Below are 70,894 nucleotides of genomic sequence, written 5' to 3' on the forward strand. Positions count from 1 at the left end.
GAGCATTTAAACCTTCAGCACAGAAGAGAAATAAGTAAGGTGATAGGGGATCCCTTTGTCTCAAACCCCTAGAAGATCTAAACAATCCTTTGGGCTCACCATTAACTAGTATGGAATAGGACACAGTTGTAATACATTCCATCAACAGAGCCACCCAATCTTCATGAAAACCCAATTTCAAAAGGATTTGTTCAAGAAAAGACCACTCCACTCTATTATAGGCTTTGCTCATATCTAGTTTAAGAGCCATAAAACCCTGCTTGCCTGTACAATTATTCTTCATATGATGCAGAGACTCAACAGCAATTAAAATATTATCTGTGACAATGAAGGCACTTTGAGATTTAGATATAATAGAGTTAAGTAAAGGTTTCAGACGATTGGCAATAACCTTACTAACAATCAGAGTTAAATACAGGTTTTGCTTTGTGCTTGTAAACCTTATTAACTTAATAAGGTTTAGGGGTTTTTTTTTTTTTTTTAACGGGTCAGGTTTGGATAATATTCATACCCTACTCGAACAATTCGGGTAATATTCATACCCTATCTGGTTAAGCTCTACTCATGAAGAACCAGGTATTACCCAAAATATTTAGATCGGATAGGGTTGGATATCCATTACCCAAAAGGTATGGCCATCTTACAAGAGGAGATCCGTACTTTTGAATGACTATTTTTTTTTTTTTTTTTTTGGCAATTGAATGACTTGTTCACACTAGGAATTCAAAAAAAGCAATGTTGAGGCTAGGCTAGGCTAAATTGTCAATTGGCATTGGTCCCACTCTCCAATAAAAAGTCTAAAATCAAGATCCCTAACTATGAATGAGATAAGAAAAGACATCTTCCCCATCTTTTCATCACCTTCGTTCTATTTCTTATCGCCACCAATGAAAATGATTACTCTTTTACTCTTTTACTCTCAAAAAAAAAAACTCCGACGGTCAAGCTGCACATCCTTTATCTGACCATCAAACGATATTTGATCCCACGGTAAAAATTGAGTTCATACAAATTCAGTGAGTGTTTTATACATTTATTTTTCTTACTATCATTTAAGTTTGTGGGAGTATATGTATGCTTTATAAATTACGAAAAAAATATTACTATTCTTTAAATTTTCCCCTAGAATTTTAGGCATGTGGCTTATTAAACACCTTAGCAAACAACCATTAAAATACCTTAGCAACCTTAGTATGATGGACACTCTACAAGCAGGTTAGAGAATTTCTTAGCTGCTTTATACACATGTATACTTAGATTAAGATAAAATATAATTTTTATCTTGTATAAAAAAAAAAAACAATTTTTTCAATCTCTCCAACTTCAAATTATGATCTTTTCCTTCTAGGCAGGTTAGAGAATTGCTATATTTAAGAAGCTCTTAAGCTTTAACCAATTAATAGTAGCAATATTTCAAGGATTTAATTTTTTATATTTTTTATAAGAGTCTTGTAGTTTAACAACCATTTTTCCTTTCCCTTGTGTGTGTTTGTTTTTCAAAAAAAAAAAAAAAAAAAAAAAAAACCAAGCACCTTTTGATATTTTTTAGGGTTCAACCCTTTCACATTATTGTAATTAATTATAAGGAAAAAAAAAACTATGGTTTTCATTTTTGGTCAAATGTAGACAGTCACTGTTGTCAATAGAATAACAAAATTATGTACAGAGGTCATTATGTTGGGTCCATGAACTACACGCAACTGTTTGCCATTTTCTTTTCTATTTTTTTGATAAGCTGTTTGCCTTTTTTTTTTTTTTTTTTTTTGAGAAAGAGCTGTTTGCCATTTTCTAGGTACTCGTATTTGTTGTTTTTATTTTTTAGAATCTGATGCTACCTTATGCTAAAATTTTAGAATATGATATAGAGTGTAGTTGAACGTTATCTACTACTTTGCAAAAGGGATTATCAAAAAAAAAAAAAAAACTTTACAAAAGGGCTTTGTTTTTTTCCTCTCCAATTATTATAAGGTTCCTTTTAGCTAAGGCAACTTTTTTTTTTAAATAAAAAAGTTTACGTTTTTTTCAAAGGACCTGTAATAATACATATACAACCAATGCTTTGTCTGATTCTTTTCTTTTCTTGTCCCACCCATCCACCGAACCACCCACCTTTTTTCTTGAGCATTCAGTAAACTAGAGAGATAGATCTGCAGATTCTGCACCACTCACAAGGAATCAAAAATGGAAGCTCTCATATATCAATTCACCCTCCTATCAAACCAAGCCTTGGAAGACAAGAGCTTCGACCCATCCACCATTGAGGACCTAATGAAGCTGTTCGAGATCGAAGCCTACAATTCATGGGCAGCCGTGGAGCTAGAACAGCAAAAAGAAACTCAAGAAGCTGAGGTTGCCATGCAACAAGCTGAGGACTACCTTGATTCGGTCATGGATAGCGCCATGGATGAGTTCAGACGGTTTGAGGAGGAACTAGAAAGCATGGCAAAGGCTGAGCTGAACAAGTTGGAGGAAACTGCTGAGAGGGCTAGGAAGATGGGGAGCTTGACTGAAAAGGCAGCAACTATTGCTTCCAAGAAGTATATAGAGGCTGCACTGAATTCTGCTACTGCTTCCATGAAATCAGCTTGGAAGGGACTTTCAGCTAACAAGGTTCATCCTTCTTAAGGGATCAAATTGCATGCCCAATATTATATATGTTGGACTATCATATAACATGGGATTATTTCTCTTTTATTACTACATATTTGCATTTGAATTTCTTTTTTAATCAATATTTAATTCCAAAGGAAAAAGCCTAGATTTGAATGCAAGCTTGTTCTACCAAACACTCCAAATAATTTTCTATATTATGAATCTCTCTCTCTCTCTCTCTCTAAAGCTTATATTTGCTGATTACATTGGTGGTTGCTGTGATTTTTAATTCTATGAGTGGGAACCCTGTAATGGTGGACCGGTATTCTAGAGGCTATAGTAGCCAATTCAAACAAAGGGTTCAAAACAAAATTGGATTTGGGGACATATATAGAACCACCATTAGCAAAGGGAGTGGCCCCTGTCATGTAGAGCAAGAAAGCCCTAGCCATCCGGGCTTGGTCCCCGTGCCCAGCCCTTAGAGCTAATCACTTTCCCGATGTTATGGATCCATTTTGCCAACTTTCCTTGTTTGCATTGTTACATTGACCAGAGGCTGTTTACCTTATAAATTTGAAAATTCATCCCTTGCTTCTTTAGGAAATTAAAGTAAGCTACCATCGATTTCTCCTGCCATTGGGATTTCTTCCTCTCATTGCACACCATTCCTAAACTCCTACTATTGGTTAGCACAATGATGTTTCGAAATCCCAGCCCTCTAGCCTAGGATGCACCGATGCACCGACACTGACACAGATACGGGCATGAGTGCGGGTATGGTGACATGAGTAATTTTTGAAAAATTATAATATTATATGGCAGATAGGATACTGTTACAATGCAGTACAGCAGCCCAAATGAAGTGTCCGTTCATCCTAGCCTCTAGCTTTCAAAACGGCCTCCATTAAAGCCTCTTGTATTGGTCTGTAAGTAGTTTTACTGCTACTGCTATTACATCCAACAAAAACCCTGTAGCCTATTCTGTTCTTTGCTGCATAGACGCATCGTTTGATTTTTCTGTTTCTACTGCTGTCTAGCTTTAGGAGGAGTTGCCAGGCACTATTATCATCATCAAAACCACTATGCAGGATTTTAGAGTTTTTTAGGAGGGATTGTTCCTTGCCAAAATCTGCACGATACCCTGCAAGCAAGACATTTAGATGTGAGAATTACTTCCATTGGGTCCGGCCTTTTCCCATCATAGACTACTTGATTCCTATGGAACCATATTAGCCATAGAGTGGTGAAAAGGAACCGTAGGAAAAACATGTCAAGATTGAGTGAGCTTTTTGTTTCTCTGTATGCACTCAGTCAGCCAACATTGAACTGAAATTTGATTTAGCTCAATGGTTTTGATGGCAAAAGGAGAACCTAACCACACTGCTCTTGCTAAGTGACAATAGAGGAAAAGATGATATATGGATTTTCATTGCACGAAGGCAAATACTAGCAATTGGAATGCCCTTGTACATTAGAGTTATGCAATTAAGGGTGTGTTTGTTTTGGGTGAAAATGGTTTCAGGAAATCATTTTTCGTAAAATAGGTTGTTTGGTTGGTTTTGAAAATAGAATTTTCCGGAAACCATTTTCATTTGACTGTAAAAAAGAAGCTTTGACCACGGAAATTCATTTCCGTTCCTATTTTCACTTCAAATGGTTTTCGGAACTGAGATGCGCAAAGAGAGTTCACAGATGCGCAAAGGCAGAAAGAGAGAGAGAAAGAACGATCTCGCGAATGCGCAAAGGGAGAAAGATCGCGCCGTCGATCGCGATCTTGCCTTCGCACCGATTGCGATCTCGTGAAGCACCGCGCCGATCTCGCCTTCGCCTCCGCCATGCGATCTCGCCCCTCGTCGAACCCAGTCACCTCTCTCTCTTCCTTCTTCTCTCAATTTGACCGGATTTGATGATTTTTTTTTTTCCTGGGTTTTGTTTGTGTTTCTGTATTGAGGAATGAATGATATTACATATTTGTTTGGCAACAGAGAAACTGTGAGAAAATGTGACCGGATTTGATGATTTTTTTTTCTGGGTTTTGTTTGTGTTTCTGTATTGAGGAATGAATGATATAATATATTCGTTTGGCAACCAAGAAAATGTGAGAAAATGTGAGCAATAAGTAGAAAATGTGTTTTCTATGGTATTTTCAAGAACACAACCAAACACCAGAAAATTTTTTTCGAAACATTTTTTGAAATGCAACCAAACACATGAAAACATTTTCCTTTCTAGAAATAGCATTTCCAGAAATGCTTTTACACGAACCAAACACAGCCTAATATGCCCACGTAGTCCAAATATGCTCATGAAGTCCAAGATGGATAAACATGAATCACACCAGATGGAACCTATTTAAGATGATTGCAACAAAATATTTATGCATTTAATATGCCCATTAAGTCCAAAACTTGTTAAATTTGAAAAAAAGAAAAAAAGAAATTTAATTCCATGACAAATCTCAAATTAGGATCGAGCAGGGTCGGGCAGGTGTGCATTTACCCTCAACCCCTCACTCAACCCGTCCGCATGCAAAGGGAACAGCCCCTTATTGAACGGGTTATTGATCAGAGTGGGGGAATGGGTTTAACGTTCAAATATGTCAGATTCGCAGGTGGCGATAATGGAAGGTGATGGACAGGGGCGGAGCTACGTTGGTGACTGGGGGGGCCATGGCCCCCCCAAAAGTTAAAAAAAAAAAAAAAAAAATTAGAGCAGGTAAAATTGCACTTGAACCATATCTCTAAGAATTGCCCCCCCACACCCCCCCCCCCATTTGTCCACGTTTAGTGTTCCTTCCAAACTTGCTTTTCATCTTTTAATATTTTCCCTCATTTATTATTAGTCTTTACTATTGAAACTCCTTCACATGTTAGACCATTGGCTTGATTAGAAATTTTACTTTTTCAATTCCCAAGCTTCAATATATTTTTCTTGATCTAGTTTGAGCTGATATTGCTCTTTATTGTACATTGTATTGCTCTATGTTGAAAGTTGATATTGTTTTCCGCATTTGTTGCTACTTGCTAGTAAATGTTGCTCTCTATTATTGAGTATACCTATTGCTATTTTTCCTTCTCTATTTTTTCTGCTCTATTTTGCTGTGGCCATTCTTTTGGCTTTGTATTCTTTCTTTTCTTTGCATAAAATTTATAATTTTGTCTCAAAAAAGAGTGTTGAGCTTATTTGTAACTAGCAAAAATGACTTTAAGATCTTGAGAAGTACTAGAGTATTCTTCTCCTTTTTTTTTAATTTTTTTTTAATTTTTTTTTTATTTTATTTTTTTATTTAATAAACCAATCAATAAGCTTTATTCAAAATTTCATTTTTGGCTTCTATTCTACTCAAACAGCCAAATGTGAAAGTCATCTTGTATTTTTATATATAATTTCATATTGGTTTATAAGGATTTTGTTGTTTTTATTTTCTAAAAATATTATATCTTCTTATATATGTAGTTGTTATATTTATATTTAATTTCTTGAATGGTTTGAACTTATGGTTTGTTAAAAGGACTAGAGAAACTTAGAAGGGAAAGTGAACTTAAGATACTTAATTGGTCATTTAGTTTTGTTAAGTGCTAATAAGAATTGCATTGATTAAACTAATGCACAAAAACATATATGTAGTATTTTGAGTTTTTCTTGAATTGTGACTCACTATGAGATAGTTTAATCTCGGCCCCCTCAAATCAAAATTCCTAATTCCGCCCCTGGTGATGGAAATCTCTCCATGTCGGCATTGATCATGGATCAATAAAGGGATGAGGTAAAGCAATAAGTTGCATTAATAATGGGGTAGCGGGAATGGAAATTTCATGATAATTGGGAATAACCACCTAAATTTTGCAAAATCATTTTCATTGATAACGTAATAAGAATGATTGGAATAATGTAGTATAAAGCTTTCTCAAAACATCTCACCATGAAACTACATTGTATATACTATAAGTAATAATAAGTTAGTGATCACCGCGCACCCTTGGTGCGGTGGTTACTTCATAAGTATAAATGTTTGTAGGGTGTAGGGGGTAAGGGCCGGGGTTTAAGTCTCTAAGAGGGAGCTTCAAACACATATACACTTAGAGATTAGACTAGAGTAGAAATTCTATCTTGTATAAAAAAAAATAATAATAATAAGTTAGTGAGTTCCAGTTAACTCAACTGACTTAGATTAGACTAGAGTAGTAGTTAACTCAATTGGTAAAATCTCTGTAGGTAATCACTAACATCACGGCACAAGAGTAAAACATAAAGAGCCCATATGTTTATATAATCAATTCACATAACAAATTTCCAAATGGTTTTTAAATAACCAAGATTTCCACAAAATTCACAAGGTTTTCAAATATTTTCATTGTCAATAAGATTTTTTATCAATTTTCCAATAACACAACTCAAGATAAAACATCTTTAGAAATTGCAAATAATGCAATAAATTCAAGAAATCCATTGTCAATGATTAAATCAAAGATTCTTTTCCATGTTAACAAATCATGCATTCCCCATATGCAATATCAAATGTAATGCACTTTCCCAAGGTTAAAACATAATGCACTTTCCCAAGGTTAAAACATGACACCTTTTTAGGAAAATAAAATTTCACAAATAATTTTTCAAAATACGTTTAACCCAAAAACAATATTACATGTAATAATGATTATTTTTCTAATACTCCATTAAGAAGACACTTACCTCATAGAGTCAACCGAATGTACCTTGAGTGAACATCACATAAGCAATCCAATTAAGTTACTAGCTCTATTGTCAAACCCCAATTTGGGATGGACTGGCATGCTAATATCAAGCTTGTGTCTGATATTAACACAAACCAACTACAAGGAGTATAATAAATTTAGATAAATTAAACAAGTTAACATGTTGATTGTTAAATTTAACACAATCATTCATTATTGATATGCTTAAAATGAAGTTTCCTAAAAACAAAAAACCTTCAATCCCACGTGATAGGGAATATTTTCACCATCTCAAAATTTGTCTAACACCCTAGAGTTGTCAAGGGTTCATAGGTTTGTCACGTCTAAGAGCATCGTTAGGGACTAAGGGATCATCCGTCCTCCTATGTGTCTAGTGACTCCTAGAGCAATAGTTAGACACTTACCTGTCTGACACATCATGTGACTGACGACTCCAACCTAACAGATGATCCTTTATACTTCGCTTCACACCGTTTGCGTGTCTTCCACTCAAGTGTCTCCATATGGAAAGAACTTGCATGCCACACCCAAAGATCCCACTACATATTCGTATCCTCCAAACATGAGAATTTAAGCTTGAGAATATAGGAACATTAACACCGTACTCTCCCATAAGAAAAGAACCTACATTCACGGGATCTTGGTAAATTCTATATCACTATATAAGCACCAAGTCCTCTCTTCTCTAATACGTATAAAATTTCCTAACTTTCATACTTTGAGTTATTGGAGATTATTCAGTCACTGACTCTGATGGTGTCACAAATAATCCCCAAGTCCATAACTCGTCCATATGTCTCGTCCAAGGAAAGAAGCTACATATGGCGAACCTCGTCCATATATGGACGAGCAGTGTCTACGGAATCTACTTATCATTTACAAAGGATAAGCCTTCCAAGATGGTTTCGTCCATCTTCCACTAAGGATGGACGAGCTCATCATAGAGGTCTCGTCCATCCTTACTAAGGACGGACGAGTCCATCGGCCCGTCCAACCCCTGGGTAACTTCCACAGCGGTTATGGAAGTTACCCCCAACTCTCCGGACTCCTCGACATTGGGAACGGTTACCAAACAGATAACCGTTCCACACACACACACACACTATATAAGGCTTCTTTGATGAAAGGTGAGGAGAGACAATTTTCACTTTTGAGAAAATATTTCTTTGATACAGAGAGTTCAAAGTAACTAACTTGATCATCGGAGGATTTTTGGCCGGTCCCCACCGGTCCCTCTGATTCTGTGTTCTTTGTATTACAGGAGATCATCCAAATATCAACGTTCGAGTCTTGTCAACCCACTGATATCCAAGGAATCATCAGTTGGCGCCGTCTGTGGGAACAGATTGTTTCACAGTTTGCTTCTCCGTGACAAAGGGTTGATGGTTCGGACTAGATCAAGGGCTACTAGCCCAGGCCATCAGGGGAGCAGTAACCCGCATCGCGATCGCCAATCCGCGCCGGTCATGCAGTCATCTGCCCAACATGCACAATCTATGGCAGACGCTATGGCGGAGTTGACTCGCCAAAACCAATAATTACGAATGGAGATTAATATGAGGAGGCAAACACAAGAAGAACGTGAAGGAAGACAAACAGAGAGTCATGGTGGAAGAGAGAACACCGAAGTTGGAAGTCAGTTTAGAGGCACCACTTCACGAGCAGTACCATACTTGAAGGAAGAAATGGACCAAATGAAGAGAGTTATGGAGGAAATGAAGGAGAGTATGAAAAGGGCGAATCCGATAGAAGATTTGGTTCACAGGACTGATTCTCCCTTTACGGCTTCTATCAACGGTCACCCCCTACCATCAAAGTTCAAGTTGCCTTCTCTGGATTCATATGATGGAACACGTGACCCGTTTGATCACATAGCCACTTTCAAGACCACCATGCATCTTCAAGGGGTGCCTGATGAGATAATGTGTAGAGCCTTTCCTACCACCCTTAAGGGTTCAGCGCGAGTTTGGTTTAGCAAAATACCTCCAAATTCGGTGAGTTCTTTTGAAGAGTTGAGTAAGTTATTTGTTAACAATTTCATTGGAGGACAAAGGCACAAGCGTTCCTCGTTCAGTTTGTTGACAATAGAGCAGGGAGAAAACGAGAGCCTTCGGTCATTTATCACCCGTTTTAACAGAGAAGCTCTCAGTGTAGATGAAGCAGATGATAAGCTCCTACTGGCAGCCTTCCACAACGGGGTGAATTCAGATTTGTTTATACACAAGCTCTATGAAAAAGAGGCCCAGTCCATGGCCGAACTCGTCCATTCGGCTCAGGATTTTATGAATGCAGAAGATGCAATCATTGCTAAGAAGAGGAAGAGGTCCGAGAGAATGGACGCAAATCCCAGTCGTCAGCACGAGCAAGGTACTCGTCCAAAGAAGGGACGGACGGAGGAAAGGAGAGACCGAGAAAGTAAGAAGCCAGGCCCTCCAGTACGGAACCAGCAGTATACCCCTTTAAACGCCCCGCTTGAGCAAGTCCTTATGCAAATCAAGGATGATCCTTCCCTGAAATGGCCGGAGAAAATGAAGGGTGATCCCAACAAGCGCAACAGGAACAAGTATTGTCGCTTCCACAGGGATCATGGTCATGACACAGACGAGTGTTTTGACTTAAAGCAACAAATTGAAAATCTCATAAGGCAAGGGAAGTTGAGGGGTTTCCTTGGACGAGACTAGAGGGACGAGAAACAGAAGGGAAAGATGGAAGAATCATCGCGACCATCACTCGGGGAGATAAGAGTCATCATTGGGGGAAGTTCAACTGGCCAGTTGTCCAAGTCCAAGAAAGCATACCTGAAGGTAGTACAGAGCGTCCAGCTTTCTGGACGATCACCAAGAGCAAGGTCTACGGACGAGCGGGCAATCACTTTCACGGACGAGGATGCTGACAGAATTCATCACCCTCATGATGATGCCCTCGTCATCTCCTTACTAATTGCAAACTACACAACCAGAAGAGTGCTTGTGGACAACGGAAGCTCAGCAGACATTTTATATTATCCAGCTTTTCAGCAGATGAGATTAGGACGAGACCAGCTCCGTCCAGTGAACTCCCCCCTAGTAGGTTTTGGTGGGATGAAGGTGCAACCAGTGGGTACCATTTCCTTATCCGTGGTAGTGGGGGCATATCCACGACAAATCACCAGGGATGTAAACTTCCTTGTGGTAGATTGTCCATCCTCCTACAATGCCATCATTGGTAGACCAACTTTGAATAGTTGGAAAGCTGTTACCTCTACTTACCACTTATCAGTCAAGTTTCCAACAGAGCACGGGGTAGAACAGGTACAAGGTGACCAGCTAGCAGCAAGAGAATGTTACTTGGCCATGCTGGCCATGGATGAACAAGTTCAAGCAATGAATATTGAAGAAAAGAAGGTTGTAGCAGAGCCTACCAAAGCATTGGAAGATATTTCCTTGGATGAAAATAACCCTGAGAGATGTACCAGGGTTGGAGCAGATTTAGAAGAGAAGATTAAAAAAGATCTCGTCCAATTTTTGAAGAAAAACATCGATGTGTTTGCGTGGAGTCACGAGGATATGCCGGGTATAGACCCGAGTGTCATTACCCACCGTTTGAATGTATGTCCTTCCTCCAAGCCAGTGCGGCAAAAGAAGAGGGTGTTTGCCCCTGAGAGAGATAGCGCAATCAAGGACGAGGTCCAAAAGCTGATGGTAGCAAAGTTCATTCGGGAAGTGTACTACCCGGATTGGTTGGCCAATGTAGTAATGGTCAAAAAAGCAAATGGCAAGTGGAGAATGTGCGTGGACTTCACTGATCTGAACAAGGCTTGCCCCAAAGATAGTTATCCACTACCGCGCATTGACCAGTTAGTAGACTCAACTGCAGGCCACAAATTGCTTAGCTTCATGGATGCCTTTTCAGGATATAATCAGATAAGAATGGACGAGGCTGATCAAGAGAAGACATCTTTTGTCACCAGTCAGGGTTTATTCTGCTATAAGGTGATGCCATTTGGTTTAAAGAACGCAGGGGCGACATACCAGAGGTTGGTCAACCACATGTTCCATCCGCAGATTGGGCGGAATGTTGAAGTCTATGTAGATGACATGCTGGTGAAAAGTCAGGACGAGGGAAAGCATCTTGACGACCTGCAGGAGATATTTGAAACATTGAGGCAGTATCACATGAAGCTGAATCCAAGCAAGTGTGCCTTTGGAGTATCATCAGGAAAGTTCCTTGGCTTTGGAGTATCGAAGCGAATCCAGATAAAATTCAAGCAATATTGGACATGAAGCCACCGCAAAATACCAAGGAAATCCAATCCCTCACTGGACGAGTTGCTGCGCTTAACAGGTTTGTCTCTAAAGCTACTGATAAATGTTTGCCATTTTTTAAGGTTCTCAAAAAAGCATTCGAATGGACCGACGAGTGTTAGAGAGCTTTCGAAGATTTGAAGCTATACCTTACCATGGCACCGCTGCTGAGTCCATCAGTAGAAGGAGAGGAATTATATCTATACTTAGCGGTAACCCCGCATGCTGTGAGCTCAGCATTGATAAGAGAGGAAGATAAAGTGCAAAGACCTGTGTACTATACAAGCAAGGCATTGAAAGGAGCGGAAGGACGGTATCCGCAAATGGAGAAATTGGCCTTCGCAGTAATCACCGCTTCAAGGAAACTAAGGCATTATTTCCAAGCACATGTCATTAATGTCATGACGGATCATCCGCTCAAGAAGGCAATGAATAGACTGAAAGCTGCAGGACGATTAATCCAGTGGGCTGTGGAGCTAAGTGAGTTCGATATCAAGTATCAACCAAGGCATGCCATAAAAGCTCAAGCCCTAGCAGATTTTATTGCGGAGTTTACCCCAAGTCATAGAGAGACAAAAGATAGTGAGAGATGGATCGTCCACGTGGATGGTTCGTCTACACGGCATGCAGGAGGAATTGGTGTGGTCTTGCAATCCCCAGAGGGAGATAAAATGAAACATAAAGTCCGTCTACAGTATCAAGCGACTAACAATGAAGTCGAATATGAAGCCCTCCTCAAAGGGCTAGAATTGGCAAAGTCCGTAGAAGCCAAGTCCATATGTGTCATGGGGGATTCCCAACTGATCATGGGGCAAGTGAATGAGACGTATGAAGTGAAGGAAGAAAGAATGAAGAAATACCTTGGTAGAGTGATGTGCCTTGTGAAAAGGTTTGAAAAAGCTGACTTCGTTCAAATCCCAAGGGAGGAGAACGTGGAAGCTGATACTATAGCAAAAGAGGCCTCAGCAGATGAATCATTAGAGAAGTCAGATGAAGTTCAATATATGCCAAGTATCGATGTCCAGGAAGTACAGCAGGTGGATAACAGAGAAAATTGGATGACTCCCATTGTATCATACTTGAAGGATGGACGATTACCAGAAGAGAAAGACGAGGCCAGAAAGGTGAGGGTGAGATCAGCTAGATACGTCCTTATGAATGAAGTGCTATATAAGAGAGGTTTCTCTCAACCTTACCTTAGATGCTTAACTCCGGATGAAGCAAACTACGTGCTGAGAGAAGTTCATGAAGGGGCATGTGGCAATCACTCAGGAGCCAGATCACTTGTCCACAAGGTCGTCCGTGCAGGGTATTACTGGCCGCACATGCAAGCTGATGCTAAAGCATACGTTAAGGTCTGCGACCAATGCCAGCGATTTAGCAACGTCCCCAGACAACCATCGGAATACCTCACCCCAATGGTGGCACCGTGGCCCTTTGCACAATGGGGACTAGACATTTTGGGTCCCTTCCCTTTGGGAATAAGGCAGATGAAGTTTCTAGTGGTGGGCATTGATTACTTCACCAAATGGGTGGAGGCAGAACCGTTGGCAAATATCACACAGCAGAATGTGAAAAACTTCGTCTGGAAGAACATTGTATGCAGATTTGGAGTGCCAAAGGTATTGGTGTCTGACAACGGACTACAATTTGACAATGCACTCTTCAAGGACTTTTGCTTACACTTTGGAATTCAGAACCATTACTCCTCCCCTGCACACCCCCAAGCCAACGGCCAGGCTGAAGTTGCAAACCGATCCTTGTTGAAAATCATCAAGACTCGGCTTGAGGGGGCAAAGGGAATATGGCCAGATGAATTACCAGGAGTTTTATGGGCATACAGGACCACAGTGAGGACCCCTACAGGGGAGACCCCTTTCAAGTTAGCCTATGGAAGCGATGCAGTCATACCTGCAGAAGTACATATGGCTAATCACAGGGTGATGATGTATCAAGACAAGGATAATGAGGACCAGCTTCGTCTGAACCTCGATCTAATAGACGAGGTAAGGGCAAACGCAGAACACAGGGCAGCAAAGTATAAGAACCTCATGGCTAGGCAGTATGATGCGATGGTGAAGCCTAGGCGTTTCAATATAGGAGATCTCGTCCTGAGAAAGGTCTCTTTGTCAACCAAGAACCCAGCACATGGGAAGTTGGGCCCAAACTGGGAAGGACCCTATAGAGTAATCAACTGTAAAAGGCAAGGATCCTACTACCTGGAGGCCCTGGACGGGAGAAAGTTGAAACATCCTTGGAATGTGGAGCACCTGAGGAGGTACTACCAGTAAGAGTGAACCTATGGACGAGACTGGGTCTTATCTGTCTACTAGCGTACTACTATGAGTGATGCTATTTGATACTACTATGTTTGGTATTGTTTGTGTGTGAAGTTTGAAACTATGATTTACTTTTTATAGTTGTGTTGTGGTTATGGACGAAGTCATGAAGTATGTATTTATTAAATAAAAAGGCATCAGTGTGCATGTGCCTTGTCTGTAAACAATATTTATGTTATGTACAAAATGTTGTGTGAATTCTCCATGATATTGTCGTCCAATTCAATCCTCAAGAGGGTTGAAAGATCCAAGACGAACAAAATCTCTGGACGCAGAGATGTAACGTCTAAATTTTCTTGAATAAAAGGAAGAAACCACATCCATACTCGTCCAACTCATGGACGAGGTAGAGCCAACTGAAACAATCCAAATTCTGGACGAGAGAAAAAATTGGCAAAATAAGTAGATGGTATGTAAAATTAGTTTGCAAGTCTTAAGACGAATCAAGCTAATTAAAAATACTACCTGCTAAGACGAGTTAGACTATATGAAAAATATGTATTCTCGACATGGACGAGCTAGGAGTTAAAATAGCTTAGCAGCATCCGTCCATGCAAAGAAAATGAAATCACTCGTCCATGCAAAGAAAATGAAATCATTTGTCCATGCAAAGAAAATAAAACTTCATTCAAAGGGTGGACATCCTACGTCCAAAAACCCTTGATTAGTTTGAAAAGCAGAAATAGTATACTTAAAAAACCCGTCCTAAAACCATGGACGAGTATAATGTATTCTTGTTACATAAAGAAGGTCCAAAAACAAAGGACCAAATACAAAGGTTACAAAAAGAAAGAAAAAGCAAAGTTACAAAGGTTAAAGTCTCGTCCTAAGAAGGGGGAGCATTCTCAGCAGGCTCGTCCTGAGGAGGCTGAGTACTGGCGTTGTCTTCCACGTTGACGTCATCAGAGCCGGTCTGGAGGAGAGAGCTTGTGGCAGCAGCAAGGTTAAGCTTGATTGCGCTGAAGTCAACTTCAGGGAAGTTTTCAACAGCGTCCATTCTGAAATCTTCAAAACCAGCTGCATAATTGCGATCCAAAGTGTCTGTATACTCTTTGGACGACTTGAACTCAGCCACAGCGTCCTCTCTTGCCTTGGAAAGACGAGCATTCAACTCATTGTTCATCTTTTGTAAGTGATCAATGCGCGTTTCCTTCTCCAATGCATCCGTCCTTAGCTCCTCAATCAACTTGTTACGCTCTTTGACCTCGTCCTTAGCTTTTTCAGCAAACCCAGCCCATTTCTTACAGTCAGCGTTCACCTCCTGAATCCTTGTCTCCAACAAGACTCTCGTCTTGTCCAGCTCCGTTGCCTGTCTAGACGCTGCTATAAACTTTGACATGGCCTGTGAATAGACAGAACAACATAGAATGATTAAATGAGGAAAAGTTAATAACTGAACAAGGACGAGTGATACTGGCATACCTTGAAGAGGTCATGGACGCCTGAATGCTCAAATTCCTTCAAGCCCATGTTATAGCACATGTTTATATCCTCGTCCTTGACGGCTATCAGGAAACGTTCCTAAGCTAGGTCTTCATTTGCAATGATATTCATAGAAGGCTGGGACGAGCCAGGCATAGTAGATTTGGCCAAAGGAGTTCTAGGAGGAGTCTTGGACGGGGTGGACTCAACTGGAGTGGACGAGTCCACATCAACTATCTGGACGGCAGGCTGAGACTGGGGTGGTTTGGACTTGACCACCTTGGACGAGCCTTGTTTAACCCTTTTATCTCTTCGACTGGGGAGCCCTTCCAGGTCAATGTTCTTAGGCAAGAATTTTCTTTTGTCCCCAGCCGTTGGACGATCCTGGGCTTGACCCTCAGGACGTTTCCCCTCTCCTGCGATCTCCTTTCCTCGGTTCTCTTTCATTGTTGACATTCCTAGGACGAGATGAACAAATGAGGAATGTATACATAAAAAAGAAAAAGAAAGGGAGGTTTAGCTAAAAACTTACTTTTTCGCACAGTAACTTCGTGGGCTATAGCTTCGTCTGAAGGTTCAGGACCTAAACCCCACTTGGCTAGACGTCTAAGCGTGACAAGAGAATGGAAGCTCCTGTCTGTGTGTAGACGAGCCCTGTGGACGCGGTCATGGTGAAATTTGCTCAAGGACGGACGTTTGGCAGCTACAACACAATGAACAAACAAAGGTTAGAAATTGTAAATGTACCAAATAGGAGTAAGAATAAAAATAGACAGGGGGAAGGGACATACCTTCTGGACGAAGGTTCCCCAGGTCCCCAGTGTAAGGGGGAAAGGGATCCCTGCCAACGTCCACAGGGTTCCCTGCCCAGAAGCCTGAAATAAAAATGAACTCCGTCTTCCACTTCCTATCAGACGAAGCTAGGGACTTGATCAACCTACAATCATTCCCTCTAGCGGTAAACTGGTAAAAACCTTCAGATTGACTTATGGCAGAAGGTTTATAACAATAAAGGAACTCGTCCACTGTAAGAGGACGGTCCCTACCAAAAACTTCCCTCCACAAAATTTGCATGGAAATAATTAATCTCCATGCGTTAGGATTGAATTGACAAACACCTAAACCTAACTTGACTAATAACTCTCTAGCAAAGGCATTTAAAGGAAACCTAAGGCCACCTAGGAAGTAAGATTCGTAGACGCCTATTCCAAAACGGGGCTCACAACACCACTCTCCACGGACGAGCAGCCTAGGGTTAAACTCGTCCGGGATTTGATACCAGGATTTGAGACTACCTAACCTTTGCTCGTCCGTCTTAGAATGGACGCCTACAGCGCAACTAAAGACGGTCTCAACCTCGTCCGTAGGATTGGATGGAGAACCAGCTTGAGAGCCAAAAGCTCTCCTAAGCTGTTCTTGGACGACCTCAATAGGGAGCCCAGGGGCCCCAGAAGAGTAGTCCTCGTCCGTGCTTCCTCCATTCTCATCACTAGCACTGCTAGAGCTAGACCTATCACTAGTGTCCTCACAGAACTCGTCTATAGCCTTATTAAGGCTATCAGTAGACGAGGAAGCAACAGACATCTCTAACAAGAAACTTAAACCTAAAGACGAGGAGAAGAAGAGTACCTGGCTCTAGACGGAAGAAGACTCTAGACGCAGAGAACTCCTAGACGAGGCTCTAGACGATGGATGTCAAGGAGGAAAATTTCTGGAATGAGGAGGGTTATGGGAGGCATTCCACTATTTATAGGATGCTGACCTGGGTAACTGAAACGACCCAACCAATACGGAAGCAACACGTGGCATCTACCTCGAAAAAATGAATCGACGGAATCAGTCTCCAATAATAAAATGACACGTGGTGCAGTAATTATTAACCAATTGTGTCCTAGGACATTCAGCCCTTTGGACGACTCACATGGACGAGGGGGCAACTGATGGTGTCACAAATAATCCCCAAGTCCATAACTCGTCCATATGTCTCGTCCAAGGAAAGAAGCTACATATGGCGAACCTCGTCCATATATGGACGAGCAGTGTCTACGAAATCTACTTATCATTTACAAAGGATAAGCCTTCCAAGATGGTTTCGTCCATCTTCCACTAAGGATGGACGAGCTCATCATAGAGGTCTCGTCCATCCTTACTAAGGACGGACGAGTCCATCGGCCCGTCCAACCCCTGGGTAACTTCCACAGTGGTTATGGAAGTTACCCCCAACTCTCCGGACTCCTCGACATTGGGAACGGTTACCAAACAGATAACCGTTCCACACACACACACACACACACTATATAAGGCTTCTTCGATGAAAGGTGAGGAGAGACAATTTTCACTTTTGAGAAAATATTTCTTTGATACAGAGAGTTCAAAGTAACTAACTTGATCATCAGAGGATTTTTGGCCGGTCCCCACCGGTCCCTCTGATTCTGTGTTCTTTGTATTACAGGAGATCATCCAAATATCAACGTTCGAGTCTTGTCAACCCACTGATATCCAAGGAATCATCAGACTCAACTTTCAAAGGGTCTTTAGCCGATATCTCATCAGTGCTCTCTGTAGGTTTTTCACCTTTTATTTTTAGGTACCTCCAATCACTGTGCGTCTGGATAATCAACTCACATACAATTTTGTGCATCATCACTATGTAAATTCAACAAAATTGGAAAAAAAATAAAAAGAAAAAGAAAACTACCTAATAAATCTCCTTATAAGTTATAACTTCTCACTAAAGTTCTTAAGCAAATACAAACTTCTTTCTAAAATTAAAAAAAAAAAAACTCCCATCCCATGTGCACAAACAAGATTTGTTTGCACTTTCCATTCTTCATTAGTCATCTCTTCTAAATAACCAAAACTAACCTCACATTTTATAAAAAAAATACACTACAACACAATCCTATCCCCAAAAAAAAAGAAAAAAAAAAAACCCTACCCATGTCACATAAAAAAAATAAAAAAAAACTAACGTAGAAACCAATTGCAACTTCCTAAAAAATACTTCTCCTTTCATTTGTTTCTCTCTACTCCTTCCCAACGATGTGGAATACATAAGAAAAAATTCTAATAACATTAAATCCCTTAAATTGCAAACCCTTAGTTTTTCTTCAATTTTGTCTTCATTCTTTCATCATATTTCTAATCAACATTATCTTCTTCCCAACTCTCTGTTTAATATACTGAATTTTTCCCAATGGTCAGATGTTTTTCTATCAAAATTGATAAGTATCTAAAACAAAATTTATATACTATTTTATCAATTGAATTATATTGTGAGTTGGTAACTCTATGATCTTTTTTAATACTTGAACTATATGAAAGGTGTTATAGAAAATTATAACACTAAACCCAAAAAAAAAAAAAAAAAAAAAGCCTCATTACACGCATGTGATGATGTGATGAGACTGGTATGATATAATATGATATGATATACTATATAAATAATTAAAATACATAGACAATGAAACTAACAAAAGTTGGTAGAGGGACCAATAAATGATGATACTCATTTTTATTTATTTATTCACTTTTAGTGATGATCATTCTACAAGTATAAGTGCTTACTGGAGGGATCAAGGGTAAGAACTAAGATTCAAGTTTCTAAGAGAGAATTTCACATGTATAAAAAAAGCACTCAACTAAAAAAAAAACACTCAATTAAAAGTCTTTTTTTTTTTTTTTTTTTTTTTTTTTTTTTGAGAGAGTTTCAACCTATGGCGTCCGCTCCTGAAAATAGCTCTTTATTATCAGACCAAGACACCAATCAGTTTTGGTGTAGGCGGGGATTGAACCTCAGATCTCTTATACAACCATCAGAGATTTTACCAGTTGAGCTAACTGGAACCCACAATTAAAAGTCTAAAAACGCTAAAAAATAAACTTCAACCCAAAGGTCCAAAATAAACTTGTAGCCAAAGGTGCAAAATAAACTTAAAGCCAAAGGTCCAACACTTCGCCTAATTTCTTTGTGTCTCTTTTTCTCATAATAAAAACCCCCTACTAATCTCTTTTACCGAAAGAATAAAATCAAATAAAATCAAATACTTATCTCTCTGAGAGACTCTTGACTCTCTGTTTTCGATTTTTCAACCTCTCGTCTCTCTCTCTGAAAGACCTAAGACTTGCAGTTTTTTTTAGGGTTTAGCTAAAATTGATGCGAAGGTTTGCAAATCTCAGATCTCTCAGATTGTTCGCACAGGTAACTCTGGGTTTGACGCTCTTTCTTTTTAGTTTATCGTTACCCTTGTTTGGTTCCCGAGAAAATCGGGGAACACTAGACTTGCACGCAATGTATTTTGGGCTGCTTTTGAGTTTCTGAAAAATATAAGAATTTTGCAGCTGAGCTAAATTCGTACGATTGCCACGGTTTAATTTGTTTTGATTATCGAACAATCGAAAATTTCAATTTTTATTATTGTTATATTAATCTACTTGTTGTATTGTCTTTTTTATCAAAAGAAAAAAAAAACTGTATTTGGTTCATGAATTTGTGGATGATAGGTACATCTAAGTTTGAAAGATTTTGTTTACCTTTCTCGTATTTGTTCATTGCTGATTGATATTTTGTATTAATTTAGGTCATCAAAAATCACCATTGTTGATTGAGTTATATTTTGATATTCAGAAATCTGATTTTTAGGTGTCTTTTTTTTGGGTGTTAATCTAGCTTTGAATCAGAATGTTGTTGATTGATCTTATTTTGATTATTCATATTAATTTTAATATTAAGCAGAATGTTGTTGATTGATATTCAGAATCTTGATTTTGCAAGCATAAAGTTGAGGTGGTAGGAAATGCCTCGAGATTTGTCACGATCGAGATCACCTTCGTATAGGCGAAGGTACTCTCCATCTCCCGTGGGACATAGGTCTAGCAGGAGAAGTCGAAGAAACAGAAGCCAGTCTCCATATTCTTATAGCAGGTGATCCCGTTAATAGTCCCGCTTTCTTGTACTAATTTTAAAAAATAGTTTGCAAGCAATTGTAAGAAAGATTCGGGACTCACATCTCTCATGCGGTCTGGATTTACTACAAATTTGTTCGAGTTAATCTGTACGCATCCTTTCCTTCTGCAATGATTTTCTAGTGTTTCTTTATTTTTGTAATAGGAGCTGTATTTCATGATTGGTTATACACTACTTAATTGAGGGATAGTGATGACAATACTTGGATCTTTGAAATTTTTTAATATCAGATTTGAGGTACTGATGTTCTTCCCAAAATAAAAATAAAAATAAAGAAAGAAAGAGTTTGAGATACTGCTGCAGTCATAATGCTTTATGTTGGAACAAATCTGGCAGAGTGTAAATATGAAAACAGCAAATGTTAGTAGCTGTCTTATGCCCATTGAAAGAAACATGTTTATATGTATTTCCTCCATTGTATTTTCCTTTGGTTAGAAATCAATTAAGTTGTAATGGAAAATCGTATTTGTTTTTAATAGAGAATTTGGATAGCGATGGAAATTTTTGAGGAAAGGAGAATGTATCCCAAGACATGGAGGTTGTAGTTTAACAAACACCTCAATGTCAAAGTTGAGTACTTGAGTCCACAAATTTGTATGGAGTATTGATGAAACACTTTTTTTTTTCCTTCTTTAAGTTTTGCCCTAGATGAAACTTCTATTCAAATTAATTTTTTAAATTGTAATTCCTCATTATTTTGGCTTCTTTGTTTTACATGTGGTACTGAAGCAGATGGATAGTTACATTGTCTATCTTGGTATGTGTATGACTTCTTGCTGTTTGGAGAATCTTCTGTTTTCATGAGTTCCATGAGCACCTTCATGATCTGTACACGTATGGTTGATGATAGTAATGCTAATGTTGCTCGGTTATGGCCAAAAAATTTGTTGATTATATTTTTCAGTTTTTAAGCATTTGTTAATGGGCATCTGACCTCTGAGGAACGTACCTTGAGAATAGATAATTTATTTAAAAAAAAAAAAGGGTCAGATAAATTATTGGGAGTAGAAGATTAAGCGTGGTATGAGAGTGAGATAGGATTCATGCTCTTTATGAAAAAAAAATCTTCCTTCCCATTCTATGGGAAGTGAGCAGGTGATGGGTGCCATTGGGTGTCCTTTTGTTGCTCGATTGTGACATTTGCTTCTTCATGTGATAAAAGATGGAGCACACAAAGGTTATTCTTAACAATGTATGAGGTAACTTGTACATGCTTCTGTATCTACTGTACTAATTGGTGGCTGACTTGATACTTATTTTTTTTTTGTGTATAATAATGTCCAAAATTTTTATTATTTTTGCTTTGTTACTCAATAAATTTAATGTTCTTATACAGACGGAAAAGTCGCTCTATTTCCCCAAGACACCGCAGAAGTCGCTCACCTCTAAGACGTCATAAAAGTCGTTCACCTACTCCAAGACATTATAAAAGGCAAAGGAGTAGAAGTTCCTCCTTGTCTCCTATTCGTAAATCTTCAAGTTCAAGTCTTGGGTCGATAGAGCGCAAAAATGCAAGTGAAAAATTGAGAATAGAAGAAGAAGAGAAAAAAAGGTATATCAATTACGTCAAATATGTTTTCTGGCTTAATCTTTTTTCTTGTCACCTTTCTCAAATTTTTTTTGGGTTACACTATGCATATAATAGATCAAGTTTACATGTGTTTTCTTCTTTTTCTTTCTCCCAACCCACACTATATTGTTGAGAAGATCACTTGGGGCTTGTATGGGAAAATCCTTGTCTCAGGTGTTATAGTATATAGTCCTATATACTATTTGTTCTATTGGAATGGTGAACACAAAAATTCTCAAGGGAAACTATGGTGTTTTGTGGTATGTCCTGTTTCACACAGGTCAAAGAAGATCACTTTCAACATTTTTGTTCCATAGAAACCTCTGGAATCATCTTTGTTAGAGTACTATTGAATCATAGTAGGCTAACTCTAGGTTTGATATATTCTGTATTTCTCTGAAGAAAAAGAAATTGTGGTTGGCTTCTCTATTTGACTAGAAAAATGAAAATGAGCACAGACAAGATGTGTGATGTATCTTTATTAAAAAGTAGATTTGACCGGCTAAATGGAAGCCAAATCTTAAAGTCCTTAATAAACTAAAAAAACTACAGTACTTCAGTTTTTTCTATTATTTGGTGATCAGACTCTTTGTATTGCTGTGACATTTAAAAAGGGAAGCATACATGGTAGAGCAAGTTTGTTACACCTTTAGACGAGGAATTCTTTTTTCACCAGAGATTTTGTTTATTACAATTGCTATTAACTTAGTAAATTCAGTGCAACAGACATTTCTGAGGTGTTGGAAGGTTTAAGCAGTTGTATAGCACATGATTCTGTCAGAATGAGTGTTTTGGCTTGTTCAAGTATGATATACAATAACTGCTGTTTGGTATTCTATGATTCAAAATTGATGTCTTGGGGTTATTCAGTTTTTAAATGGACTCAAACTTGTAAAGTTTTTATTTATTTATTCTTTCATTTTCCTTGCACTGTTTTTCTCCATTACATGTCCACTCCTTGACCAAGCTATTTTTATAATAACGTTTTCTGGCATTATTCATAAAGCATTAATTTTTAACTAGTTTACTTTAGATGTGCATGGTGGACATATACTAAGAAATTAGCCCAAGATCCTAGAAAGTATATATATTCATAGTATATTTAGAGAAAAAATTTGTGCTTGCTAACATGCATCTGTTCTTGTATAACAATTGCATGTGTCAATTTAGGTACTACATTTTTGAGTTTTCATGCAGAGTTGAGACAAAGTTTCCCATTACAAATTGTAATGTTGTTTGAATGGTGAAATGAGGGAAAATAAGGTTGTAGATTATTTTGTTTGTTGGCTGCTAGTGCTATCTAAAGATGTGCTTATCTCCTTTGCCTTTTATTTCTTCTTTATTATTTTAATATGATGCTTCCTAAATGCTACATGGGAATTTACTATATTAAACATTAAATCAGCATTATTGCCATGGACATTGTGCTTCTATGGCCTTATTTGAACACTATTAAGATTAGCTAGGAAATTTGTTCTGCAATTCACTTTAATGCATATTCTGCAAGGTTTAAGCTTCTAGGATCATGTGTCGCCTATGGTCTTATGTTGTTTCAATCCTTGTATAATTTTTTCTTTTGCGAACTTTATTTGGTATCATTTCCTTTCACAGTCTAGGGCCCTCTTGGCATAACAAATAAATCAGTTCTGAAAATTCTCTCCCTTTGTTTGAGGTTCTGAACCTTTTTTCCTCTCTTTCTTTTTACTAATCACTTCTTATAAGAATTATAAATTAGTACTCAGGGAAGTTTACAGAAGAATGAGATAACTTTAAGGCAGAAAACTCAGGTGAAAAGAAAATGTTCAAATGAAAAACCTAAACAAATAGAAGTATAAGAAAGCGAAGGTTGGCATCCAAAAAGCAACTTGACCTTGCATATTCTGGAGTTAGTAATCTTCTTGAAGCTAATATGATTCTTCTGGCTCTAAAGAATTTTGGTAGTATGCATGAATTGTGGCCACCTTGATAATCATGCTGACAGTTGCTTTGGGCAGGTTGAAAAATCTGTCTATGAGTGCTTGTGGTACTCTTAGGGTTAGGATAATTTCTAGATTAAGGGTTTAGAGCTTTAGAAAGAAGGGTTAGGGTTCAAGAATAACTAGGGTTTTGGTAGGGAAGGGAAAGATTTAATTCATGGTTGCAAAATATTGAGACCGTATCTGTGAACAGAAGCATGAACAGTAGTATAAATATTACATGTGAACAGTAAACAGTACATGTGAACGCTAATGCAAATTGGGACAGAAGTCAAAGGAGAAGAGAGAGGGAATGTGCCTCAATACTCAAAACCCTTGACTTTTCTTTGAATCAACTCTCTTCTTATTGGAATGCAATGACACACTTATATTAACTCTAGATCTTAACTTTTCGCAAGAGGACTAACTACTACTTTGACTAGTAAACAAACTTCTAATTAGATAGGACCAAAACCCACATAAATCCCATAAACTACATAAGACTTCCCTATTAAAAAAATAAATCTCAAGGCCCACAACGATGGCTCACAACAACTATGACTCACAACTAACAAAATACCCTGGACTCAATAAAAAAACCAAACAAAACATAAATAAAATATTAATGGCCTAATTAGCTTCCACACAAACTTATTAATTGGATTTGCCCTTAATCTTAGGCTTCCAAAGAGTGTTTTTTATCTCTAGCCACGCAATGGTCACGCCATCAAGATGCTTTGTTGATCATGGAAAATAGTTTAGTCAAGCCAATCAGTTTAGTATTATTTCCAGGAAGCTTTTTTCAGATTTTTAAATGCTTCTGAAGTTGATCTCTAGAGTATCCTTAGGAGATACAATGATGAAGTTCTGATGTATACTACTATATGGGAAATTTGTTTTTAGTAATACTGATGCCCCATTGTCAGTTGGATAATAACACTCAACATTTATGTTCAATCGGTCAAAGCTCAACTTCATTTTGATGAAAAATTGTGTAAAATCTAACATTTTGGGAGTTCTTTGTTTCTATCACTCTCATCTAGTTTGTCATAAGTGTAAAATACCATGTAATTATTATACATTTTTATTTAACAAAAAAGAATTTTATGCTGTGTTCTTTTTTTTGCTCAGTGAATTCTATTCTGTGTTCTGAATTGGCTAATATTTCATACTCTATGTGACCGAAGTGAAAATGGTTCTGGAAATATATTAATAACTTTAATCTGAAATTTTTTGAGTTTGTAGCGTTGCATGATAAGGGAACTAAGGGCCTGTTACATAAGTGCTGAGCTTTTGGGAACACATGGGCAGGTTGAGCATATTCCGGTTCCAGTCCAGCTAACGGATTGGCTTTGTTTGATCAGGGGATTGAAATTTGGCCAAGGCTATAATTTATGATATTAGAAAAGTGAAATGGGCTTACCTTTTCAATGCCACTTATAGAAATTGCAAGCATCTTGCTAGAATTTGTCATTGCCATTTGCGTCAAGTTGTGGTACCCTTTTACAATTTCTCTTTCTTCTGCTGGAAAGTTGATTTCACTCAGCTTGTCTGGGCTGAATACAGGTTCTGAAAGTTAGGACCAGCTTATGTTCCTGAGAATGAGCATAAACTGCTTAGCCTCTCATGGGTGAATGCTCCCGGATTACCTGATAACAAGTTCTGGCGGGTGGGGTTAGTTGCCGGTAGGTTTTACTAACCAGAGGTGAGTCCAAAGGGCTCTTCTTTAGTAAAGTACCCTACGTTATTTTCAAAAAATGAAAAAAAGGAAGTTAGGATTAGTTTGGTTGGGCTGTAGCCTTTAAAAGTTTTATAAATATGAAATGAAAAGAAGATGTTTTGACATGCAAAAGCTGCCTAAAAAGCCCAAGCCACTCCACAATAGCAGTGAAAAGCCCATTTCCAAATGGGCTGCAGGTAGCTTCTACTTTTTAAAAGCTGAAGCAGCTCTAGGGCAGCCATGAAAGCCCCTCTAAACATGGCCTTAGTTTAGGTCTAAATAGGTCTCACGTTTAGGTGGACTGTTGATCCCTCATAGTTGCTCTTGAGTTGGACTCTAGCCTCACCAATATGCTTGTATTGCAGTCCTAATAATCTGTTATTGTGGACCTCTAGCTGTTGCCCTATGAATGTATTATAAATAACTTAATATTTAGCTCTTGTAATTGTTTTGGGGCTTTTGGCACTCAATTATCAAAACCCTTCGCTAAACATATAGATATTTATCTTAACAAAGTTCAGTGCAAGAAATTCAGAATTTTCAATGATTAGTTATAAAACTGCAGCAGGTTACTTGACTTTCTTCTCCACAGGCTTTTCTGAAGGAAGATACTGCTATAGTTCAACTTGTTATATTTGATGATCAAATTGGGTGCTTCGTTTATCTACTGTTCACCAGTTTTGAAACACATTTGTTTGGATCAGGATTCGGTTAGAGGTATGCCTTAAAAGCATAAACATATAAATAGTGCCTTTGCTGTCATGAAGGTTAGTTTGCCATTTATTATAGCTACGTGATGAGTGGAGAGAAGGAAAAGAGAAAGAAGCAGATATGTCAAATTGTCCATTTAGCTTTATAGTTTTCTGGATTGGAAAACAATTGGAATCATAATAAGTGCGGCGTTTGGAATCATGAAGTGCGGCGCATTTCCCTGCATGAATGATCATTTCCTGGCTAATGTTATCTCTTTACTCAGGCGACAACAGGAAGCAGAACAGAAATTGCTAGAAGAAGAGACTGCAAAGAGGGTGGAAGAAGCGATTCGTAGGAAAGTTGAGGAGAGCTTGTTATCTAAGGAGATTAAGCTTGAAATTCAGAGGCGGTTGGAAGAGGGACGGAAAAGACTTCATGATGAAGTTGCAGCTCAACTTGAGAAAGAAAAGGAAGCTGCTATCATCGAGGCTAGACAAAGAGAGGTATATACTTAGAATCACTCTCCCTTTATTCCCTCTTTTCCCCCACTTGTCTGAAAGGCACATTATTGCCAGTATCATAATGTACCATTTGGGATTCTTTTTTTTTTTTGGGGGGGTGGGGGGGTGGGGTTGGCGTTCTTCTAGCAATGCTTTTCTAACTTCTTTTGAGAATTTGCTTACTGGAATTGTCAAATGTCAGTCCTCTGTTAGATTCTGTACAACATTCTGTTGTATGCCCCCTTGCCTGTCCCATCTTGTTAGTCCTTTTAGAAAATCCAATTTTTAAGGAACACCATTTAATGCTGTGTCTTTCAAATAAAGAGGCATAAGCTTCCAAACCTACCATTGATGTGGGACAGCCTAGGCTTCACCACCTAGAACAGTCCCATGGTAACCTAATGCTTCACCACCTGGAATCATCACCAAACGCAAAAGCATTTTCACAAAGAAATCTTTGATTAACAATTAGTCTAAATACAAAATAAACCATATGGAGCTTTATAGAGCTTACAGGAAATAAAGAGATAGATAACAACTAATCGTAGCTGAACTCAAATACTAATCCAAATGCTAAACTAATCCCTATCTAAGAACATGATATTTAATCCCTATCATTACTCAAGCTAAACAAATAAAAACTTAAAATATAACATTATCCAATGAAAATACAAAATAAAATATTGAAATAATTTATAGTTGTGCACCTGCAATTAACCACCCTTAATTTTAACTCTAGTGGAAGAGGGGTATTGACTTTAAAAAAAGAGTTAAGAGTAAGTTATGAGATTTACTCTCTTTTCATGTATTTTTTAATTCTTTTAGGCTACTTTTTGTCCATTATTTTGTGCATAAAGTAGTCTATTTCATAATAAAATATCATTTCTCATATAAAAAAAGGTTGGGAAAGTCATTTATAGTGTATTCACTGACTTTTCAAAGAGAATCATATTTTGGAGTATCCCGATATGGAATAGAGGACCAACAATATGGGATGGAGGGAATTTTTAATAAGAAAAATCAATCTATAATTTCAGTGGCTATGTGAGATGAGATTTTACAAAACTTTGGAAAAATAAATGGCTAAAATTCTGTGTAAATATTCTTATTGCTATAGAAGTAAATGGTGTTGGTATTCACTTTGTGGGATATATTGGGTTATGCCCAAGTTGGTGGTGTTATTGTGGTGTTGGTACTAGAAACCAAAGTCTCGTCAGGGGATGTTCAAATGTTTAGATTTGAATTATCAATGCTGAGTTGAGATTGACTCTCTTTTTGATTGGATGAAGCCAATTGGGAGTTTATACTTATCAAAAAACTCATTAATGAAACTTTTAGTTATTTGTTATTTAAATATTATTGTACTTACACCCTAAAAACAACTGTACTTTCTTGGTTAATTTTTTTCTCTGTTTAGATATTTTTATCTTTTGTATTCTTGCTTTATATTATGGCTGCATCCTTCAGTTTGAAATGAAGTAAATTTATATCTTTGTGCATATATTGCTTCAGTTTTTGTTCATGCTTTCAAGCAAAATGATAATCAAAATGCATACTTTTTATTTTTTACCATTTGGAATATAATTTTATTTTTATTTTTACCTTAAAATCCAACACACACACATAGGGAACAGGATCCTCTTCATTTCAATTTTTGTCCATTTTGTTGGTGTTATTTAGGTTTTATTTTCTAGATTTAATTGTATACAAATTGTCCTGTCATTGAAAATTTTAAATGACATGGGCAGTACAGTAAAATAAAATCTGATTCATGAAATGGATGGAAAAAAAACCCTTTTTCCGCAGGTAGATGCACCCACACATATTCTTTACTTAGCAAATCAAAGAAAGATATAGTAATATAAATTAAAATTTCGATGTCTAATATAGAGAGTAACATATGGAATTAATATACATGTGTTTTGTCTATATATATATATATATATATATATCTATCTTAGTAAGTGTTGTTATTGATGATGATGATGATAATCCAACTTTGTATTTTCCTAGCTATAATACTAATTAGAATATTTTGGAAGAAGTATAATATAGAAAATATTAATGTTGTATTATATTTTTAAATTTAAAAAAATGTATATATTTTCAAAACAAACATTTGCTTGTGATGTTTTTCGACAAAATATGTACTTGTGAATTGTGTACATTACAATACGTGTACAAATATCACCTTGGTGTATATACTATATACTATTTTCTGTAAGATGTAATCTGTGCTTGGTTTTGATGGGCCCTCTTCTTTTCTGCCATTTACCTCACTCTTTAGTGGACCCTGGAAGGATACTTCACGGCTGCCATACTTTCTTCCAATATAATCTTTTTGATCTTTACTGCTACCGCCCCCTCCCTCTTTCTCTGAGATACATACACATACATTACAATGAGTATTTGAACTGACCAAATTAATATTCTGTATTTTTTCTCCTCTCCCAAAATGAGATTATTACCTGATTTATTTTGGTTACAGGAACAAGCTCGAAAAGAGAAGGAAGAGCTGGAAAGGTTGCTGGAGGAGAACCGGAAGAGGGTAGAAGAAGCTCAGAGGAGGGAAGCTTTAGAGCAGCAGCGACGAGAGGAAGAACGTTACAGGGAACTAGAAGAGCTCCAAAGACAAAAAGAAGAGGCTCTGCGAAGAAAGAAACAACAAGAGGAGGAAGAACGGTCAAACCAGTTAAAGTTGTTGGGTAAGAACAAATCCCGCCCAAAATTGTCATTTGCACTGGGCTCGAAGTGAACATTTGTAGAGGAACATGGTTTAATTGGTTTCTTAGTGTATGTGCTTGGAATTTATTCCATGTTCACATTTGTAATTTATGAAATTTATGTTGTTTAATAAAGATTTTGGTGTGATAGATTTCTTGATAAATTCAGTTTTTTCATCCTGTCCCGTCCATCGTCCTCGTATGCTGCATTGTGTTTTGGATTTTCCTCCCCTAGGATTTTGTGTTTCTTCGAATGAATGTGTGCTATTTTTTATTTATTTATTACAGTTAAATCATTTAAAAGCCATTGTTTTGAAACTTCTAGATTCTTCTACCTAATCAAACTAGGACTGTTCTCTGTATCAAAAGGTCTAAGTTTAAAGGTATTTACAAAATTTTTATCTAGATATTTTGTAGTTGTCTGAGATAATTTTGTTAATTAATGGATGGTTTCCTTGAGTAAATATGTACTAAGCTACAAAACCAATGATGATAAAAAAAAAAAAAAAGTTCTCTTTTTGGACAAAGTTCACCTACAATCTGGTTTGGAAACGATCCATCCAACCACATCAAAAAGCTGACATGTATCTAGTTATCTGTTTAAATTAATTGACTCATATCCTACCCAAAATCCAAGTCACACCATAAATGAATAAAAGGACAACAAATCGCGCCAGACAATCCATCCAAACCACGTCAAAAAGCTGGTATATGTGTGCAATAAAATTAAACAACAAAAGATGACGTGTGTTTAAACTCAAAAAGCTGACGTGTTTAGTTATGTGTTCAAATTAATTGACTCATCTTACCCAAAATCCAGTCACACCATAAATGAATAAACGGACAAACAAATCTTACGAGACAGTTTATGGTGGGTAAAAAAGTAATTTTAGTTGTAAGTTTAGATTAGAACTAGCAAAAACTTATCATATAAGATTTGTTGGGAAAAAGTTGAGAGTATAGCATTATAGCATTATTCTTTGTTAAAACATCAAAATGAAGAAGGGATTATTGGATAACTAGTTCCCTTTCCTGTCATTTCATTTTTTATCCACTACTCTCCTCTCCATTCAAACTTCCTCCTTTTTCATCTACTATTCTCCTCTCTATTCAAACTTCCAAAAACACAAAAACAGCGGTGAGGATGGCAAAGCTTATAGGGATTATGATTTTAATTAGGGATGACAATGGGGAGGGATAGGACTCAAGGATAGGATCTTCACCCTTGTCTTGCATGATTTTGTCTTATGTCGTACTCGCCTTGCTTGGTATGACAAGGAAAACTTTTTTTACCCCATCCCCCTGCTTAGTAAAATTCCACTTCATGTTAATTTGTCCCACAACTATAAAAAAATACACTAAATTCAGTTTTTGCAGTTAGGTGTAGTCTTATCAAACTCAGTTTCACGTGCTCACCTCAAGAACCAAGAGATATTCCAGGTGTTCATAACGGGGTGTGCTTACATATGCTACCAAGCGCTACATCAAATATTTTGTATTAAGATATTGATGACGTTATTTCCTGTCATATCCTAAAAAGGGATATTTTAAATTTGAAAATATCAAGATGCTCTTCGCTAGCGAAAGTTGGTTCTCCATCTTCTCCTAGGTTGTAGAACAGCTGTCCCTTCTTTGAAGGCGCTTTTGTACCTTGAGGTAACAAGTTTACCTCTAGGCTTTGTGGGTTATTTATTTATTTATTTTTTTGGGTTACTGGGATACAGTTTCTTTCTTTTCTTTTCTTCTTCCTTTCAGGTATGATGGAGGACCTCACAAAATCATGGAGTTGTCTTACTTTATTTGAAACTGAAGGCGTAGACCTTCAATTGATAGAGGACCAGGTGTGGGTTCCAGTTAGCTCAACTGGTAAAGTCTCTGATGGTTGTATAAGAGATCTGGGATTCAATCCCCGTTTACACCAAAAACTGATTTGTGTCTTGGTCTAATGATAAATAGCTATCATTAGGAACGGACACCATAGATTGTATTAAGATATTGATGACGTTATTTCCTGTCATATCCTAAAAAGGGATATTTTAAATTTGAAAATATCAAGATGCTCTTCGCTAGCAAAAGTTGGTTCTCCATCTTCTCCTAGGTTGTAGAACAGCCGTCCCTTCTTTGAAGGCGCTTTTGTTCCTTGAGGTAACAAGTTTACCTCTAGGCTTTGTGGGTTATTTATTTATTTATTTTTTTTTTGGGGGTTACTGGGATACAATTTCTTCGTTTCTTTTCTTCTTCCTTTCAGGTATGATGGAGGACCTCACAAAATCATGGAGTTGTCTTATTTTATTTGAAACTAAAGGCGTAGACCTTCAACTGATGGAGGACCAGGCAGAGGATGATTTTAGTCCATGATTCCTATCAAATCAAACTAATTTTTAGCAAAAACTGAATAATATTATCCTAGTGTTTAACAAGATAATATTACAACAAAAACAAAAATCTTAATATTTATACATTTAAAAAAGCTAGTATTGATTTGTTTGTTTAAATAGTATGGATTTAAGGTATGAAAAATTTGCAATTATAACCCTTATTAATGTGGGACAGGGTTAAAATGTCTAAACCCATCTCTGTCCCGACCCAGGACGAGGGCTAAAATCTTGCCCTATCTTTGCCCCACCACCTATGCAGGGCGGGAACATCCTACGCAGGATGAAGAGGGAAGGGGCAGGTCAAGGCAGGGCAGACAAAATTGCTATACCTAGTTTTAATGCTCTTTTTCAAGAGGTAAATCAGAAAATCCCTCACTCATCCAAAAATATGCTGGAAATTCATGATAGTCAGACCTGGCCTGACGTGCTATTCAAATCAAATCAACAATATTCCAGGAAGTAAAATTGTGATTAAGCCCCAAGTTCTTGACGAGTGCTTATTCGAAAATCCTTGAAAACTCAAAAACCATTACACAAATAGGAAGATAGAAATAAAAAGCAGAGATAACACCATAAATTCCAGATTCTGAGCCACTTAGTAGAAACCACCTTGCATTGATTCAACAAAAAGTTCAACAAAGAGCTCTGTCCTTATTAATCCAGTACATCAAATTTAATTCAATATATCTTTGATAAAAGAAGAATCGAGATCAGCTTTTCTCTGTGCTGTACATTACCAACAGTAAAATGAAAGCATTTATTATTTGAGATTATTTACTTTACAACGAATGACTGTAAAAAGAATTACATGTTAGCATGAAAAGAAACAAAGCTTTTCCTATAAAACAATGATGATAAGCAAGAAAAATTAACAATAACAAAAAGGAAAATAACATGAAGGTCTCCTTCATGGCAAGTCTGGGAAAACTGTCTTCAAGAAATCGTTAAAACGTTTAGCATACAGCTTGGGTTCAACAACTGATATTTTAAGGGGGTCATATCGCAATGATTTGCATGCATGCTCAAGTTTCTTTTTCACGTTGTATTCCTGCAATATATCAATTATGCCCATGAACAGGACAACATCATAAACCTCAAAAGGTTCAACTTTGGAATCGGGCTTGGGGTGGGCCTGAGCTGGCATGTTAACTCCTAACTGCACGCGAAACCTGAGTAAAATTTGCAATTAGCAGTTAACTATATACTGCTGAGCTAGCAGCCCTATCTTAATAGATCATAGACATATTAGAGAGTCGAGAGTGGCAAGATAAGGAATGACGGCACAGAAATAAACACATGTATGAATAGTTCCATAGCAGCACCCATTGGAGCAATGCTACAATTTTTTAGGGTCGAAACAGCAATGCCAGTCGTTGTTGTTCAAGTTGGATGTGGCATTGCTGTTCAAGTTGGATGCAATTCAATGGCATTGAAAGATAAGGTTTGACAGAATTAGTACAATGTAATTAAAGACTATTAACCTGGAGAAAGAAGGGTGAACTCAAAAAACTAGGAAATTGGGAAAATGATTTGAGTTTTGAATTCAAGGAAACAAGCAGGTGGGACTATAAATTTTTTATCTATTTCAAAATTTCATCTATACCAATCAAAAGCATTAAAACAACTCCAGCTTGGATTTTTTTTTTTTTAAATTTATTTTTAAATCCAGCTTGGATCCATACCAAAGGGCAGTAAAGATGCCAAAATTTTCACATTTTGGGGTATCCATAAATTCATAGCTTGAGTAAGTAATTAAAAAGAAATTAGGGAACAAGAAAGAGAACTTTTTTTTTTTTTGGGGGGGGGGGGGGGGGGCAACAAATATAAAACTGAGACACTAAACAGTTCTATTGCATTAATAATCTCCAATATCACTCAGATACTAATATGTTCTTAACGATGTAAAAATTGTTGAATAGTCAGTGCAGGAGATTTTAAATTCATGAGGGCTGTCATTCCATGAACATAAAGAGAAAAATTCGGGAAGGGATTGAATGTCTAATTACTATAGGAGAAAAACTGCAGTACGTTAGCAAGAGAAATGAAAAATGATAGGATCTACCTTCCAGTACCAGGCAGTAAAAGATCAACTTCCTTGTCACCTAAAGAGTATGCTCTCAACACATTTCCTCTGCTGTGCGGACCTGGTGTTTTGCTGAGAATGTTGGGTTCATGGTTTACTAGTACCAGGCGTGTGGGAGGAATCATGAGTTCTCCTTGTGAAATTGCATCTGAGAAAGAGAACATGAGCTAAAAATGCGAAAGCCACTCAGGAATACCTAAAAGTTTTAGGGAGCAAACAGAAGGTAGGGAGTACTAAAGAAAGTTCAGAGAAGATACAGTGTCCTCAAACCCATGCAAACAAGTCCACACACAACTCCATTTTATGTGCAAGAGTAAACAAACTATTCCAAATCATTGATGATAAAAACTATTATCCCAGTTGATCTTATCATGCATCATTTCTCACTTTTAATCTATTTCGTGATATTTCACTGGATTAAACAATATACCAACTCATTCTTTCAATTAAAAAAATATGATAATTTCAAATGCTGAAGTTGCAAGGGTGCACAGTAGAATAAAATCAATATAAATAACTGTTTGTAAAAGTTAGAATTATGGTTAAATGATTAAATTCATTATCCTAATAGTTTAAGCTTTTGGAAAAATTAGTAATTTATTGTGGTATCAAACTAGGAGGTCTTGAGTTTGATTCCTGTCTCCACTCTACCTCCCATTTAAATGTTAAAATTCTCACGTATTTGGCCTCACTCATTAAGGGGTAGTTTGGGCCCACTCACAAGGGGAAGCATTAAAATTATGGTTAAATGACTAAATTCATCATTTTCTAATAGTTTAAACTTTTGGAACAATTGATAATTTATCGGCAAAATATACATACACAAATTTCTTCTAGTTGTTACAAATTGTGAAGCCTCTTGATGGATAAAATTTCATAATCTAAATACAAGAACATAGGCAGCCATTGATACAATTTCAATAGAAATTTTTTACCAGGTGAGTTAGTCACTCCATGGACTTGGGCCCATGATCTCAGCCACCACCCCATTCTTGAGAGAGGGGGGGGGGGGGGGGGGGGGGGAGGGGGGTTGTTTATAGGTGCTGTTTGACCCAAAGGTCACTGTCTTCAATACCCAATAATAATCCATTTGGTTTAGATGCATGACTCAGGTAAATTAAGACTGTTTATATACAGATATGTACATATGTTAGTATGTGTATAGGCCTCCAATTATGCATACCTATGGACAACGACAAGAAGAAAAGGTCCAACTAGTGATCTTAGCGATGAATCCTGCTACCAATTGGGCCTGATAAACTATTTCTAGCATTTATTTTATTTCATTTACTTTATGTAATTGGTTAAATATTATTTTCTTTTCCTATTTGGTTCAGGGAATTAATTCCTTTTCTTAATAGGATAGTAGAATTACTAGGTTAGTGTGTACATCTAGAAGGTAACGAAAATAGTGTTTCTCTCCTGCCCACCAAAAAAGGAAAAAAAGGTAGAAAGCCACATGCATAGACAAATTGGATAAATTCCAACAGAACTTAAAGCTTCAAAGAAGTGATTACTTGGGAAGTGTAGGTGTAATTTCCTAGGTTCATCTTTCTTCTTCTCACCATATAAATACCAAACAACCATCAGATTCCATCAAAATTCAATCTTTTTCAAACCTAAGCATTCCAAAAATCCTTCAAGATCATCAAGAAAACTAACCTTGTGCTGAAATTTTAAGAATCATGCATCATTAAATTTAGCCTTGGTAGGACAATGTGGCCTCAATCAACTTGTAACTTCATTCTCAAAAAAAACTTGTAACTTCAAATTTTGGAATAAGAATTCAATTTTATGTGTTCTTAACGGGGTGCTGAAAACAATTACAAATATTGGGCTTGTCACTTTTATTTTAAGGTGATCTTCAATGATATAAGATTTTCAAATATTCATGTTTATAAACTACCATTTGTCCCAAAAACTTAAGATGTTAGGAAATGGTGAACTTAATCATTTAAACATTATTCTAATACTTCCTCTCATGTGTGGACCAAGATTCCCAGCCCAACATGTGGGTCATTTAACTTTTTAAGTAGAAGGTGGAAAAGAGATAGAGTTCGAACTCAAGACAACGTGTTTTGATACCATGATAAGCTAACACTAGTCCTAACTCCCAAAAGCTTAAACCATTAAGGAAGGGTAAATATATCTTTTAACCATTATTCTAACAGATATGCTGTGCATGAGATACATGGTTTACCCTAAATATTTGCTTGAAAAGTTTAGTATAGCCTAAGGATGTTACAAATAAGATGAAACTCCAATAATGGTAAGAGGATGGTGAGTCAGTGCCTCCTATTATCTTTTTTTAATCTAATCTTTCATAACACATGATCATGTGTACTAAAATCATTTCATGTCATTCTGTAGAGTAGTACAATTAAGTGCTCCTCAAATTTAATAGCTCTTAAATTTTATTTATTTTTAATGGGAATAGCTTAAACTTAATTGAAAAGAAATGAAGTTTTATAAATGCAACATAGAATATCAGTGACCCATTTTAACATTATCTTGGGATTCATTTTCTAATCAAGAGCATAAGGAAAACAAATACAAGTTCACATTAAAAGATGTTCATAACAGAAATAAATATCTACCGTCACCAGTTTCTAAGAGAGTCTTCTGCTCAGGAGCTCTAAGGTGTACCCCCAACAGAAGGCTATAATCAATTATCTGTTGAGATTCTAAGAACTCGCAGTCCAGATGAATTTGTCTGCAGAAAAGGAAAAAATAATTTTACTGATAATTAGAAGGTGGATTTATAGACCAATACACCCCAAAAGTTTTTGAAAAAACAAAAAGAAAAAGAAAAAAAGGCACGTAATTTATACAGTCAATGACAAGTATAATACAGTTATTTTGTAATTTTTTTAGATGCATACTTAGTATATCTTCTTGCACACTTACGAAGTTGGGTTACTAGCAGCTAGACACAATACCAGAAGTAATACACCCTGTACAATTGCAGGATTATATGAAAAATCTCAAAAGGAAAAAAAAAAAAAAAAAAAAACGCAATAAGTGGTTATAGTAGGTAAATACACAAACACACACAGTTATATACATATTGCATATATACATGTATGCATCTATGTAGGCAGTCTATATAGCCACTTCAATCTGAAATCTAAGTGCAGAATTATATAGCTTATCTGCAGTAAGGGATAATCAACTTATTGTAAGTGTCAACATCTAATGTTTTGGAACATCTATAACAAAAAAACAGAAGCATAGAATACATCAGTTACGTCACGTTTTAAATGCTCATTGAAACAGGATTCTCAAGATTCAGGAGGTGAACTACAAGTGCAACTTTCCTCTCGTTATGTGTTCTTTGATAAATGTGGAGACAAACATAGAATTAAAATTAACTCATGAAGTATTAAATTACCATCATGCATGCGAATCATATTGAAAAAAAAGTGATTTCCAGGTATCCTAATGTTGCCATACATCAAGGAGATTGATTTAGGCTAGGGTTGCGGTTGGAGTCAAGTTTGCACAACTATTTTGTAAAGTAGCATCTCGAGGCTTTAAAACTTGAGTTACTCAAATTTCTAAGACTTGAGTTCCAAGTGGTGGCCATCTATTGTGGAAGAAAAAATCCACATGGAGTTCCTGCCTTTGGAAATGGGTTTGTGCATACTGGGGTTGTGGGTTTTGCTTGGTTGTTGTATACTTCTCTAGATCTGTTAATCTTCTTCTTCTTCTCCTCAATCTGTTTCTTTCTGTGTGCTCTATGGAACTTGAGTCTGAGATACTTGAGTTCCACATGGAATATTTATCCACATCAGCTTGGAACTCGAGTCAACTCAAGTTCCTTCATTGAACTTGAGTTTTAGAGCCTCAAGATGCTAGTGTACAAAATAGCTTTGCAAACTTGACAACTAATTAAATTGATCCGAAAGTCATGTTAAATGCCAAAAGTATCCTTGGGCACATTATATAAGATTAAACAATTTAAGACGCAAACATGGAGTTTTGTGGAAAAAACTAGTAAAATGGATGCCTGGAAATATGCCCTTGAAGATGCTGGCATTTAAAAAAAAAAAAAAAATTCCCAATCTTTTAATCACTCCCTATTATTGTTCTGAACAATTATGAAATTAGGCAATCAGAGAATTCAAAGGAATTCTATCAAGAGATTGAGGGCTAATGAGTTCCATTTCTCATGTAATGAAGATGAATGACTGATCTGTACAAGGTCTGAAGGCTTTAAATCATAGAATACTGTGAGCTTGAACTAACTTCTCCATCACAATAAGCTTGGGAGATTTGGAAGAGCAAGAGCAAGTTTGGAGCATGAACACTTAGGGTATTCTGTAGAAGTTGCTCCCAAGATCAACCTTATCAGTCCAGTAATTTGATTATGCGATTTCAGAGAAAAAGTCCTAAACCAGGCATTATTATAATCCTTTTTTAGCCATTCAAGAAGCCTTAGGAGAAAAAAAGAAAAGGAAACTGTTCAAGCGGAAGTTAAATTATCATAACTAGCAACAATAGACGACTGCAACACTGACGTACATCAAATTTTCAAAAGGGGATGAGAATTAAATAAATAATAATAATAATTGTAGGGTCACGATCCGAAATGAACCATAATAGTGGGTGGGTCAGGACATGAATGGGCCCATACAATATCATTTGTAGAGAGTGAGGTCGAAAGGCTAAATCGTGTTTACCCGGCAGTGGTTTTTGTTAAGAAATTTATACATGGTTCAAGTGTATTCGCCTCTGAAGCCCTTTTTTCTTTTTCGTGGGGCTAGAGCGCCCCTTCTTTAGGTTACATATTTTTTCTTTTATACTCGCATGCGTTCAATTTCCTTCGTCCACGTGTAGGGTCGACCTTTTCAAAACTGATGCTTGTCCCATCAGTCCCAGACCTAAGTCGTTGAGAGTTGTGGATAAAGTTAATGGATAAGGCTCTGTTAGGCGCAGAGATATGCATGGGGAAGATGGCAAAGGAAGCCTTTCTTAGATATTTTAGATTTCCCTTCAAGCACGTCCCTTTACCTTTCTGCCCTTGTTCTTGGGTCAGCCGAGGACTGCACTGTCCTCGGCTGCTTCTCCGGGCCAATTGGGCCATACTATTCTTGAACTCTGGCCATGACCTTTTTCGGCTTAGGCCTCTGGACCCTTCATCAGCAAGTGGGCCTGGTCCGTCAGTTATTGGACCCCACAATAGCCCCTCAAAACCCTGCTGTCCGGCCTCTTGGTTGGAGAGGGGGGTTTTGGTAACTCCGAGCCTTTATTATGGCTCATTTAATTCGACCCTTCCCTGGCGTTGGCAGTTATCCGAATGCCCAGGAAACGCTCCTATCTACGAGATATCCTGTTTGATTTAGCCTTTATCCGTTCTGTCCATTTGGCTACCCGAAGTAGGTCTTTAATGTTTTTCCTTCACGAGACCTCTCAAATTCAATGGCTACTGATAACGTGGGGGAGCGGAACAGTCGCATTCTTGCTGGCAGATTTCCTTAAAGATCATAACACGTTTAATGCCATCCTCTTCGTCCCTTATATAAAGAGGGTGGACATGAGTTGTTTCTTTCATATGTGAATCATTTAATCCCCAGAAAACTGAAATCCTTAGATTCCTCCCAGCATTCACATTTACCCTCTGATTATACATCGACTCGTAATACGTCCGCCACAGTCATAGGTGATGAAGAAGCTTTCTCCCTTCCAAAAACACCGTGTTCTGACCAAGCTCGAGATGGCTCGGTCGGGGCAAGGATGGCGGAGACTCAAGATTTATCCCGCCTACCTTTTAGCCAAAATCCGAAGCAGGAACTCGTCACGTCGCACCTTCAACGTGACTGAGCCGAGGACACACAGCATCATCACCACCCGCTCTCTCATGAGCATATCTAATGTGGTGCCGGTGTGCAAGGAGTCAGGACTGGGGCAGGGTTTCAATGCCCCTGCTTCTTCCTCTCTTCGTTCACTGGCGCCACCTTTTACTTTTCTTTCTTCTTCTTTCCCCCACCAGATCCATCCTGGTGCTTTTCCTTCTCCCTCTTTTGCTTCTTTTACTTTCTTTTCATTGCTTCCCTCTTCTTCTCCTCCTTCTCTTACTCATGTCCTCCATCTTCCTCATTCATCTCCTCCATCTTCTGCTCATGTCCTCCATCTTCTTCTTCCTCGGCATTCTTCGGTGACAAGAGCTTGCTGAAGTGCTTCCATGTGTTCCAATTCTTCTTCCTTCTCCTTTATTTTTTCTAAAAAGGTTCGTCTCCTGATACGAGTAGCACTGAGGCAGATATTGGAAAAGCTTTGAAGGCGAGTTTAAAAGGCAGCTGATTATTTACTTATCTGTATCGCGGATGCTAGTGTTACTTTGACAGTTCATTTTTTGTATAGGCTTGTTTAAGCCCTTCTTTGTACGTTGTAATAACTTTTCACAATAATAAGAGTTGTTGTTACCTTATTTCGTATGTTATGTTTTATGCTTTTACAAGTTTACCAACACTGCTCGGCACCGTAATATAGCATTTGAATCAATAATCATTAAGGCTAAAATGTTTGTTAATAAAAAAGGTGTCACCATAACTTTAATAAAATTATTTAATATAGCAAAGCCGACCAGTGAGGAACGAAACTCACCTTGGAATTAGCCAGGATGAGGACCAAGTGTTCGATATATTGTAGGAAATAACTATCCGAGGACATTTCACTCGCCAAATGAACAATTTTCTTAGGTTAGTGAAAGTTGGGTCGTTTCGCCGCCTTTTTAACACGCTGGCTTTAACCTTTTACAGTATTTGAGCCGAGAACCTTCCCCATTCGAGTAGTTGATTTCCCAAAAAGCTTGAGTCCGAGGACTTCGTAACGCCTGGGTTCCGTCTAAGACTTAGATTTGTTCTCATTACTTGGTTTCCCCATAAGCTTGAGTCCGAGGACCATGCAAGCCCTAGGTTCTGTCCAAAACTTAGGTTTTTTCTTTTTTTTTTTTTTTTTTTTTTTTTTTTTATTGCTTGGTTTCCCCCTAGGCTTGAGTCCGAGGACCACGCAAGCCCTAGGTTCTGTCCAAGACTTTTTGAGTTCAATTTCTCCCTTTCCTCAGGTATTTCACGAGGTGCCGAGCAGCAAGTTGTTCTCGGCAACGGTTATTCCTCGGTGTGGGCCATTGGCCTTGGGCCCCCCTGCAGAACAGTCCTGGGCCGCGAATTTACTTGGCCCTCAACTTAAAGGGTATTTACGTAGTTTTTGGTTACGTGGTACTTTTTGGCATCCCGATGTTCGAGGTGCACCTTCCAGAGACTCCTTTAATCTCCTGGTTGCAGGTGGCGTTGGAGATTGAGCCTAAGCCATCTTGTCTGTAGCGTCCCTTGGGACGCTGCATGAATTAAATGCCACCACCTTTATCTCTTTAAATAAATGAGAGAGAGTAAATTACTTCATCTTCGCACCTATTCTTTAGTTTTCTACCAAATCACAGCTCCTATACTCAGTGCTGTCCTCCCTTAGCACAATATGTCTGAGGCGAGGGTAGGGAAGAAGGAAATCTCTCAGCCACGGAAGCGCCGTGCCTTTATGAGACTAAAAATGGTGAGGTACGGGCACAGGAAGCATAAATTCAAGAGAGTGCTCCATCTCAATCGAGGGGAAAGGACGTCTCTCCCTCTTTTAGTCAAAATCCGAAGCAGGTTCTGTTCATGCCAGAACTTTGGTGTGTCAGAAGAAAGATTCTCCGTCATCAGCGCCTCTGCCTTGTGGCGGGCGAATATTTAGAGAAAGCCCCTCAACTTCCAACTCCCTGCACCTTTCCTTCAGCGGTGTCAGGCTCAAGTTGGGTCTCTTTTGCTGTTTGAGTTGTGGGCAAATGAAAGTATTGAGGAAGAACAAGGTCTTGGAGCTGTAGCCAACCTCTCCTCTGATCTATTTCCTCGGCTTTTACTTTTTTCTCTTGTATCTTCCTTTCTTTTTGGTTGTGTAGTGAGCTTTGACACAAACTGATTCTAGCTTTTCATTGCACACTGTACTATCTCTTTACTTTAGTAAAAAATGGCGACTTCTTTGCTCGTTTTGAATGCTGTTCTTTTGATAAAACTACTTAGTGAGTTGGGGTGCTACATGTGTGTGTTTCTCCTCGGCAGTATTTAAAGCAAGAACTCTTGAAACACAATCCAACTAATTCTAATCTATCAACACTATCAGGCAGAATAATAATAACTCAATAGTAAGTTAAATTTAGGAAACTAACCGAGATAACGGTTGAATGTTCCGTAGTAAGTACGAGAATGTTGTATGAGGACGACAAATTCTAAATAATTCGTCCGAGGGAGTGACTGAGCATTGCATGACTTCGGTTATGCTTTTGGAAACACGTTACTCCATTCCATACTGGTCTCTTTAGTGTTGAGGATCCGAGGGCAAACTAAAGAATCCATGTAACACAGTTTCCCTTTTAAGTAGTTGGTTTCCCCGGAGGCTTGGGTCCGAGGACCGTACAAGGCCTTGGTTCTGTCCAAAACTTGTATCATCTTTTTAAGTAGTTGGTTTCCCCAGAGGCTTGGGTCCGAGGACCCTACAAGGCCTTGGTTCTGTCCAAAACTTGTATAGTCTTTTTAAGTAGTTGGTTTCCCCAGAGGCTTGGGTTCGAGGACCATACAAGGCCTTGGTTCTGTCCAAAACTTGTATCGTCTTTTTAAGTAGTTGGTTTCCCCAGAGGCTTGGGTCCGAGGACCATACAAGGCCTTGGTTCTGTCCAAAACTTGTATCCTCTTTTTAAGTAGTTGGTTTCCCCAGAGGCTTGGGTCCGAGGACCATACAAGACCTTGGTTCTGTCCAAAACTTGTATCGTCTTTTTAAGTAGTTGGTTTCCCCAGAGGCTTGGGTCCGAGGACCATACAAGGCCTTGGTTCTGTCCAAAACTTGTATCGTCTTTTTATTTATTTATCTTTCGAAGGTTTAGCTCCTCGAATAAGGTGGGGGAAGCTAGTCTGATGTTTGAAGCCCCTAGACTTGCTCATGCCATCGACCCTGTGAGACGTAGCCCTTAATGGGGACTTATGTTGGAATAGCAACACTGTGTCGCCGGTCGTAAAGGCACCCTCATAGACCCCTGTTCGACAGAAGCTCAAATTCACCACCGCTCGAGCTAACACGCAAGCCTTCCCACAGACGGCGCCAATTGTAGGGTCACGATCCGAAATGAACCATAATAGTGGGTGGGTCAGGACATGAATGGGCCCATACAATATCATTTGTAGAGAGTGAGGTCGAAAGGCTAAATCGTGTTTACCCGGCGGTGGTTTTTGTTAAGAAATTTATACATGGTTCAAGTGTATTCGCCTCTGAAGCCCTTTTTTCTTTTTCGTGGGGCTAGAGCGCCCCTTCTTTAAGTTACATATTTTTTCTTTTATACTCGCATGTGTTCAATTTCCTTCGTCCACGTGTAGGGTCGACCTTTTCAAGACTGATGCTTGTCCCATCAGTCCCAGACCTAAGTCGTTGAGAGTTGTTGATAAAGTTAATGGATAAGGCTCTGTTAGGCGCAGAGATATGCATGGGGAAGATGGCAAAGGAAGCCTTTCTTAGATATTTTAGATTTCCCTTCAAGCACGTCCCTTTACTTTTCTGCCCTTGTTCTTGGGTCAGCCGAGGACTGCACTGTCCTCGGCTGCTTCTCCGGGCCAATTGGGCCATACTATTCTTGAACTCTGGCCATGACCTTTTTCGGCTTAGGCCTCTGGACCCTTCATCAGCAAGTGGGCCTGGCCCGTCAGTTATTGGACCCCACAATAATAAATCAAGGAATCAGCACCAAGCCATTGATAAATTCCAACTGAAATTTCATACATCAAGCAAACTTGTCTTTGTAAAAACTACAATAGGCAATAGCACACTTTTATATACTAGTAAGACTAAGTCCTAACCCTAATTGATTTAGAAAAAATCTCAAGCATTGAATTATAAAAATAACCTTGATTCTAGGAAATTAAATAAAATACTAAAAACCTAATTAACTAATAAGACCTAAAATAAAAATGGACCAATAGCAAAAATACAATTGATTTCTAAAATTAAGTAAAACTTTATAAAAATAAAATTTTCTTCTTACTCTTTACATCAAACAAAAAAAAATCAATTTTGGGGTTGAGCTTAAAGTAAACCTTTCCATGTTTTCCTTAGGTGTCACATTACTATCAAATCCATTGCTTACGAAGAAATGGACACCAATAGATTAAAAATCACAATTTACATCACAATTCAAAACAAGGGAACTTACCTCAGAAGGTATTCTCGCAATAATTTGTCCATATGAAATTCATACAATAGATCCAGGTCTTTCAAGGTGGTAGTCTGGTCAATTTTGTCTTCATTTGTAACTCTTCCTATAGATGATCCTTTCAGATCATAACGACGGTGAACTCTTAGTTCTGTGCAAAACATATTACCCATAACCACAAAGCGTACCTAAAAACAAAATGATCAAAGAAACCCTCACTAATCATAAGTGATTTGCACAATAGAAAGGAAACCAGGGCCACATGACAGGATGGCAGATACCTTTCTTCCCCCTCTTAATGTTATCCGGTGGAGCCCAAAAAATTTTGTTATGAGAGTGTTCTCATGTTTTTTTACATGTTCATAATATTTAGGCAGCATCTTGAGCAGAACCTGCATAAAGAGAGAAAAAATATTCTATATTTATGGCCAACAACCCAACATTCTTCCTTAACAAGTGGTACATCAAAGAAATCTGAATAATTCCTCAACTAACATTTCCAAACAAATATATTACAATGAAAAAAGAAAAGCCAGGCTATCAAATATACACTTTATCTGAAGTATATAGCAAATATTCTTATATTAGCTTAATAGTATTCTTGTAATCATGTCATATCACTCTAATATAAGATATGCTAAGGTGAAGCAACTGATCAATTCTTTTAGCCCTAAACCAATTTTCCAATCCCGCTCTCCTTTCATTCTTCTCTCCCTTTCTCTTCTCACCTAACCCTAATCTTCCATAATCCATACTATACAACTTGCTTGTTTCTTTCTAGCAGATTGGTTTATATGCATAAAACAATTTTGGGGAAAAAGGAAGAAGACAAATATGTTGACCTTATTGAAGGCCTTTTGGTTTCTTGTTAACAATCTGCTAGGAGTTTTTTTTTTCTTCAGGAGATGACAGAAAACCCAGAATGTAGCTTCTAAACTTGTTACCATGACAGGTTTTGGGATTCAGTTTAAAATGGCTAAGAACAATTCTGTAACTATGAATCAGGAAGAAGACGAGCAAGTAAACCTAGACAGATAAATTTTTTTTGGCTTGGGATGGTATGTACATGATCTATGTAGTATGTAGAATCCTAGACTATGGTACTGTGGTAAGAAAAGGGAAAAACACAGAGCTTTCGTGAATTTCTAAGTCTTGAGGTAGGATTCAACAAGGTGATTTTTCATAAGCAAGATCAAGTTTTTGACCTTCTATGCTATCTTATGTTGGTCTCTTGGTGTGTTACAGTTGTCACATTTCTCTCCTAGAACATTATTCTCACAACATTTCAACCTTTAATTTATATGCCTAAACAAAAGACAATACAATGAATGACATAGAATGAGAAATAAATGCAGAAAATTTGTCTTTTCATGTTACATTCCTTTATTCCATCCTATGTAATAATTTTCCTGTAAACTTCAGCTGCTAGCTAAAAACTCATCAATTGAAAGCAGGGCAGGTACCTCCAATTACAGTGAGCCATAATCTTACTAGACAGCTAAGAAGAGAATGACAGAGAATGAGAAATTAAAGAAGAAAATTTCTGTTTTTTCATGTCACATTCCTTTATCCCATCCTATGAAATAATTTTCCTGTAAATTTCAGCTAATAGCTAAAACTTCTGCTATTGATAGTAGGACAGGTACCACCAATTACAGTGAACCTTAATCTTACTAAACAGATGATGCAGGAGAATCAAGAGAAAATAAAAAGAACAAGAAAATTAAAAGATAAACCCTTAGAATCAGCACTCAGGGGTTGCTTGGAATCAGTACCAAGCAAAACTTAGGCATCATGGAAACAAGCAAAAGTTAGGCATCAGCACCTAAGGTGTTAGGAGTCAACACCCAACTACTGGAAAATCTCCAATCTGAATTTCATTAATCAATCAATCTTCAAATCTCCAAAACATAATCTCTAAAATACAAATAAACCAGGCTATTATATACAGCTAGAGCTTCTAGAAAATAAAGATATAAAAGATAACAACTAATGAATACTAATTCCAATTGAACTCAAATATTAGTCTCTATCTAATCTCAAATCTAATCCCTATCCGAATAAAACTCTACAATTATCCAAAAAATTGAAAATAAAATCTTCAAGTATAAGCGTCTTGCTGTTTTGACTCTATAGTAGACTCTACTGGTTGCATGAACATTGAAAACATTTCAATTGGGTTTGGTGGTGCTTGATCTCCCTTCATTTGAGTATCCAAGTCTTGAACAACCTTCATTTGAGTAGCCAAGTCTTCAACAGTTTCCATTAGATTTCCTAAGTCTTGATGTATGACAAATATTTCATGAGTGAGTCTTTGACTTGGAAATGACCATAATGATCAAATTGTGCAACTGACTCTTTATTCTTGTGAAAATAAGGTGGGAAGTATTCAATACAAAGATAGTCTTTCATTCTTTCCCAAGTAATTAGAGACCGATGTCTTCAAAAGTATAGGTTCTCATAATGATTCCAATACTCCAAAGCTCTACCAGAAACTCTTGTTTTGGCATACCACATTTTTTGTTTGTCATTTGATAAATGCACTTGTGCAAAGAATTGTTCCACCTCATATATCCAATTTTTTGAAAATCCATGGGTCTTCATCTTGATAACCATAAAAAATAGGTGGTGGGACTGCTACCATTGTGTACTAAAATAATAAATCTCTAACAGAAAACTGTGATAAGAACATGAGTTTGCACACTTGAGTTGTACCTGATTGTCTCAGGACGTGAGCCTAACTCATGTGTGCTGAATTTACAGTTTGGTCTCAAAGGTTGATTGGGCTTTAAATACCAAACAAACAATCAAATCTATAAATTGGATCAGCCTGCAATATAGTTCCTGGGACCACACTTTTGAAATGGATCTGCACATGAGTTTTGTTTTTTGTTTTTTTCTTTTTTTAAGATCTGGGTTTTTTTGGTGATGGTTTTGGCTTGTTGCATGAATTGATTTTCAGGCAGATGGGTTACTGTGGTTGGGTTATGGGGGTTTGATCGGAAACACGACAGATTTTTTTTCCTCTAAAAGTGGAACTATTTGCTCTAATACCAAATTAATGCAGGACAATCAAGAGACAAATTAAAAGATAAACTTGGGTTGCTTGGAATCAACACCAAGCAAAATTAGGTATCAACACCTAAGGTGTTAGGAATCAACACCCAACTATTGGAAAATCTCCAATCTGAATTTCATCAATCAATTGTCTAATCTCCAAAATACAAATAAACCAGGCTCTTAAAAAGAGCTAGAGCTTCTAGAAAATAAAGAGATAAAGGGTCCGTTTGGATTAAGCTTATTTTTGCTGAAACTGAAAACTGAAACTGAAAACACTGTAGCAAAATAATTTTTAAATGTGTGAATAGTGATGTGGGACCCATTTTTAATGAAAAAGTTGCTGAAAAGTGGAATTTGTGGGTCCGTGAACAGTGCACGAATGCACTGTTCACTGTGCAAAAGTCAACAAATGCGGGCTGAACCAAAAAAAAAAAAAAAGAGAAAACCGCAGAACAAAAACGCAGACGCCAGGAAACTTTGAATCCAAATGGGCACAAAAGATAGCAACTAATGAATACTAGGCCCAAGCAAGATATTTTTAGGCCCAATGATCTTGCTGAAGCCTCCCCACTTAACCCATCCCAGCCCCTCAAACTTAAGCCCAAATCCTTTATGATCTGGCAACCCAAAAGAAAAGAAAAGACCACCAGTTATTCTCCGATGCGAGTGACCCAAAAATCAGGGACGTCGAGTCTATGCGAGCGACCCAACCAGACTTCTTCGCGCTCATTGTCTAAGCCTCTGATGTCGTCGATGCTCTCCGACGTCTCCGAAGTCGCCGCTGCTCAACCCCTCAACTCCGACAAGATCGTCGAAGCCTGCTTTGAGTTAGCAGCGTCGACTGACTCGTTCCAAGGCTCCGATGTAGTCAACTCTGAGCTTCTCGGCTCCGGCGAGTCCGAGGAGGCCATGAATGGGGCAGAATGCACCCCAGATGGAGAAGAGAGCTTACTGCGTGACCTCCGACTGTCTCTCCAAGAGCATTCCGGTAACATTATCAAGAAATGGGGGGACTCGGAGCAGTGGGTTCTTGAATTACGCGATGGGAGGAGGGTTGCGGTTCCGCTTCAGATCGCTTTGCCTCGGTGTGAAGCTACAGAGGTTTTGGAAATGCAACAACAGCTGGCCTTAGTTAATTTGGAGTCTCCTAACGTTACGAATGTGTCATCGGCTCTTTTCGAAGAGGATGAGGCTTTGGTGGAGGATGGGGCTTCGGATTCCTACTCGGAGGAAGCTGATCAGCCCCTAGTTGTTGAGCCAATTGCTTTTTCTCTACCTTCAGTCATGGCAGAACAATCTCTTGTAGATGAGGAAAGTGTGGTGAGTATGGATACTTCACAGAATCAGGAACCTTATTCTGATTGGTTTCAAAAGAGATTCAATAATTTTCATAGCTTCCTTGGCACGTCCCTTGAGGGTTTAGAAGATCAAGCAACAAAATTTTTACTGGCTGTTGAAGCTGAATTATTTCGAAGGGCTGAGGTGAATAAGAAAGCATGTGGTTCAAAAGGTTTGGGGGTGAAAGGTTTAAGAGAGTTGAAAGGGTTGTTTAGTTCCATAAATTATGGCTCTTCATCTGCTAGGCGTTGTGGTATTAATAGGAATCGGGTTCTTTCCATTGATCAATGAATTTGAAGCTTATTTCTTGGAATGTCAGAGGTCTGAATGAAGTCGAAAAGAGGCTTCAGATTCGCAACTTGTTGCGATCTTGGAAGGTTGATATTGTGTGTTTGCAAGAGACCAAACTAGAATGGATTACGAGAGGTATTGTTCGAAGTATATGGAGTTGTCCATATGTAGATTGGTTGTACTTGGGCTCCGATGGTGCTTTTGGAGGAATTTTATTGATGTGGGATAGTCGAGTTGTGGAAAAGGTGGAGGAAGCGGTGGGGCATTTTTCGGTTTCTTGCAAGTTTAAAAATGTTGGCGACCAATTTGAGTGGGCTTTTTCAGGCGTTTATGGGCCAAATTTGAACAATAGGCGTAAGTTGATGTGGGAGGAACTAACCGGGTTGATCACTTGGTGGGATTTGCCTTGGTGTCTAGGAGGGGACTTTAATATTATCCGTTTCCCTTCAGAGCGTTTGGGGGCTGCTAGCTTCTCTAGGGCGATGTTTGGATTTTCTGACTTTGTTTCTTTGCATGGGTTGATGGATATTCATATGGAAGGGGGCCTTTATACCTGGTCCAATTCTTCCTCCGCTTCTCGGCTAGACCGGTTCCTTTTCTCCCCTATTTTGGCTGATCACTTCACTCAGTTCACCCAAAAAAGGATGTCTAGAGTTCTTTCTGACCACTTTCCTATATTGTTGGAGGGTGGGAGTCAGCGAAGAGGAAAAATTCCTTTCCGTTTTGAAAATATGTGGTTGAAGGTGGATAATTTTGTCGACAAAGTGAAGATGTGGTGGGCATCCTACTTGTTCCAAGGAACCCCAAGTTTTGTTCTTGTTAAGAAGTTGGCTGCCTTGAAGTTAGATTTAAAAAAGTGGAATGAGACCGAGTTTGGCAATGTCACTATTAAGAAACAAGAACTTTGGAGCAAATTGAATGGTTTGGATGCTAAAGAGGAGACTCATAGTCTATCTGTTGAGGAGAAGTTAGCTCAAACTAATCTTCGTACAGATATTGAAAAGTTGACTCTTATGGAAGAGACTAGTTGGAGGCAAAAGTCTAGGGTGTTGCATTTGAAGGAAGGGGATGCCAATACCAAATTCTTTCATAGAATGGCTAATTCTAACAGAAAAAATAATGGTATTGAAAGCCTAATGGTTAATGGTACCTTGTCTTCGAATCAGGGTATTATTGCAAACTACATTACTCATTCCTTCATGAATCTATACTCTGAGCAGCAGGTTGAGCGGCCGTTTCCGGATTCGTTGGTTTTTCCAATGATATCTGACGAGAATGCAGATTGGTTAGAGAGGTCTTTTGAAGAGGCTGAAATTTTTGATGTCATTCAAAGTTTTCATGGTGATAAATCCCCTGGTCCAGATGGCTTCCCTATGGCTTTTTTCCAAGCTTGTTGGGGGATTGTTAAGCCTGATCTCATGGCTGTTTTTCATCATTTTTTTGCCATTGGTCAGTTTGAGAAAAGTTTAAATGCAACTTTTATTACTCTCATTCCTAAAAAACATGCGGCTAATGAGATTGGAGATTTTCGGCCCATTAGTTTGGTTGGAGGGGTTTATAAAATTATTGCTAAAGTCTTGGCTAATCGTCTCCGCTCGGTGATGGGGGATTTAATCTCAGCTTCTCAGAATGCTTTTGTGAGGGACAGGCAGATCCTTGACCCTGTTCTTATTGCCAATGAATGTCTTGACAGTAGATTGAAGTCTGGGAGGCCGGGGCTGATTTGTAAGTTGGATGTTGAGAAGGCCTTTGACCATGTAAATTGGAATTTTCTGATGCAGATGTTAGCAAGAAGCGGATTCTCTGCCAAATGGAGACAATGGATCCTCTTTTGTCTATCCACTGTCCGTTTCTCCATCTTGATTAATGGCTCTCCTTGTGGATTCTTTGGTAGCACTAGAGGCTTGAGGCAAGGTGATCCATTGTCTCCTTTGTTGTTTGTCTTGGTGATGGAAGCTCTTGGAAGAATGTTGGATAAAGCTGTTCATGAAGGTCGCATGTCGGGTTTCAGTGTGGGTAACTTGGAGGGAAGATCCAAGGCGGTGTCTCATCTCCTTTTTGCGGATGACACTCTAATCTTTTGTGAGGCTGATTTAGATCAGATTTTGATTCTTCGTATGATTCTTATTTGGTTTGAGGCGGTGTCAGGCCTAAAGATTAACCTAGGCAAGTCAGAATTGGTTCCGGTTGGGGTAGTCAATCATTTAGACCTTTTCTTGGTTGTTCTTGGCTGCAAGCAGGGCTCTCTCCCAATGAAATATCTTGGTCTTCCTTTGGGTGCTAAATTCAAGGATAAGACTATTTGGAATCCAATTCTAGAGAAAATGGAGAGGAGATTGGCGGGTTGGAAACGCTTATACTTATCCAAGGGAGGTAGAGTCACCCTAATCAAAAGCACCCTTTCTAATTTACCCACTTATTTTCTATCTCTTTTTCCTATTCCTGCTAGTGTGGCTAACTGAATTGAGAGGCTCCAGCGGAATTTTTTATGGGGCAGTTTTGGAGATGATCCTAAAATTCATTTGGTTAAATGGGCTACTGTTTATTCTCCTATTTCTTCGGGTGGCTTGGGGATAAGGAAGATAAGACTCTTCAATGAAGCTTTGCTTGGGAAGTGGCTTTGGAGATTTGGGATTGAGGAAGATGCCCTTTGGAGGCAAGTGATAGAGATAAAATATGGATGTATGTGGGGGGGCTGGTGTACCAGAGTTGTGACTGGCCCTTATGGTGTTGGTTTATGGAAAAATATCCATCAGGGATGGCCTTCCTTCTCTCGCCATATTCTATATGATATTGGTGATGGGTCTAGAGTGAAGTTTTGGCAGGACCGGTGGTGCGGAGAGACTTCTCTTGCTATTAGATATCCGGACTTGTTCAGATTTTGCAGGAATAAGGATGCCAGTGTGGCTGAGCTTTTGATGTCCACCAATGGTGTCCGCTTTTGGGATGTGAGATTCGTTAGGGGTGTCCATGCTCGGGATCTAGAGGCTATGTCTGATTTCTTGGAAACCATTTATGGTTCTTCTATAAGGGGGCTAGGTGAGGATAAAATGTGTTGGATTCCTAGCAAAGTTAAGGGTTTCTTGGTTAGTGATTACTATAGAATTTTGGCTGGCTCCGCCTTCTTTGGATTTCCTTGGAAAAGTATTTGGAAGCAAAAGATTCCCTCTAGAGTTGCTTTCTTTGTTTGGACTGCTGCCTTGGGGAAATGCTTGACGATTGACAATTTACGTAAAAGGAAGATATGGATTTTGGATTGGTGCTACATGTGTAAGAGAAATGGTGAATCGATTGACCATCTATTCCTTCATTGTCCTTTTGCTTCGGATCTTTGGTCTATGGTTTTGGGTCTTTTTGGAGTTTCTTGGGTTATGCCTCACTCTGTTTTGGGGCTGCTGCGATGTTGGCAAGGCAGCTTTGGTCGTCATCGAAATGGTTTTATTTGGTCTATCATTCCTCATTGCTTATTGTGGTGCCTTTGGAGGGAGCGGAATAGTAGATGTATTGAAGATTCTGAGAGATCTATTCCGGATCTCAAGCTTCTCTTTTTTAGAACTTTAAGGGATTGGTTGTTTGCTTTGCAAAATAAATCTTTCCCTTCTTTTATTGTTTTCCTAGACTCTTGCAATTTTTGTATTTGATTTCCTTTCCCTTGTTCACTTCCGGTGCACTTGGGTGTTCCTTTTTTTCAATATATCTTATTACTTATCAAAAAAAAAAAAAAACTAATGAATACTAATCCTAACTGAACTCAAATACTAATCCCTATCGGAATAAAAGTCTACAATTATCCACTTTCCTTATGAGATAAATACAAAAATCTGAAAATATAAGTTCTAAAATAATTTTGGTTTTGCTCCTGCATCAACAGTTAAGCAGATCCATTGCATACATGGTTTGGATATATATAGTTAATCTAATACAAAACTAGGATGCAACTTGATTTCATCTCATAAACATATTTCAATTATTTAGGGGGATCAAAAATAAAGAAGCATGAATAAACTGAAACTACATCCTGCAGAACCAGAAGAAAATATAATGGAATCTGTTTATAAGGTTTCCTATTGAAATGGAAGATCTTCATAGAAATCAGCAAATAGCTAAGTTCACTAAACACATGCAAGGGATCTGGAACACAGAACAGGAAATATATAATGTAATATGGAACTCTTTCAGTGTTCAAACCTTCAGTTCTGATCTTTTTAATGTCTTAATCACAAATCTGTCATCATGAGAAAGATAGAAGATACTGCCACTTTTCCCAGGAGAAGCAAGCTCCCTTAGACCATCATCACCACACATGGACATCATGTATTCAGCTGCATCTAACTTGAACATCTCCCTCAAATTCCTGAAAATGTAGTTCCATTAGTATGTGCAAATTTATCCAAAAATTACAGTTGCATTTTTTATAACACTAAGGAAAATAGGAAATTGCAGAAAGATGCATATGAAAGGGTACACCTATATATATGATTAGAACATATGCAATAAATGTAAAGCAAAAACACCTTAAATGAAGCAAGTGAAAAACATATTATCTTCAAAATATTAATTTATCAAAAACAGAATTTTTTTTAAGTGTTTAAATAAATTGAGAAATGTCCATCTAAAATTCCTAATATGAAAACCTGAGGTACTAATGCATACAACTATATAAAAACTAGCCTTAAAGACCATTCAACAACGTTACTTAAAAACTAAAAACTGATATGGATGAGTTTTCAAAAAACATGTTTTAAAACATCCTAATTTGAGATTGTAACTCAAACACCAATAATAAAACATAAAACATTGCTACGAAACAACTTTTATTTTTTTTATTTTTTGGACCCATAGTTTTGAGTGTTTAAATATTGAAAACTGTTGTTTGAATATCACTACCAAACAGGCCCTAAAGCACCCAAAGTGTGGAGGGCACAGATATAATAAGCACATACTCACATCCATATCTTACAAAGATATCCCATAATCCCACATAATAAGCACATACTCACATCCATATCTCACAAAGATGTCCCATAATCCTACAGATAAAACGCAAACACAACACTTTTTCTTGTAATCGACCTGTTTGTCAAGAAAGAAAGTACTTTGACCTTAAAAAAATCAAACCAACTCCTAAAGAAGTTCACAAACATCTCACAAAGCACTTTGCAATTTATATTTGATCTGATATGCTTCTCATATCCTAATTGGATTACACTTCAAGTCATAATTCTTTGTAATGATTCCTCAAACAATATCCTTATTTACTGCTAGTGCATAAAAGATAATAATCTTGATGATAAAATTCTCATGCTACGTAATCATTTATATTAACTAAATAATTTCACACCATCACTTCCCATAACAAACTACACTTTTTTCCCAAACCCGTTCATCTGCAGTCAAGACTATTCTTATTGCTCATAAAATATAAAACAATTTCATATGGCCAAAGAGGAAGGGCAGGGGACAATCGAAGCACCAAAAAGGTTTACAAAAAACTAGCTCTGCTTATGGTGCTTGTCATACAAATGGAATTTAAAGGAACTCAAATAGCATCAATGATGGAGAGCAGCAAATATATGCGTGATTTTTCAGTTATTCTTTAAACATTGCTAAGATGGAAATCAATATTCATATTCACCCCGAAATATTTGCAAAATAATGGGTTTTGAAATTTAAATAAACATCCATAATAGCATGTGCAGTTTTATAACTCAAAAAGCAGCCAACATCATATTTTAAATCAAAGTGTCTTCTTATCATGATTTCAAGAATTATCTTCTACCAAGTTGCAGTTTACTTTGACATACAAGGAACTTTGCCTTTTTGGACTATTCAGTAGAGTATCTATGAAAGTGGAAAGTTCAATTTGCAGATAGCAGAAACCCTTTCTTCTCCATCATGGTCCCTTCTGAACACTTCACCAATTTGTGATTAGTGCTCCAGCCATCTACCCAAGAGTTATTAATGGTATTTTGTCACCATTAGCACTTGTAATTGCATTTAACTTGGTAAATGTCATAAAACACTACTCAACTAAAAAACTTCAGATCATAATTTCCAGTTTCCACAGTTTGCAGACTCTCTAAACAGTCGGATCTATATTCAAGTTGCCCTCTAGAAGATTCAATGGCATGGTGCCTGTTAGTTTAGTCTTTTACAAGCTAAGCTACAATTGTGTATAAGATTGGTAGATACCTGAAGACCATAGGGCAATAGTCTTTCCAATGGAAATCAATAGAATAGTGAGGAGGTGTAAACTGGGAACCCTTTCTGGGGAAATACATCCTTATTCTAGCTCGATCACCAAAATCAGAATATCGCACTTCACGCATAGGCACTGGTGTAATCTTGCCAACAGTGTACCTGTGTAGTACTTTATACTTTAATTAAATACTTAACAATTGTAACAGTGAAGAATATACATACATAAATACATAATACACATATATATGTATATACACACACATATATATATGTGTATGTGTGTGTGCGTGTGTGTGTGTGTATTTACACACAATTAGGATATTAATAATTTTATCAGCCCAATCAAACCAAAATAAATAGCTTCATAAGATTGCAAACTGATATGGTATGATCAATCATAAATTTTACTTATAACCATTAGCAAGAAATCTGACTTGAAATTTATATTTAATGTACTCAGTAGTAACTAGTAAGAAACACATTTGATAAAATGGAATTTCTTATACATATAATCATTAAAAGATATAACACAGACTCTTGGCTTTCTAATTGAGGGAGTCAAATGATTTACCTTATGCCAAGTTGCAAGTTAAGCATTAAATAATAGCTCTGATTGCCTTTGAAAATATCCAGACATGAGCTCCTTATTGCCTTTTTCACATTAAATGTTTTACGCTGCTTAGTTTTGCATGTTAACTCCGCATATTTCCTAACTCTCTCTTTGATTAAGATTCCTTGCAAGTATTCCCTTTCATAAACTAAAGTATTATTATCGTGCACCTCATGTTGACCTTCATCAGAGGTATGGGATGACATGCCTGAAGATTCATGACATGTAAAGTCCCTGGCAGGATCACAAAGATTCTGGTTTTTATCTAACAATGAAGAGTTATGTGATTTTCGACCTGTATTTTTTAAAATTCCACCAATAGAAATCTTCTCAGAAAGACTGCACTTAACACTTTGTGTTGGAGCCCTGCCTTCCTCCGAGTTCAATGAGAAATTATGAGACAAAAAGTTTTTTCCATCATCATATCCGAGAGACCTAGACCACGTATTTAAGGTTGGATGTTTACTTCCAGCGGGATAGAACGTTCCTTTTCCATCTTTTAGGTCCCTGCTCCAAGTTCCAATGTAATATCCCCCATCAGCAAACCTATAAGTTCCAGACCCATGTCTAAACCCATTTAACCAAAGGCCGTCAAAAAGATCACCATTGACCCATTTCATAACCCCTCTACCACTCATTATCCCAGCTTTCCAATGTCCTCTATATGTATTTCCATCACACCAACGATATCTCCCAGAACCTTCATGTACTCCTTCATTCCATGAACCTTCATATGTATCAAAATTAGAATACTGCTTTCTTCCGAACCCATGCTGAACGTTCATCCTCCAGTCCCCACTGTAAAAAGATCCTTCAGGAATAGTAAAGGTGCCAAAACCATGTAGATAACCCCCAGAGAAATCACCTTCATATTTTGCCCCTTTTGACCAAATGATCTGTCCTTTCCCTGTCATTTTTCCTTCTTTCCAATCACCTTCATAAATTGTCCCATCTGACCATGTATATTTACCTTTGCCATTAGGGAGTAATGCCTTAAAATCACCACTATAGATGTCTCCATTTGGAAAGGCCTTTTCACTCAATCTGAAAAAGTATAAAGTAAATTTAAACCAAAACACCAAATCTGAAAAGTCAAATTATACAGAAGAAGCATGAATTCATTTATGTACAGCCAGACATTCTTGCTTTGAAAAGGGGAAGATAAGTGTAAAGGGAGAGAGAGAGAGATAAAGAGGAATGGTGAGAAGGAGATTTACTGAATGATTATTACCTTTCAATGTCATCCATGAACAGTGAAAGGTATTTGATCTAGCTGATCTGGATGGCTTTCACAAGTCTCATCTTAGATAACTTTCTCAACTCTAAACAAGTCATTTGAGCACAGTGATTAGAAAATTCTTCTTTCACCTTCACCACACCCAGTTGGGGACGCTGAACAAACAAGATTCTTCTGGCTTATTATTAGTCAAGACAGGCACATTGAAGAACAACATGGAAATTAAAACATTAAAGCATCCATTTTTTATCTATGTTGCCAAAGCAAAACCCACTGATTCCCAGTTCTAGTGCTATCAGTTTCTTACATTTTAAAAAAATTGGGTTTGGTTCACAAACCTCCAAAGAAGAAAAAAAAAGTTTTTGTGTCTGTTTCAAGTGTGCTATATCTTTGTCAAATTAAATTTTGAAGTATGCTTTAAAGAAAAGCCTGCCACTGTACAGACTACAGAGACATATATTATCATCATAAGATCTTCCAAATTTCAAGATAGTTATCTGAATTTTAACATATGTCAGCAGTTCAAACAATAGCAGACAATTCTGCCAGATGAATCTAGTTAAGATTACCACTTCTAGAAACTAATCAGCCAGTCAAATCTTTCTACAAACCAATGGCCACGAATCACAATTAAAATCAAATCCTAGAATGAACTTCTAGCAAAATGGATTTTTAGCTTTTAGCTTATAACCTTTAGTGCAAGTGTCAACCACCACTCCAGAATTCTCTACCTACTACATAATCAACATTTAATTGGAAACATTAAATACTGTATAGTATTTATTTACAGGCCACCGACAGTTGTATCATATTTCATCTTAAATGTCAGCCCTCGAATTAAACTATGATTGACAATTTATTGACAGCACCCAAGTTTTATAATCATTCATTCTACAGAGTACAGCCTATTTCTCACTCAACCAAAATTAAAATTCCCCTCCACCATATTCAGTATTCACAATCTCAATACCTCCAAAACACACACAAATATATACATATCAAGCTCTTGTAATCAAAATGATAACTAGAATAAACTTTGCTTCTTCCTTTTTCTTCTCATTTTTTACAATAAAAAAAAAATAAAAAAACAATCTTTCTGTTATAGAAATTGCAGTGACCCCAAATACAGCGATGAATTCACAGGTAGTAGTAGTACATGGTAATGATTATGAATCAAGAAAGTAATCAAATAGAAATAGAATGATTCTAAATTGAGAAAACATAAACTGACCTGAGGAAGATAAGAATATTATTCAATCCCAATTCCCGAGCTAAAGCTCAAAAGAGAAGAGAAAAAGGCCAGCTCTAATCTTGAAGCTAATAAGATGAAAAGAACCCACTTAAAGATAATGAATCAGACTAAACAGCCACTAAATCATTGTATTATTATTATGTATAAAAAAAAAAAAAAAGTTTCAAGCCCAACTATGTCCCCACAGAAAAATAAAGAATAAATAAAACAATTTAGAAATTGAAGCCGACTATCATGTCCCACTTCAAGATCCTCTATGCTTGAAATGACACTTCACCTCTCTCTCTCTCTCTCTACTAGTTTTTAACAGTTGGAGGTTTTTGATTTGTTACGAGTTGAGTTTGCTCCTGCATGAAGTTTCTGTCAGTTTTTGTTTTTTTCACACTCACTTGAGGAAAAGAGCCTTCCAACACAACCCAACCCAACATCTACTTCTACTTTATTTGCAATTGACACGTGTCAGACAAAGTTCCTTAGGACCCACGTTGGTCCCACTTCCAAACATGGAGTGGACTTTGGACCACACGAGGTTGGGAGTAGAAAAAAAATAAACTGGTGGAACTTGAAAGCTGTACCTAATTAAAAGTTTGGTTCTTTTTGAAGTATGTAATTTAATGTGAGAAGAACAAGCATCTGCCAAGAAAGGCATAAAGGGGTAGTGGGAGGGGCAGGCGGCGGGGAATGAGACCGTGTGTGGGTGTGAGTGTGTTTTACAAGTTGCAACTTTGAATGAACAGCTCATATAACACGGCATTGATTCTCCACACGTGGAGGATTAAACTATTTTTAATACTACTACTACTTTGATAGTTGATACCCTCCTCATTTTGTTCCCTCCCTCCCTTTTTTTTTTTTTTAGTGGAAAGGTTTTTGTTCCCCCACTCATTACCAAAGAATGTATTTTGTGCATTGATTGTGTTTGTTATGAATTTGGCAATTGTTTTTCAATTCTTCCTCCTAGCTCATTATGAAATTCGTTTTTGTAGGTGGGTGATTCGAGGAAGATGAAATTGGAGCAAAATTGTATGGTAGGACCGAACACAGGAAGGTCTGACTAAGGGTCTGGTTATTTGCCAAGGAAGGAAAAACCTTTTGCACAACTTCGACCAACCGGTGGGGTTGGTTGAAGGTGTCCTACTAGTTATGTCAGTAAAACATAGTGTAAAATGACAGGGTAACAATAGCTTGATATAATACTACTTGCATGGTGGAGTGGTGTGGGTTTTATAGGGCAAGAGAGGCTTGGATTTTGTAGGTGTCGTTCCCTAAAACAAACTTTTGAGTCTGTTAAACATTGTTCCATTTGTTGGATCAAGGAGACGTTCTAGGATGACACTCTCGAAGTCGCAAATGTAAGGGACATGTTGATGAAGCACAATTTATACTAATGGTAGTGTAGCAATGTAGCAAGACCATTAAGGTACCTAAGGTAGAAGATCGATCAAGACCTAACGACCAAACACCTATTGAGGGAATAGGGGGGATCTATGGAGCTTGGGCCAACATTAGCTTTAGGTTGGTGTATATTGTTAGGCCAAGTTGTCCTATGTTTTTTTCCCTTCAAGGAGAAAAAGTTTTTTTTATTTGTGTTATTGTGTCTAATTGCTATTTTGCTTGGTAATTGTAGTGATAATATTTGTTGGGGATTAATTAAAATTGTTAAATGATTCTCTTAATTCACACCAAATTAATTACCACACAAACACGAGCAATAAGGGATCTGATTTGATTTCTAGGTCACTTATTTAAATGGCATCCTTCATAAACTCAATATAATATATTGCTCAATAGCCAGAATAATATAAGTAATTGCCTGTTTTATTGTCAAAGACTCAACCAATGAATTAAGTTTATAAGTTGTTTTTCTTTGATTGTGTCTTCAAAAAATAGTTTCTGAAAAAATATTTTGAAATGACAAGAAGAAAAATTTAGAAAGTGGTTTGCTTTTCCGAAACTTAGGAAAAAAGAAAGAAACCGACAACTTCATTTTGATGTCCGTTGAAAAAATGTTTTCAAAATAATGCTTTAAAAAATAGTTAGTCAAGAGCAATTCTAGAAAAAGCATTGGCTAGCATTTTCTTTGTATTATTCTTTATTCTTTATTCGTTATCAAAGAGAATCAAAGGTGAGTCGGAATTGTATACCAGAAATATGATATTGATTTTTTTTTTTTCGAAATTCTCATGGTCCCTATGTTCAAGGGATGGCATATTTTTGACGTCTCCTCAACTAAAAAGGTAACGCTGACTCTGTTTCCTAATCAAAGTATCTGATTCTTCATTCTCAAAAAAAAAAATAATAATAATAAAGTGGGTTCCAATTAGCTCAATTAGTAATGTCTTTGATGGTTGCATAAGAGATCTAGGGTTCATCCTTGCCTACACCAAAAACTTATTGGTGTTTAGGTCTGATGATAAAGAGCTATCATTAAGAGTGGATGTCATAGATTAAAACTCTCTTAAAAAAAAAAAAAAGTTTCTGATTCATTATTTATTAAAAAAAATTTAATTTAATTAATTACATTTGAAACCCCCTGATTATCGCTTCAAAAGAAAAAAGAAAAAAAAAAGCCCCTATAGATTAAGGGCCCTGTTGAGAGAGAGAGAGAGAGAGAGAGAGAGAGAGAGAGAGAGAGAGAGAGAGAGAGAGAGAATAAATTGAGTTAGGAGCTGACGTAAATGGTGTGTTTTACGCTAGCCAATTCTGACCCGTCATGTCAACAAAATAACTTATTTTCATTAGAGCCTTATCCACCATATAGTTTTCATATGTGTCTAGAGGGTGATTTGCCTTCCTTCCTTCTTGAAATAGTCTTCCTAAAAAATTTCTTCTTTTCTGCCCTACTAGTCAAACCCATTCACAAAAACCCTTATCTTGTTACATGTTTGGTCTAGATTACAAGAGTCTCTTAAGTACAAGACACATTTGCCACTACACTCCACTATTAGCTTGCTTACAAGCTTCAAAATCATGCCTTCGACGTGGCAGTTCCAGACATGGCTCAATGTAATGATGCTTTGTTAATCCAAGTTGATCCAGGAATGACCTCCATGTGTACGTTTGGTTGTGGATCCTGACCCTCCAAATCCAATTTTTGGGTTATAGTTTTGTATTTTGAGCTTATTGAAAATAAGAGCCTGTTTGGGTAAGCAATTTCCACAACTCAATTCTCAGTTTCCATAACTCATAACTCAAAAATGGTGGGACCCATAGCAAAAAGGTTGTTTGGCCAAACGATAACTCTGTTTCCATAACTCTGTTTCCATCACTCAATTCTCTGATTTTTAAGTTATGAATTATGGAAACTGAAAACAACAAAAGGCTGTTTTCAGTTTCCATAACTCATAACTCAATGGCATTTTCGTAAATAAACACACATGAGGGACCCACAGCCGCAACTTTTGACCACCTTTTGACTTTTTTTTTTTTTTTTTTTTTTTTTTTTTTTTTTTTTTTTTTTTTCTGCTGGGTTGGCGTTGGCTGTTCTTTCCTCCTCTTTTTTTTTTTTTTTTTTTTTCTTCTGCTGGGTTGGCGTTGGCTGTTCGTACCTCTTCTTTTTTTTTTTTTTTTTTTTTTTTTTTTACTGGTTCGTCTGTTCTGTTCTTTTTTTTTTTTTTTTTTTCTTTAGTACCTAGACTCACCAAACTTAGTGAAAAAAAAAAAAAAAAAAACCCCAGACGGAACAGCCAACCCAGGAAGAAAAAAAAAAAAAAAGAAGAAGCTGCTAGTGAAAAAAAAAAATAAAAAGCTGCACTGTGTCAGGCGTGGGCCCTCCAAATAGTGTGAAAAATTGTGAGTGATGGAAACTGAGTGATGAAGGCAAACGGATGTGAAAAATTGAGTGATGAGTTATGAGTGATGAGTGATGAGTGATGAGTGATGGAAATTGAGTGACGGAAATTGAGTGACGAAAAATGCTTACCCAAACAGGCCCTAAGTTGTTTTGCTGACGTGGTGGGTCAGGATTGGCTGGCATAAAACACACCTTTTACGTGTTTTACGCCAACTCCTAACCCAATTTATTCTCAAGAGAAAATATGAGAAAAAAAAATGTGCTCTTGGTTGGGAAAGGAAGAGGAGAGTGAAAATGGTGGAACCCATGGGTTTTTAATTTGGGGTGAAATGATTTTCTTTTCAATTCAGGGAGAAAATGGAAGAGATAGTGTGTGGGTTTGATGAGAAATTATCTATCTACTAGGGATGGAGCCAAGATTTTGAGTTAAAGGGGGTGACTCTGACCTCTAGCTTGGCGACTTCTTAACCACTAAGGGTTTTTTTTTTTTTTTTTTTTTGAGTTTATTTTTTGCACTTGCTGAGTAAAGACAAAATTATTCTATTTAAAACTTTTTAAAAAGCCAGTTGTTTGTTTGAGTAAAATTAGTTAATTGGACTTAATTTTTTTTAGCTTTGCTATTGGTGATTATTTGTTGTTTTTGGGCTAGTATATGTTGTTTTAAATTTTAGATCTATAAATTTTTTTAATGGCCTTTAAAATGATGAAAGTACTAGAGGTATATTGTTGATATAGTGAGTGATTATTGGTAAGTAAAAAAGTTATGTAAGTGATAGGCTCAGATGCGAACCAATAAGAATTTGTACCTCAACAGTTTATAAAAATGTTTTAGGTAAGTTTGTAACTATAATGTTACTCTAAAAAGAATCAAAGATATTGTTACATGGGCAAAATGTAATTTTATAGAATAAAATTACTAAATTTGATACATATATATATACTAATATTAAAAAAAAAAAAAATGGGGGGGGGGGGGGGGGGGTGGGGGGCATTGCCCCCCGGTCAATTAATGCTTCCGTCCCTGCTATCTACCATCTCCTCCCTATTTAACGTTGGTTTTCTTCTTTTTTTTCACCTACATTAGGCTTAGTTTTTTTTCAACCTTATATACTATTAACTATTTTTCATAGTACTAGGAGCATAAGGTAAATTACTATAATCTACATTTTTTATCCTATCATTTTTCTTCTCAATCAAACAAAAGAGTATCTATCACTTCACTTTTTCATTAATCCCAATCAAACACCATGAGAGAAAACTAAAATCTTTTCTATCTATTCACTTTTCCATCCCTTCTTCATTTTTTTATCCCTACTTTTTCGCCCCAACCAAATGTATTTTATATAAATTGATTATTATACACTTGTTACATAATAGGTAAGAAATAGATTTATTTGTATTCATTAAATAATATAAAATTTACTAACAATTATATTTTTCAATGAGAAGTGTTACGTCTACAACATTTTTCGCAATACTTTCACAACAAAATTTATGTGAAAAGTTGTTACTAGTTCTAATTTGAACCCACCACTGAAATTATTTTTTTACTCACAAATATTAACTAATAACAATCTGTTACTTAAAATTTATTGTGAAAATATTGTAGTAACATTTCTCAATTAGGATTTTTTATTCTTTATATTATTTTCGTCCCAAAGCAGTTGGCCTAGCCTGGAGCCGTCGCTCATCTTCGTCCCCAACACAATCCAGATGGGTTAGATGGCTTTTGTCTTCTGTCTTTTGTCCTTTTTTTTTTTTTTTTTTTTTTTTTTTTGCTTTTATTATTATGATTTGATTAATTTTAAAATTGTGTTTTTGAGTTTGTATTCTGATAATCTGATAATGCTTGAGTTTAGAGATGTTTGAGAGAAAGATTGTTGTGTTTGTAGTTGTGAGAGGAGAGAGAATCAGGGTATTTGTGTAAAAGTGTTGTGACAGCACTTTTCTCTCCAGCTTTTCCTCCCAATTTGGGAGGATAAAAAATGTGGGCCTAGGATAGAAAACTTTCTCTGGGTTTTCTGTCTTCCCCATTTTCCTTTCCTAACCAAACAATGGAAAACAGTGTTTTCCACCCTATTTTCCTCCCTTTATTTTCCATCCTCCTTGTTTTTGCCCCAACCAAACATAGCCTAAATGTTGCCCTTTGTCATGTTTTGGAGAGGAAAGAAAGAGAATAGAAAACAATGAGTCAAAACACTTTATTATTTTATATTTTAAAGCAGCTAAAATCAATTCTTTGTTTTGAATTTTAAAAACAACTTTTTGATTTTTTTTAGAACAACTTTCATAAATTGCTACAAAACAATAAGAATTTAGGCCAGATCGTCTCATTTCTGCAATGGACGGGGTAGACCTTTTTTTTTTTTTTGGGTGGTGACAAGGGGAAAATTTATTTGATATTTTTTTTTTTGAGAAACAAATTTATTTAATATTTAATTAGCAAATTATATCAAGTATGTCCATTAAACACCTGTAGTTGGTGTCTAAGGTACTTCTATCAGTATTTAGAGTAACAAAAGGATCAACAAGAGGTTACCAAGGGATGTTTAAGATGGATTTGGGAATGCTAGATTTGCGAGGATGAATGAGTAGAAAAAAATTCCGAATATAGGTGAAGGGTGATCTGTGCAACATTTGATTACGGATGGCAGATGGGGGGTTATTGGGTTATAAATTCTCTTGTTGTGTGATAGCCAAAGTTGCCACACCACCCCATAAGCAAAAATAATATTCCAAGGGGTTATAATTATGAGTTTCCGGTTGGTGTAGATTGAGATTTCCTTCAACCAATTAGCTGGGGCCCAGAGGTAACTGGAAGAAATTGTGGGCTCTTTGTCCAGGAAGAGCTATCCAAATATCTTTGGCCCACATACAATCCCTTATTGCATGCAAAGTGGTCTCAGGAGGATTACACCTTGGACAATCATAAATAAATCCAGGAATTATATTAGCCAGATAAGTTCTAGTAGCCAAATAAGTCATTTCCCAAGGAATATTTGTCTTTTGTAAATATAAGGAATTTTTCAAATCCAGCTCTATTCTATTGTAGTATAATCTAAGTATATGTGTGTGAAGTTCACTCTTAAAAACTTGAATCCTGACTATTACACTTCCCACACATCACAAGCATGCACTTATACTTTCACAATAGAGTAACCATCACGCCAATAGTGTGCAGTGGTCAGCTCCATTTATGATTATCCCATATAATGCCATCATTTTTATATAAGCTATGGCTTGCTTTCTTGTCTGTAAGTAGGCCTAATTAATTGATCATGTGATGCATATAGAAAGGATATAGGCAGTCCGATAATATGTTCCTGAAAGTCAAAAGAAATTTGAAAACGTAAAAGATTAAATTGCCGCCTACCAGCCATGTAAACTGAGTCTATCTTTCGGTTTTCTTCCTCCCCAAGTAAAGGTCCTATCATTTGGTTCCTCAATGGTCCCGCTTGATACCCAAGAATCAGTCCAAATATTTATGTGTCCTATCCCCAATCTATCATCTCATACAATGTATTAAGAATCCTTTCCCATATTGGATGGCTTTCCATATATGAGAAACTGTATGAGAATAAGTGCTATGCCTGAATTGCAATTTTGGGTTCATGGAATTGCTATTTAAGGGGAAAATGAATGGTAATCCATTTCAAGAATTGTTCTTAAAATGCATTTATTTCACAAAAATCACCGACTAATTCAAGGGTAATGTGCATAACACATTTTTTTTTTCTTTGAGTTGACATGTTTTTATTGGTTCTTATTTGGGTTCGATATCATTAACATCAGTTTATTATCTAAAATTCACAAATTGCAATCTTGACAATTGCGAAATATTTCGTGAGAATTGGTGACTCTAAACTCTAAAGACTTATTGCTAATTTAATAGTTTTACCTTTTTAATTTTTAAAAATTTTCTTTTGGGGACAAAATAACTTTATACACAAGTGCCAACAAAACGACCCAAGAACTTTGATTACATGCTCATAATCAGGGGGGTCCGGCTTGTGTCCAGTGAAAGTTTTCACTGGACACGTTGGATCTTGGACACGTGTCCAAATCTTGCCGTGTCCAGTGAAAATTTTCACTGGACACAAGCCTTGCCCTAATCAGGGAATAGAATTGTGCCAAGTTCAGGAAATGCAGGCAAAGTAAAAATAAATTAAAAATCAGGTGAAATTACTTGTAGTAGCCCACCACAGATGGTTGCCCTGTGCAGTGGATGGTAAACAAATATATTGACAAGAAAGACTGTTTCGGTAAGGATTAGTTATTAGAGAGAATAAGATTAAAGGGAAAGGAGTGTTTAGGCCCCTCAGGAACACTAAAATCTCAACCGAGTACACTTGAATCTAAATCGAGTGGATCACTGCCAATAGCTCATTACTATAGAACATATAGAACTAAAGCCCAATGTTAAACTCCACCTGACCATAAATACATTTGTAGCAAAAAGCCAATCATATGGACATATTACCAACAAAAAGAAAAAGTTGCTCTTTTATATACCATTAAATCATTTAGAAGACTGCCAATGGTGGATAAAAATAGATATGCATTTAGTATTATTGGGTTCTAAAAAATGTATCAAAATTCGAGTATCTTAGAATGTTACATGGCCACAAAAAATATATAACTTGAACCAAACAAATTGCACTCTTCCTGATACAACAACAAATTTGATCAAGTAACTACTAACTTTCAAAATTTTCGTTGCCTTGATCTGTCTTTGCTGACTCTCAATCCATTCATGGCAGCTCTTGAGCTGCCAAGTGGAGGAAAATCATCTTTCTCAATGACAAAGGAGTTGTTGCTCCTTGTTCTCACAGGTTCATATTCACGACGGGTAGATTTGTCGTTGTAGTGCACTTTCCGGTGATTTGCCAAAGAATAGTCAAGAGGATTAATCCCATCCAATTCGGGGTCCAACAAAAATCTGTATGGCATTTTGCTATCATCCATTTTCCTAAATGTTATGGATATCCTGCAAAATCCAAATAAAAAAAGAAATGATTATGAAAATATAAACATTTATACTTTTTGTAACTCTGCTGTAACAGTTTAGGACAGCTCTTTTGTAACTGATACCTGCCTTCCTGTGTGGTAGTTTTATAATATGATCCTTTTTTAACCAAAAAAGAAAGGATACCTTTTTGCTGGGACAGCTGGAACACAGTGTTTAGCAATATCAGCTCCATTACCATTTAGAACCAACACTGATCTGCAAAATGAAAAACCAAATACGTTAGAAGCAAGATACAAAATTGAAATTAGCAAATATCCAACAACTAAATTCCTATCTCAATTTCCCCTACAAAAATATGGAACTATTTCCATGATGAACTCATTTGCACAACATATTAGTCAAAATTCAGCATCTACATTCTATTATTTGGCCCTCTAGAAAAAGTTAGTCAATCTGCAGAATGAATTAAATTATACAGCATATTGAAGAAAAACATTTGCAGTGATAATTAGAAGACTGGAATATATCATCTTTATAAATCATATAAGTATTATGACACATGCATTGAATTACTCGTTTTAATATCCATGGAAAACTTCCACTAGAAGACTATATGATCATATACTTCTCAGTTTTGAGAATTTCCAAGATCATAATTAGATATCGTGTCAAACAGTTTTGCATTTATGAAAGAAGGTAAATGCACTCCAAGGGGCAATCATTAATTTAAGAAATTGTTAACAAATTCAATCAAAACTAATAAATACTACATTCCAAGAAACACTAACTTACATATTTCATGAATATATTTATATTTATATATCTTTGTAAAGAGAAAGAGGAGAGATCAAAGATCCTTGACAAGCACCAAGAAAGCAAGAAAATATTTCTTTTGGAAAGAGGAGAACACAAACATACCCTACAGGCAATGGCATAGAGACAGGTCCCCCAAACTCCCCTGGACTCAAAATCTTCAGATTTGAGCCAAAAAGTATATTGCATTCAGTCAAAAATGAAACTGTGCAAAATGGTCGGACAAAGTCATGATGGTCAATGTGAGGTGGAATGCAATCTCCTTCTTCATAAATATTTACAATACAACTGTTAGGTATGCATGATGGAGGTAAAACATGCCACCTAACCATTCTTTTGATCATTTTCTTAAACAAGGATGGTAGGGGATCCACTTCTTCATCTCTTACTATGCCTGGAGGGTTCCCATTTTTATCCTGTAAGGTAGCAAAAATAATACGGCAAGTTTGATTATGGTTAATCACAGACTAAATAATAACAAAACAAAAACGTACACACATATAAGGTTTGGAAATTACCACTGCGTAATTGTAACAACAACCAAATTGAATAGTGACACGCCCCTTACCACGCATCCACTTTCTTGGTTCTGAATAAGTACGCTCTATAAAGTATCCCAATTGAGAAAATAAATGAGATAAGCTTGAACCATCTGATTTTCTTTATAGTGAATTATAAGAAAGTGGCAGAATAACATTGACTGTATATTGGATCATTTCATTATTTAATACTTCTACTTTTTCTGACACTATGACTAATAATATTAGCACTTGCTGGAGTTAACTGATACATTCTTAGAAAGAGAACAAATTAATCTACATAGGGAAGGAACAGTCTATGTTAGCTATATTACATAAACAACAAGAGAAGGCCCCACAACCTGCATTCCATCCTTTTTTCCTCATTCACACATCAAAAGAAGGTACTCTCAACAAAACGGCCAAAATTGCCATTTAGCACAATTTTAGCAAAATTTTAGGAAAAAAGTATCCTGACAAAGTTATTTAGTTATGTAGTACATTTTTGGAACTCGAGTTCCAACTCAAACTCGAGTTTAGGGAAACTTGAGTTCCAAGCAATATGAGCTCCACTGCTTGGCACGCCACGCGAGTTGCTTAGAACTTGAGTTTGTCAAACTCGAGTTCCAAAAATTTGCTACATCCAAGTTCTTGAAATGTGCTACATAACTAAATAACTTTGTCAGGATGCGTTTCTCCTAAAATTTTGCTAAAATTGCACTATTTGGCAAATTTGGACTAACAAAACACCTTTCTTTAATACTAATGAATGGAATATGATGGATAAATTAGTAACTTAATTTTTTGTTAAAGAATTATCATGAATGCCTTTCTTACAGAAACAATGTAAAAGAATATTTTGAAGTCTTATCTAAGTAATGTATAGGAAAAGAATAGGCTTGTGAATTTGTTCTATTCACCTTTTAGAAAAGGATATATGATAATCTTAAATCCTAGTTAAAACTTAAAAGACCTATAAATAAAAACAAAAACAGTAAGGATTAACTCAATTTTAGCCTAGGAAGCATGGACACCAATATGAGTACGGACACAGCTACAACATAGTTAGACAAGCAAACATTGATATGGCACTACGTGCTACCTAGATTTTAGGATACAAATGATATCATCCTGAAACTGAAATAAGAAACATGTGCAAAGCCTATATTTATAAGACTCATACCTCTTAGCTGTCCCCTTTGGCCCATAGTTTGGAAATCATAGACGCATTCGACAATCTTCCTCTGTTCCTCGGCATTAAAAACCCCGGTATGAAGCTCTAGGCCTTGAAGCACATTTGTTGGTTTCCCATTTATCCGCTCAAAATAAACAAACTCCTTTTCCCTCACAACTTGTGATACTCTGATATGCTCGTTTTGCTCCTCCTCACTGTCACGTCCATCAGATGATGAATTGTTTAATGACTGAAAGTGAGAGTTGGATCCTTTTCTCCATGAAGAAGAGTCAGGCATTTGAGTAAAACGAGTCTCCTGTCTTTGCCTACTCAAAAATCTTGAACCTTCAATGTCACCATTATTTGACTTGGGTCTTATTTCACGCTCACGCACCTTTTCTGCATCAAAATCAAAGAAGAAAATTTTTTAAAATTTTTTTTTTGGGTTAAATCATAAAAACAAAAAAAAGAAATCAAAGCCCAGAAAAAGAGAGATAGATAATTCTTACGGTTGACGAGGGAGTGAATACGAGTTTGGAGAAGAGACTTGCACTGACGGCAAAAGCCTTCAGATAAATACTCAAAAATCTCGTCGCGTTCTAAGCTCTTCAACAAGCTCTCTCCGTCGGACTCCCAACGAGTCAACTCTCCGGTCATCGCCCGAGTCACTCGTTAACTACAGACTTTTTCTTTTTGTTTATAGAGAGAGAAAAATAAATAACGTGGAAACGATTTATAACCCAAGATTTGGTTTTTATTTTTTTTACTATTGGTAGTATGTTTATGTTTACTTTTTTGTTTTGTTGACTTTTAACTCCTAAGTTCAGAACTTGAGACTTGAGAGGGGAGCCTGCTCGGTTGTTTCACTTTCACCTTCGCTTACGCTTTCGTACCACAACACGTGTGATTATTTGTTAATTTTTTTTTTGGCCAAAATGGAAAAATGCCCTTAATTAGCAAAAAAATATAGCAATTTTTCATGTTTTCAATATTTAGGGGAAAGTCCCTGTTTTGGAATTTATGGGTCGTTCAGTTAGAGATATTTTTAATTTAATTTATTTTTATATTGTTATTTAAGTATTGTAAAAATACATATTTCATGTTTAAATAATGAACATTATTATTTAAATATATGTACCAAATACCCTTAAGCGTAAAACTTGATTTTTGTATGATTAAGTTTTGTATGAATTTTGCCATGATGAATGATGTTGATATGGCACTCTCCACTAATAAAAGCCACGTGGAACTCAATATTTAAAGTATCGAGTTCCATTAGTTTAAAAAGATTTTAAAAGGAAAATAACTCAACTTTGTAAATATTGAGTTCCATGTGGTTCCTTTTAAAAAAAAAAATTTTATTTAAGGAAAATGCCATGTCAACGTAGTGTGATAAAATTCACATGAGACTTGATCATATGAAAATCGAGTTTTACACAAAACTTGAGTTCCAAAACAGAAACAT

At 37.0% G+C, this 70,894-nt stretch overlaps 5 protein-coding genes across 11 annotated transcripts; 3 read left to right on the top strand and 2 right to left on the bottom strand.

Annotated features, from left to right (window-relative positions):
- Positions 1-2,042: 2,042 nt before the first annotated feature.
- On the top strand, positions 2,043-2,827 carry LOC126706424 (uncharacterized). The gene has a single exon (XM_050405873.1). It carries the CDS (start codon positions 2,182-2,184, stop codon positions 2,623-2,625), a length of 444 nt encoding a protein of 147 aa, XP_050261830.1. The 5' UTR covers positions 2,043-2,181; the 3' UTR covers positions 2,626-2,827.
- An 8,918-nt stretch (positions 2,828-11,745) lies between these two features.
- Positions 11,746-13,556, top strand: LOC126704800 (uncharacterized). The gene is made up of 2 exons (XM_050403803.1): positions 11,746-13,212; positions 13,530-13,556. The coding sequence occupies exons 1-2, from the start codon at positions 11,746-11,748 to the stop codon at positions 13,554-13,556; spliced, it is 1,494 nt and encodes a 497-aa protein (XP_050259760.1).
- A 5,791-nt stretch (positions 13,557-19,347) lies between these two features.
- Positions 19,348-29,642, top strand: LOC126706119 (uncharacterized protein At1g10890). Of its 3 annotated transcripts, none has more exons than XM_050405417.1 (5): positions 19,348-19,552; positions 20,087-20,275; positions 21,654-21,869; positions 26,539-26,758; positions 29,244-29,642. In XM_050405417.1, the coding sequence occupies exons 2-5, from the start codon at positions 20,148-20,150 to the stop codon at positions 29,508-29,510; spliced, it is 831 nt and encodes a 276-aa protein (XP_050261374.1). In that variant the 5' UTR covers positions 19,348-19,552; positions 20,087-20,147; the 3' UTR covers positions 29,511-29,642. The 3 variants fall into 3 exon arrangements, with proteins under 3 accessions (XP_050261374.1, XP_050261373.1, XP_050261375.1); XM_050405416.1 differs by having other exon boundaries at positions 19,350-19,552; positions 20,109-20,275; XM_050405418.1 differs by lacking the exon at positions 19,348-19,552 and adding an exon at positions 21,050-21,516 and having other exon boundaries at positions 20,134-20,275.
- A 2,809-nt stretch (positions 29,643-32,451) lies between these two features.
- On the bottom strand, positions 32,452-58,555 carry LOC126707384 (phosphatidylinositol 4-phosphate 5-kinase 8-like). Of its 5 annotated transcripts, none has more exons than XM_050406996.1 (10): positions 58,142-58,555; positions 56,905-57,065; positions 55,635-56,717; positions 55,055-55,222; positions 53,051-53,216; positions 44,455-44,565; positions 44,174-44,361; positions 36,543-36,652; positions 33,919-34,087; positions 32,452-33,025 (listed from the first exon to the last, which is right to left on the bottom strand). In XM_050406996.1, exons 2-10 carry the CDS (start codon positions 56,919-56,921, stop codon positions 32,764-32,766), a joined length of 2,274 nt encoding a protein of 757 aa, XP_050262953.1. In that variant the 5' UTR covers positions 56,922-57,065; positions 58,142-58,555; the 3' UTR covers positions 32,452-32,763. The 5 variants fall into 5 exon arrangements, with proteins under 5 accessions (XP_050262953.1, XP_050262952.1, XP_050262949.1 ...); XM_050406995.1 differs by having other exon boundaries at positions 36,537-36,652; positions 56,905-56,995; positions 58,142-58,553; XM_050406992.1 differs by having other exon boundaries at positions 36,537-36,652; positions 58,142-58,553.
- A 7,941-nt stretch (positions 58,556-66,496) lies between these two features.
- Positions 66,497-70,838, bottom strand: LOC126705483 (RNA demethylase ALKBH9B-like). Its single transcript, XM_050404515.1, has 6 exons — positions 69,939-70,838; positions 69,439-69,828; positions 68,256-68,341; positions 67,843-68,153; positions 67,108-67,179; positions 66,497-66,942 (listed from the first exon to the last, which is right to left on the bottom strand). Exons 1-6 carry the CDS (start codon positions 70,084-70,086, stop codon positions 66,660-66,662), a joined length of 1,290 nt encoding a protein of 429 aa, XP_050260472.1. The 5' UTR covers positions 70,087-70,838; the 3' UTR covers positions 66,497-66,659.
- Between the last annotated feature and the right edge of the window lie 56 nt (positions 70,839-70,894).

The sequence above is a fragment of the Quercus robur genome, chromosome 11 (assembly GCF_932294415.1).
Source record: "Quercus robur chromosome 11, dhQueRobu3.1, whole genome shotgun sequence".
Lineage (NCBI taxonomy): Eukaryota > Viridiplantae > Streptophyta > Magnoliopsida > Fagales > Fagaceae > Quercus > Quercus robur.

Bases quoted from the DNA above. Each gene is read 5' to 3' on its own strand.
- LOC126706424 (XM_050405873.1), top strand. From the start codon at position 2,182: ATGGAAGCTCTCATATATCAATTCACCCTCCTATCAAACCAAGCCTTG.
- LOC126704800 (XM_050403803.1), top strand. From the start codon at position 11,746: ATGGCACCGCTGCTGAGTCCATCAGTAGAAGGAGAGGAATTATATCTA. The intron at 13,213-13,529 runs GTATTGGTGTCT...GGCTAATCACAG, and splicing joins GCAGATTTGGAGTGCCAAAG to GGTGATGATGTATCAAGACA.
- LOC126706119 (XM_050405417.1), top strand. From the start codon at position 20,148: ATGCCTCGAGATTTGTCACGATCGAGATCACCTTCGTATAGGCGAAGG. The intron at 20,276-21,653 runs GTGATCCCGTTA...GTTCTTATACAG, and splicing joins TCTCCATATTCTTATAGCAG to ACGGAAAAGTCGCTCTATTT. The intron at 26,759-29,243 runs GTATATACTTAG...TTTTGGTTACAG, and splicing joins TCGAGGCTAGACAAAGAGAG to GAACAAGCTCGAAAAGAGAA.
- LOC126707384 (XM_050406995.1), bottom strand. The intron at 44,566-53,050 runs GTTTGAACACTG...CTCTTTATGCAG, and splicing joins TAAAAAGATCAGAACTGAAG to GTTCTGCTCAAGATGCTGCC. The intron at 44,362-44,454 runs GTATCTGCCATC...TTTTGTTTTTAG, and splicing joins CATTAAGAGGGGGAAGAAAG to GTACGCTTTGTGGTTATGGG.
- LOC126705483 (XM_050404515.1), bottom strand. From the start codon at position 70,086: ATGACCGGAGAGTTGACTCGTTGGGAGTCCGACGGAGAGAGCTTGTTG. The intron at 69,829-69,938 runs GTAAGAATTATC...ATTTTGATGCAG, and splicing joins TATTCACTCCCTCGTCAACC to AAAAGGTGCGTGAGCGTGAA. The intron at 68,342-69,438 runs GTATGAGTCTTA...GATACTTTATAG, and splicing joins CCAAAGGGGACAGCTAAGAG to AGCGTACTTATTCAGAACCA.